This window comes from Ictalurus punctatus, chromosome 4, assembly GCF_001660625.3.
Source record: "Ictalurus punctatus breed USDA103 chromosome 4, Coco_2.0, whole genome shotgun sequence".
NCBI lineage: Eukaryota > Metazoa > Chordata > Actinopteri > Siluriformes > Ictaluridae > Ictalurus > Ictalurus punctatus.
In genome coordinates this window covers 27,446,414-27,518,502 of record NC_071284.1, presented here as the reverse complement: position 1 = coordinate 27,518,502, position 72,089 = coordinate 27,446,414, and the positions used below count along the sequence as shown (strand labels likewise).

Sequence of the window (72,089 nt, the reverse complement as noted above, 5' to 3'; positions counted from 1 at the left end):
GCTTCTCCTTGATCTCATAGGAAATGATGCATATATACATTCGTGAATTTTATGTAAGATTGCTCTCCCTCCAGAATGTTTCATTTTTGCAGGAAAAAAATGGTTTGTTGCAATGCAAAAGTTGGAATGCTAGTTGCACTACCCATGTTACTATGGCAACAGGTGCATAAAGCGATCTCCATAAAGACTTGGTTTGACAAAGTTGGTATGAAAATCAAATGGAGTGCACAGAGCCCTGACCTCAATCACACTAAACCATTTTGGGATGAACTGGAACTTATCCCACATGACATATCATCTTCCCCACAGCCATGTTCCAAAATCTAGTGGAAAGCCTTCCCAGAAGAGTGGAGGCTGTTCGAGCAGCAAAGGGAAGACCTAATCCATATTAATGGCCATAGTTTTGGAGTGGAATGTTTAACAAGCACATAAAGTCGTAGTCAGGTGTCTTCATACGTTTGGCCAAATAGTGTATCAGCCTAAATAGAACTGTGTACTTTCTGTGTTTAACAGTTTGTGTGAATATTGTAATCATCAAGTGTAACGGGAAAACTGATCAGGAAATCAAGGGAGCTATGTAAGCATCTCCTAATAGGGAAAGCAATCAGGATATTAATTAGTAATAAGAGGGGCATGTGTCCTCTGACACAATGTCTTCATCACTGATGCTTATAGGATTACACTGTATATACAAAGTTACTATAATGGCAGAGACTGCTTAAATTGGACACAGAAAACTGTGTAACAGTGCATTCACAGTGCAGACAAAAGTGGCCCAAAATTGATATCTTTCCTCATAAGTGATACAACATATTGAAGACATTCTCAATCCTCATTTCACTGCTTTCATAAATGGTACTAATCTGAAATACAGATCTGAATATACAGATCTGCTATGTGACAATTTGACCTTAGTCTGACAAACTCAAATAAATCCGACACAGAAAAGAAACATGCATCAACTCAGACAATAGCTAACAAATAACAATATTATTGTTACAATCAATGTTATACTTTTTTCATAAGTTATACTTATATCATGTAATTTCTGTTAAAATTTCTAAGCCACAAAATACAATTACATGAAATAACAACATTAGAGTTTTGTACACATTGAAATCTACAAAATATTTCATTATAAATTATATTTAACATAATTCTATTTTGTGGCCAATTAATGCTATAAATAAATACATGAACTACAGCCAGAAGAAACAGCTGACAGTAATTTTTCATCTCACATGATTAATTGTACTTTTAAAGCTAGAATAAATGTTATGTGTATGTAGGCCAGTTCAGAACACCTGTTCAGATTATTGCCTGATACTGCCTTCACTAAAAACAAATAATGAGAGCAAATAAAACTACACAATTACTCTTAATATTAGTCTGAATTTAACCGTTGATGAGTATTTAGCAAGTGTTATTAAGCCTATTAAATGCAATCTCTACATAATCTGAAAAAATCTACTATATACAACTATATACAGTCTATACATATACATACAGTACTGTATACTATACACACACATGCGCACATGCACACACACGCATTCACACAGACACGCGCGCACACACACACACACACACACACACACACACACACACAACAAAGCATCTCCACAACAATGAGTCAGTGCAACGTTGTCATTACTGTCTATCGTTTGACCATCTGCTGTTCACATCCTTAGTATTCAAGCTAAGTAGCATTATTATCCCAGGATGCATTATTAGTCTGTGTTCCATTTGTTTCTAGCCAGTTGGTTTGGAATAATTCCTCTTATGTTATTGGACAGGGCATAAAGGCCAATAGGCCTGCGCATAAAATGGCTAAATATTAAACAGAACATATGCTGGATTAATTCAAAACCACTGGCTGGTTATAACAATGACACAGTGTAGTTTAAAATAATAGTTTTCGATAGTTATGAGAGGATTACAGCTACATACAGGTTAGTCTATTTTCAGTAATTTCATCAGTAAATTATAAAGCTCACTAGCCAGTACTGATTGGTAGAGCAGTTGTATCTAATCCATAAATACTTTTAAAAATAATTATACAAATATTTTTCCCTGACATATATATCACATATACTGTCTCACCTTTAACACAAATTAACATAATAAATAATAACCCAGCAGTTCATGCCCCCAACTCAGAAACTAAATAATGCTGAATGAAATATATTACTTGAAAACAAAATCACTCAGCAGTTGTTTGGCAAAAAAAAAAGAAAAAAAAAAAAAAGAAAAAGAAATAATCCCCTGCATTTTTTTGTGCATACTGCTCCATTTTAAGAACTTTTGAAGACAAAGTTAATACCTAAATGAAATGCAAGTAAGAATTACTATTACATCTCATGATATATCAAAGAGAAACACTTAAGCCAAGAAAATTTCTTCTTGGTGAAGTCAGAGTGGTATTCAATTCCCACAAGGTAATAAACAGTTATAAACAGCTAAGGATCCCATTACACGGGGTGGAATGAGCTAAGGTGGCTCAATGGTAGTTTTATATTGTGGGATTGTATTGGTATAGTGTCACTTAATCTATTGACTAGGCATGTGATTTAAATATACTGTATATGATCTATCAGTGATAATGTATTTTGCCATGAGATGCATTTTACTGTTGATTTTTAGTTATAATAGTGCTAATAGTTGATGTATCTCCTAATATTCAGAGTACTGCAGTGGTGCAGACCTGAAGAAAATAAAATTGATCAGTGAAACCTTGCCAAAATGTAAATGGGACTGCAGCTCCATATAGCATAAGTGGTTATTGTGCATTGTGAACTGATCTAAGTGTAACAAACTTAATGGAGAACCAAAACAAGAAATACTTGAATATACTGTACATAACATGTCACCAACCTCTCATAAAAGTTTGGATAATTATTGCTGTTTATGACTAAGTGACTACTGGTCCTTATTTATGATCATCCATTTGTATTTTCAACCACAGCAAACAAATTAAACAAATGTGACATAATTGTATACTTGGTCATTTATTTATTAAGGAAAATTATCCAATATTACATATCTGTGAGAGGCAAAAGTATGTGAACCTCTGGGATTAGCAGTTAATTTAAAAGTGAAATTAGAGTCAGGTGTTTTCAATCAATGGGATGACAACCAGGTGTGTGAAAGCACCCTGTTTTATTTAAAGAACAGAGATCTATCAAAGTCTGATCTTAATGACACAGGTTTGTGGATGTGTAGCCTGGCAAGAACAAAGGAGATTTCTGAGGACCTCAGAAAAAGAGTTATTCATGCTTATGAGGCTAGAAATGGTTGCAAAACCATCTCTAAAGAGTTTGGACTCCACCAATCCACTGTCAGACAGATTGTTTACAAATGAAGGAAACTCAAGACCATTGTTACCCTCTCCAGGAGTGGTTGACCAACAAGAGCAAGTGGTCACTCCAAGAGCAAGATGTGTAATAGTCAGTGAGGTCACAAAGGAACCCATCGTAACTTCTAAGCAACTAAAGGCCTCTCACATTGGGGAATGTTAATCTTCATGAGTCCACCATCAGAAGAACACTGAACAACAATGGTATGCATGACAGGTTTGCAAGGAGAAAGCCACTGCTCCCCAAAAAGAACATTGCTGCCCATCTGCAGTTTGCTAAAGATAAAATGGACAAGCCAGAAGGCTACTGGAAATATCTTTTGTGGATGAATGAGTCCAAAATAGAACTTTTTGGTTTAAATGAGAAATGTGATGTTTAGAGAAAGGAAACACTGCATTCCAGCATAATAACCACATCGGTAAAACATGGTGGTGTGGGTCAGTTTGCTACATGATTTGGGCCTGTTTTGCTGCAACTGGGTCTGGATGGCTTGCCATCATTGATGGAACAATGAATTATGAATTATACCAGTGAATTCTAAAGGAAAATGTCAGGACATCCGTCCGTAAACTGAATCTCAAGAGAAAGTGGGTTATGCAGCAAGATAATGACCCTAAGCACACAAGTCATTCTACCAAAGAATGGTTAAAGAAGAATAAAGTTAACCCTTAGCAGCAATAACTGCAACCAAATGCTTCCAATAACTGGAGATCAGTCTTTCACTTACTTCTAGGACTAGGACTTACTCCTATGCTTTGGATCATTGTCCTGCTGCATAATCCAGTTGCACTTGAGTTTCAACTTATGGACTGAAGACATTTTCCTTTAGGAATTTCTGGTAGAGATCAGAATTCATGTTTCCCTCAATTATTGCAAGTTGCCTAGGCCCTGAAGCAGCAAAGTATCCCCACACCATCACACTTCCACCACCATGCTTGACCGTAGGTACGATCTTCTTTTTGTGGAATTCTGTGTTTGGTTTATGCCAGATAACGGGACCCACATCTTCTAAACTGTTCCACTTTTGAATCATCAGCCCACATAAAATTCTCCCAAAGGTTTGAATATCATCAAGGTGTGTTTTGGCAAAATTCAGTTGAGCCTTAATGTGCTTCTGGGTTAGCAGTGGTTTTCACCTCACAACTCTTCCATGTATGCCATTTTTGCCCAGTGTCTTTTTGATAGTGGAGTCATGAACAGTGACATTTATTGTTGCAAGAAAGTCCTGTAGGTCCTTTGATGCTGTCCTTGGCTCTTTATTGACTTGCTGGATGAATAGTTGCTGTGCTCTTGGAGGAATTCTGGAAGATCAGCCACTTCTGGGAAGGTTCACTAGTGCCGAGTTGTTGTTTTTTTCTATTTGGAGATAATGGCGTTCACTGTGGAGTCCCAGAGCCTTTGAAATAGCTTTGTAACCCTCCCGAGTATTTCAATCACTTTCTTCCTCATCATTTCTGGATTTTTTTTCAATTTTGCTATAGTGTGTTATGCCGTAAGACCTTTGAACCAACTTAATGCTGTTGAAAAAAATCTATTTAAGTGTTGAGTCAGGCCTGGTTGAGTCTAATCCAGCTGATCCGCATTATGAATGCAGTTTCATAAATTTGGGGAATTACTAACTACGGGGGCAGATACATTATCACACAGGCCCAGCTGGTATTGGATAACTTTTTTTTTGCATCAATACATAACATTATCGTTTAAAAACTGGATGGAAGAAGGGTGAGGGTGGAAAAAGTTCTGACATGATTTATCTTGGTTAATTATTTTTATATCACAAAAGCCTGCAATTTTAACAGATTTTATTTTATATCTATTGTATGACATTTATATGTTGATATCTGATACTGATACCTCCTTAAGTGGTCTTGCCTACATTTGTGATATCTCTTAAAAGTCTTGCATTTGTTTAAATAATGGAAAGAAAGTTGGCTATGAAAAGACATTAGCAAATTTTAAAATGGGTCTCATTCACTGTATTATAAATTACTGAATTAGAAAACTCTAAATCTGATTCTGTAAAAACGACTACTGCTATTCAACTGTTGAGAAAGACAAACACTCACAGCAGTAATTCATGTTGCTGAGATTCATTAAAATTATGGTCATTCTTTTTCCTCCTGCACTGCTAGTGCTCAAAGCTTCAGTATTCTCTGAATGACTGCGCATATGAATGCATACCAACATCTGGCTTAAATAGCCGTAAAAGAAGCATAACTTTCCGTAAAAGTGCGTTTAACACACAGTGCCTTTTCATACTGTTCTCAGACATTTCACAGCATCTTTGAGACAGATAAAGAAGCAACCTACAATGCATTAGAGCCTTTTCAACCAAACAACTAAACTGAAGTGGATTTGTACTGAATATCATTTGATTGGCAGATTGATCAACATCCATACTGTACTTTAGAGCAGAGGTTCTGCTGTTTCAGAACTATGCCTGGTCCATTATTGATTTCCTGGTAGTGGCAATTGGCAACGGATGTAGCTGGCAAATATAGTACATTTTCTTCAGCATCCACAGTAGCACTTTCGCTATAAATCATGCCTAATGGTAATAGAGAGCCTTGACCTACTAATCTGAAATAAACAGAGTTATCAGCACTGAGGATTTTAGATCTAACACATTTCCACTATTCTGACAAACAGCATAGACAAGAAGAAATGCATTCTTCTTCTTCTTTTTCCTCTTCTTCTTATTATTATGACTAATATAATTGCTTATTTTCAATTCCTTGTTTCAGAATGAGGTGCAGTTAAAGTTTGTCTTTTTCTTTGTTGGCATAATAAAATAGTTTCAATTAAATCTTATCAGGATGGTATTACTTTCAATAGGTGACATACAGTATCTCACAAAAGTGAGTACACCCCTCACATTTTTGTAAATATTTGATTACACCTTTTCATGTGACAACACTGAAGAAATGACACTTTGCTACAATGTAAAGTAGTGAGTGTACAGCTTGTGTAACAGTGTCAATTTGCTGTCCTCTCAAAATAACTCAACACACACCCATTAATGTCTAAACCACTGGTAACAAAAGTGAGTATAACCCTAAGTGAAAATGTCCAAATTGGGCCCAAAGTGTCAATATTTTGTGTGACCACCATTATTTTCCAGTACTGCCTTAACCCTCTTGGGTCTGGAGTTCACCAGAGCTTCACAGGTTGCCACTGGAGTCCTCTTCCACTCCTTCATGATGACATCACGGCGCTGGTGGATGTTAGAGACCTTGTGCTCCTCCACCTTCCGTTTGAGGAAGCCCCACAGATGCTCAATAGGGTTTAGTCCATCACCTTCATCCTCAGCTTCTTTAGCAAGGCAGTGGTCGTCTTGGAGGTGAGTTTGGGGTCGTTATCATGCTGGAATACTGCCCTGCGGCCCAGTCTCCGAAGGGAGACTGCTCTGCTTCAGTATGTCACAGTACATGTTGTCATTCATGGTTCCCTCAATGAACTGTAGCTTCCCAGTGCCGGCAGCACTCATGCAGCCCCAGACCATGACACTACCACCACCATGCTTGACTGGAGGCAAGACACACTTGTCTTTGTACTCCTCACCTGGTTGCAGCCAAACACACTTGACACCATCTGAACCAAATAAGTTTATCTTGGCCTCATCAGACCACAGGACATGGTTCCAGTAATCCATGTTCTTAGTCTGCTTGTCTTCGGCAAACTGTTTTCTTGTGCATCATCTTTAGAAGAGGCTTCCTTCTGGGACGACAGCCATGCAGACCAATTTGATGCACTGTGCGGCGTATGGTCTGAGCACTGACAGGCTGACCCCCCCACCCCTTCAACCTCTGTAGCAATGCTGGCAGCACTCGTACGTCTATTTCTCAAAGACAATCTCTGGATATGATGCTGAGCATGTGCACTCAACTTCTTTGGTCGACCATAGCGAGGCCTGTTCAGAGAGGAACTTGTCCTGTTAAACCGCTGTATGGTCTTGGCCACCATGCTGTAGCTCAGTGTCAGGGTCTTGGCAATCTTCTTATAGCCTAGGCCATCTTTATGTAGAGCAACATTTCTTTTTTTCAGATCTTCAGAGAGTACTTTGCCATGAGGTGCCATGTTGAACTTCCAGTGACCAGTATGATGGAGTGTGAGAGCAATGACACCAAATTTAACACACCTGCTCCCCATTCACACCTGAGACCTTGTAACACTAACAAGTCACATGACACCGGGAAGGGAAAATGGCTAATTGGGCCCAATTTGGAGATTTTCACTTAGGGGTGTACTCACTTTTGTTGCCAGCGGTTTAGACATTAATGGCTGTGTGCTGAGCTATTTTGAGCGGACAGCAAATTTACACTGTTATACAAGCTGTACACTCACTACATTACATTGTAGCAAAGTGTCATTTCTTCAGTGTTGTCACATTAAAAGATATAATCAAATATTTACAAAAATGTGAGGGGTATACTCACTTTTGTGAGATACTGTATGTAATAATATTTTTATGTATTATCCGTGATAATACTCTATTCCAGATGTAAACTGTATTAATTTGGGAGAGATGAGTTTTGTCTACATAGCTGGGTGATTTTCATCAGACATGGTAATATAATCATGTATGTTGTTTCATACGTATATATTAAATAATTTATGATTATGTTAATTTATTTGGCAGCATCAAACGTAAAGAACTTAAGTAAAGATCTTAAGGAACCGCTTATTCATTTATTTCTAGAAAACGAAACACTGCATGATATTGCTGCATATATGAGTATGAACTAGCCTTATACCTGGACCTGACGTGACAATAGCCCCTTTAATCAGCTTTCAATACTGCATACCTCTGACTGACTTTATTTTCTTCATGCTGTGAATGGGCTCCCAGTGTAGGTAGTATGGAGATGCAGATGAGATTATTATTATTATTATTATTATTATTATTATTATTATTATTATTGCAATTTAGGTATTCAATACCTAAATTATGGAGAGTATGGAGTATGGAGTAGTATGGAGATGGAGTATGGAGATGCAGATGAGATTATTATTATTATTATTATTATTATTATTATTATTATTATTGCAATTTAGGAAGTCGATATTAAGTAATAAGGTGGGTAACACTACCTGCAAATTTTGGAATTACACTTCATCCTCATGTACATTAAATCCTGTCCAAATAGGGCATAAACTAACCTGATCTATGGGAGTCAAAGTTGCAAAACAGGTAGTCTTGGTGCCCAAGGTTCATTATTTGGTCTTGAGCTCCAGTTACTTTCAGAGTTGCACATGTTCTCTTTGTGTCTGTGTAGGTTTTGTAGCATCTTCCAAAAAACAAGCCAGCAAATGGATTGGCTCACTTAAATTTCCTTTAAATGTGACTCTGGGTGTCTGAGTGTGATGCCATGTTATGGCATACTGACTGCCATTCAGTCCATTTTGCATTCTTTGTGGCTAGTATTCTGGTAAATGCTCTGGATCGACCATGACCCTGACCAGGATGAAGCAGATACTGATGATAAATCAATGAATGGATCACTGACACATCCATTAAATCTGTCATATTTGCCTGATGAACTCCTGTCATTGTCTGTGTGGAGTTGCCGTGCATGTTCTCCCTGTGTCCACGTGGGTTTCCTCTGGGGTTTTTGTTTTTCTCCCACCTCTCAAAAGCATGCAAGTAGGTGGATTGGCTATGCTAATTTGCCCATAGATGTGAATGTTTGTGGTGTGCGATGCACCGGCATCCCATTCAGAACATGTCCCCAACTTGTGCCCATTGTTTCTGGGATAGGCTATGGATTCATTGTGACCTTGACTAGGATAAAGCAAGTACTGAAGATCAATGAGTAAATGGATGCATGAAAACACTGCATGGGTCATGGTCTATACTTTGCCACTATCAAAAGTTGGGCTATATGTATAAGTTATGCTCATGTCTATGTTCAGTGCTCCCAACAATGTAATATGAAATACTACTTTTAAGACTTGTTTTCCCCTGCTCTTGTGCAGATAATGACATTCTGGTAATATTTGGTAGATGCAGTTTTATTTTCAGTTATATTAATCAGGCCAAGTGCTTCGATGAGTTAGCTAATGAAGAAATCTAAACAGCCATGATGAAAATAGTGAGTTCCCAGGGCAGATAATAAGGTCAACATTTTACCAGCAGTAGTTTCACATTGGATGAGCAGTGTTTGTAAACAGCATTCACATCTGAGCCCCACACAGCATGGACATAGTTTTAAAGACAACAATCCTTGCTTGTACCAAAAACAGAACAGAATATTCCTATTGGAGGTTCACCAAGTCATTAGATAGGCAAGCTTCTTGGAAAGGCCTGTGTATATTGTGTGCTTTGTAAGGCATAGGTACACTATTCTGAATATTTTTCAAACTTAATGTCTCCTTGCTAACATTTGGAAGACATAAAATTGAAACTTGGAGCAAACACTTAGGGCTGCTCTTGCCTTTCCACACTTATGCCTCAATTTAATGATCAAAATATGTACCAATTTAGTTTTAAAAGGATATGCCTGTCCTTCTGAATCACATGCAGCTTTGAAAGCTTGTAAGGTCTCTAAACTTTATGTAGATCTGTGTAACTGAACACAACCCCAAAAGTTGCCAATGATTAGTGTATTCATTAAGACCAGTTTTTGGCAGAAGATTAGAGCATTGGCTTCTTTAATGTTTGATGGTCAAAGATAAGGCTTTCCATGCAGTGAACTCTTCACACTTGCCAGAACACTTCAACAGTCTTCTACACATTTCTATGCTTATACTTTTGTAACAACTAGATACAATCACTATATATCCATCTGTTGGCTCCACCAAAATAAACTTGAATACTACTTGCAAACATTGGAAACCTTGCAGGCTGGCCTAAACATTTAAAGATTTCCCTACCTGTATCTGTTTCCTGGGTTCATAGGTTCATGTCCATGACACTAGACCAGCCAGGTTGACCTGCTCTCAATCTCCTGCATCAAGCACACTTATTATTGATGAAATAGTAGCGCACACCTCCTGCTCTTTAGAAACACTCGTCTAATTACAACTGCATAGTATACAGTGATGATCACATTACTGCACTAAGCACAAAGAAGTATAAACACACAAACATAATAAAACACTCACACACACACACACACACACGCACACATGCACACACAATAATTATAATAAGTGAAGTACATCAGTTGCTTGATATATTCTATGCTTGTATGATCGAGAATTGCCTCTTGCTAAATTCAATTTTATTATTATTTACACCACAGTGCTGTTGAATTCTCGAATTTCGTTAGTCAGAACATGTTCATATTTTTTTCTATAACAGCATGGCTTTGACAATAGTACCAGCTGTAATTCAACTGATAGTCTTATATTAATGTGCTCATACAGTAACTAATATGTTATCGCTCCTATAGTAACAATTCACAGGGACTTGTGTGGCAAATGATCTACATAATCAAAAGCAAATACTAAACAGGTGAACATACATTATTTAACAACAACAACAACAACAACAAAAAACATTATCATTGATATGATGACGTTTTCTGTAAGCAGGCATATATTTAACATTTATGGAAGGAGTCTCAGGTGCCAGTGCTTTGTAACAGTCAATACATTTTCCACCATGGTAAAGTCTTCAGGACAGAGGACTCTGAACCTTCTGTTTCTTGGTAACATGACAAGCTGATGTCATGGATGTTCCACAACATTAAATGTTACTATAAATGGTTAAAAATGCACAATTTGTTGTTCATTAATATATTTTAAAAATACAGCATTGCTGTGGTATAAGAGGAATAAAACATGACAGGGCATGAATCATAATCAAATTCAGTGTGGTAACAGTAACTCTGCTTCACATCAGACTACATCACTCCACCCTGTTGTTGTTTTCTTATAAGAGTGCCCTGAAGCACTTTATTCCTGTCAGGTCGACTGCTTCATTGAACTCAACTTCCCAGAAGACACCGTGGCATACAAATATGGCCGCTATGGACTACAATCTCCAGCACAACACTCCACTATCATGTTTATCATCTCCTGAGTTTTGATTACACACACACACACACACACACACACACCTGTTTCCAGTTACACTCACACCCTATATAAACAGACCTTGGACATTCCATCCGGTTGAAGTAATGTAGTGTATTCTCAGTAGTGCATACTTGGATCTTACCAAGACTTTGTTCTCAAATCCCTAAACATTTGTTTTTTTGACTCCGTTTGCTTCCTGGTTTTTGTATTCTGTTCTAATGTTATGTTCTGTTCGGTTTGCCAATTGCCTGATTCTTTGTCTGATGTTTGATTTTGAACTTTACTCATGTTTTGGAACTGGCCTTTGTCATTAACTGCTTCTGCATTTGCATCCTTATCACCCCCCTTTTGTGACAATTTCTTACTTATAAGACATAAACTGTGTCACTGTAATTAATATGAAGTTTAGTATAACGTTTAATATAATTAAAAGAATGCAAATATATATATATATATATATATATATATATATATATATATATATATATATATATATATATATATATATATATATATATATATATATATGCCATGTGTTAGATTGCATATAACTAATAGGATTAAGTATTGCAGACAATGTTTGAATTACAGAGGGTATCCAAATATATTTATAATCTCTTGAGACTGATGACAGCTCTCTCCAACCCACATGAGGATGCTAAGTGGGATAGATTAAATCAGCTGCTATTTTTGGCCAGGAGTGTGTTGGATAATGGGAGTACAGCAGATCACATTTGTATCATAGCAGCAAACATTTGCCTTTGAAATAGCGCCTCCAGACATATGTGTAGCAGTCATATGTGGCAGCACGTCGTCATTGAAAGGTTCAGTGCTTCACCATAAGTGTGGCATGATTTGACTCATAAACTGGATCAGAGTGGACGTAGGTTAAGAAAAGATTTTAGATTTGTTTGGGTGGGTTGAGGCTGATTTATGGATCATGAGCAAAATGATTCATAAACGTGAGGTCAATTTAGCTTTTAAAACTAACAAAAGACTAGAATTTTAATACTTGTTCCAGTTGTCAAACCATGCAAGAAATTTAAGATTATTGTAAAGGACAATGCATATTAAAATAATAAAAAATTATAAAATAAAATTTAGGGGCACACTGATAGGGTTGATATGTAATAAAAAAAAAAAAAGACTTTTAAAGTTTTAAATGTAAAAGTTTAATTGAATAATAAGACATAAAAAGATGTGTATATTTGGAGGGTGTGTGTGTGTGTATATATATATATATATATATATATATATATATATATATATATATATATATCCCTGAAGGGCTCACTATTTCATTTTGTTGAGTATTATGATAATAAAGTTCACTTTGATGCAAACATTATTTTTTGTCATGCACAATAAACCGGGTTGGTAAAAAGATGAGTTAGCTTGTGTGTGTTTTTGACATTGTAGTGTCGAAAGGGTGTGACAAGGTTTCAGAATACTTACATCCTATAGTTTACACCCACCCACACACACAAGGGTGTGACAATTTTAAACTGTGAACAATGGAAATGTCTCAAAAATATGTTTATAGACAGGTTATGACTACTGAAATACTAAACAAATTTTGTCAGTTGTGCTGAAAACACTCGGACATAGCACCCCTAGTTGTTTTATAAACCAGCTTGCACGCACCCTGACAGACACACAAACAAGCCAAGATGGTCTCTGCAAACTTTCACTAGAACTTGTGGGAGCAGAGCGATAAGGGGAAAGGCATACAGACCTGACCTCGTCCACGTGTGTACCATGGCATCCAGCCTCAATGGTGTGGGAGGAGTAAGGGCAAATCATAGTGGGCAGTGTGTTGACTCCTCGGAAGTAAACACATCCATTTCCGCTTGGTCAAACCTCTGCCATACGGACCCCACCACTTGTGGATGGAGTCTCCAATCCCCGGGCCTCAGCCCCTGCCTTGACCAGTCTGCCCCCACATTCTGGTTGCCCGGAATGCACATTGAACTCACTGACAAAAACTTTCCCTCTGCCAAGAGAAGAATTAGTTGCACCTGCCTGAACAAGGGGCACGAACATAACCCTCTCTGGTGGTTGATATATGAGACCACTGCTGTGTTGTTTGTAACAACTAACACACAGTGGCCTCTCAATTGAGGAAGAAATAATTTCAGAGCTAGGTATCTGGCCCACATTTCTGGCCGATTTATATACCACTCTAGATGAGGGCTGCTCCAGAGACTTTGAGCTGGATGATCATGTACGACCGCGAGGGAGCCCATGAGGGAGGCATCTGTCATTAGCGGCCTGCGATACGGAGATGCCACTACAGCGTGACCCAATGCTAGAAACTGGGGACATCTCCAAATTCAAAGAGCACATAGGCATTGCCACGTGACACTGATTACTCTTAGGGGGTTTGTCCTCAGATGAAACCCCACACGTTTCAGCCACCACTGAAATAGTCTCATGTGCAATAGGCCCAATGGTATGATGTTGGCCGCTGCTGCCATAAGCCCCAACAGTTTCTTGTTGAGACTGGAGGGGAGGCCCAGACCCAGCTTTATCTTGATCAATGTTGATTGGATTGACCCTACATGTGTTGGGGGTAGATATGCCCTCATCGTAGTACAATCCCATATAACACCTAGAAAAGCTGTCTTCTGCACTGGAGAAAGCATGCTTTTCTTGCGATTCAACCTGAGCTCCAAGCTCCTCATGTGGGCGAGAACAACATCTCGAAGTTGAATCACCAACTCCCTGCATTGTGCAAGAATTTACCAGTCATCCAGGTAGTTTATTACACAGATGCCCTGGCATTGCAAGGGAGCCAGAGCGGCATCCATGCACTTCATAAAGGTGCAAGGGGATAAAGCCAGACTGAAGGGAAGAACTCAATACTGGTACATCTATCCTCCAAAGGTGAACCTCAGGAACTTCCTGTGACTGGGCAATACTTCTATGTGGAAATATGCATCTTTTAAGTCTATCATCAAAAACCAGTCCTCCAACTGAATCTATGCAATGAGCATAAACATAGTGAACCTGTATATCACAAAGAGTACAGTTCAGATGATGCAGATCTAAAATTGGCTGCATACTCCCATCTTTTTTGTGGACTAGAAAATAACGGCTACATTTCTTTCTCAGGGAAAGGGTACATGTTCTATGGCCCCTTTGTCCATGAGGGATCTTACTTACTGCACTAATGTCAGGCTCTGTGCTAACTACTCTGGTAAGCACACCTCTGAGCCCCGGGGGTGGGGGGGTAAGCCTCTTCTATAGTGGACAGAACCCACGGAGACACATTTGGAAGTAGTGTCCATGCTGCCAGATGGTCATTTAGTGATGTTAACCAGAGAAGACTGAAAACTTGGGATGACATGGGCTATAGGGGGCCCTACAGTAATACTGAGGGCTAACTGCCCTAACAACCTCACGCTCCTATCACTTCCTCTTCTCTGGGCCAGTCTAAATTCAGCTTTTCTACAGCCCTAGTGATCACTTCAAGCAGCTCTTTATATGATTGAGAGCTGCTCTCCATTGTGTGTGCACTGGCTCCCCCCTCTGGCTCCTCGGAGTCAGAGAGGGTGGGTTCGCTCTCCATACCGGAAGGAGGAGTCGTGACGTGAACTCCAAAACCCAGAAGCGGAGAGTTGGATCCGGAGGGCAAAGCAAGAGATAGAGCAGCGCTCATCTCCGGTTCCTCCTCCAGATCCATACAGGATCCTCAGGACCTGAGCTCCGAATCTCCAAAACATCGATGATGCATCAGTGTCTCATAATTATTCATGAGCCTGCGTGTTCTTATCCTGTGAGAAGATGCTGTTTCTTAATTATTCATGACAGCATGTGGTGCTTTCCTACAGATGTAATAGATAAGAGAGGCATTTAAATGGGTTGCAAGTGTTTGTTTGAGTGGTTTAACTGTACGAGTGTGTTTTCTCGGGAAAGCTATGAGAATTGGAGAAAGGTGGACTTCGGACTTGCTCATGAAAGCAGTTTGCGTCTACACAATGATGCGGTACTAAGTCCTGAGGACTTTTCCATCCCTTCAAATGAGGTATGTGTCCGCATTGAACGAGAGTCCGCGTTGAAGCGAAGAGCCTTTGCCTTTTTTTCGTGAAAAGCTTGAGCCTATTAAGTAGCTACCATTCTGACACTTCTCCCATCTACGCTGCCTCTGGTTTTGTTTTATGTTTTCCTCCATAGTCAAGCCAGGGGCTAATGAAGCAAATAGATAGGGCAGAGGACCTGCACCATTATCTATTGTGTCTCCATTTAGCCCTGGAGATTTACAAGGAGAGAAGTCCTCTGCCTCACCTGCAAACTTTTTGTCACTATCCATCTTTATTGTGAGTGTTCTGAAGGCTCACCCCCTCTTCCTACCCTGCCTTCCCTTCCATGTCCACTCCCCCTCCCTTCTTCGCACAGCCATCCACGCCCATTTAAGTTGCATTTTTCAAAAATATTGAGAGGTAAACTTGAGTTGAAGGAGGGAGGTTTCACAAAACTTTAAATACTGAAGACATTAGTGGAGGTGGTGTATTTTAAAAAGAAATATATATTTTACCAATTTAACATTTTATTTACACCCATGCTTGAATGTTTACATTTCATTGGGAAGTGCACTTTATTACTATGTTTCTTGTAGATCTATAATTTAAATTATTTTATTAATGATTTTTATATTTTATTACAAATTATATTTTTAATTTGTTTGGTTGCTCTGTTCAGTAACTTGCAAAACCATCTTAAAAAACAACTTGTAAAAATTAATTGTGGTTGTGGATCATGTTCCAGCCTGAAAAAATCATGATGCCATAATTGTCAAACCCCAATACAAGCACACATGAGAGAGATGTCACACATCTGTTTAGTGGCATATCACATAGACAGCCATCTACTTCTTCCAACTCACGCAGATCCTATCTCATTAATGTCACTGCACAACCCCCAATCACTTTAATATAGTCTCTCTCTCTCTCTCTCTCTCTCTCTCTCTCTCTTTCTCTCTGTTGAGCTGCATTTAGCCATCTTTGGATAGCATGTTATGTATCTGACACATTTAGTCCATACATTGCGGCTACCCTTCACCAGAGTCACCATTCAGAGATATAAATTAAATGCTGCTTATACTGTATATGAACATGGTCAACATCCCAGTAGAACATCATCTAAGGATTGGATTTCTATTACTGGTTTGTTATGCCTGTTTACAATCAACAAAGGATTATAATCCTTTAAATTATTCAACTCTTCCTGCATTTGAACCATATGGTGTTGCTAAGATCTGAAGCAATGGTTGCTATCTGAGAAAGGTGAATAAATAAGAATAACCATATTTTTTATTGGCCACCTGTTCTCATCTAAAACCTTTGTGAAGTCCTAATTGAAACCACAACAGTATAATGAGAGCCATCTGGAGTTTCGGTGAGTAAAGCAGATGTTATGAGCTATATAGGATCGCACTACTCCAGATCTGCTGTCTGAAAGCTTTGTGAACATGCTTATTAGTCATTAAAATACCCAGGAAAAAAGCTTCCACTTTCTATGAACCCTCAATCACTCACATGTTCTGATACTCAAAACAAGAAGTCACTGCTGAGCCTCCAAGGTACACTAACGGAATATTCAACAACTATAGATAAAGAGCAAAATATGGACTCTATCAATCACCTGTAATGTAATGTGTTAACTGTCACAAGAAACAAATGAAAAAATTTAAATTCATGCATTCTCCATATAGACAAATTTATGAGTGCATATGCTAATTCAGCTTTAGTACAGCCAAGATATGTTATATAAGAATTGTATCTGATTACTCTGCGCTTGAAACTTGCTTTTCTGCTCTCAAACAAACATCTGTCAATAACATAATCTAAACAGCCAGCTGTCAGTTTCCTTTTTGCACATCTAAAACAATTCAGTCACTATATCAAGATGTTTTAAATTGTCGTGAAACACTAAACTGCATTTTCTGAGATTTTAACAGCGTTGTTCGTGTCGCACATCATAAAAGACAATCTTAGCATTCATTAATTTTAATTGTAGGAGAAAACTGGTTAATTTTGAGCTTTTAACGGCTATTTCCGTCTTCTGGGTTTAAAATCTCGTTGTGCCACACGTCACAGGATTTAACGTGGCAATGTACTATTGTACATCAATGGTGTATTGTGTCTCGTAATTATTGATGAGCCTATGTTTTCTTATCCTATGAGAAGATGCTGTCTCTTAATTATTCATGAAAGCACGTGGTGCTTTCCTATAGATGTAGTAGATGAGAGAGGTGTTCAAGTGGGTCGCAAGTGTTTGTTGAGTGATGTTACTGTTTGAGTGTGTTTTCTTGGGAGGGCAGAATTGTCAGAATTGGAGAAAGGTAAATTTCAGACTTGCTCATGAAAGCAGTTTGCGTCTACACAATGATGTGGTACTCAGTCCCAATGACTTTTCCTTCCCTTCAAATGAGGTTTGTGTCTAATTTTTAACCATGACAGTTTTACTTGCCTTTCGAGCTAAGTAAACCGCTTAAAGCTCTACGGAGGCCAGCGGTCTGTCATGTGCAAAACTATGCAACGACAGTCCGCGTTGAAGTGAAAAGCCTTCGCCTTTATATTCGTGAAAAGCGCGAGCCTACTAGCTAGTTACCATTCTGACACTTCTCTCATCCATGCTGCCTCAGGTTTTGTTTTGTTTTCCTCCATATTCACACCAGGGGCTAATGGTTCAAATAGATAGGGTAGAGGACCTGCACTCCTATCCATTGTGTCTCCATTTACCCCTGGGGATTCAGAAGGAGAGAATTCCTCAGCCTCATCAAAGACCTGTGTACTGCTGCCACTGCAAACTTTTTGTCACTATCCATCTTTATTGTGAGTGTTCTGAAGGCTCGCCCCCCTCTTCCTCCACTGGCTTTCCCTGCCATGCCCACTCCCCCTCCCTTCTTCGCATAGCCATCCATGCCCATTTAAGTTGCTTTTTTCAAAAACATTGAGAGGTAGATTTGAGCTGAAAGAGGGAGGTTTCATGACCCTTTAAAGAGACATTAGAAGTTTTGAAAACCAGACTGCATACAAAAATATTATGTAGTGACTTACCTGGGCAAGGTGAGGCATGGGGTTAAATCCACAGAGATTACACACCATATCTTTGCACTCTGTGCATGTATTGTAGTTGGGAAGTTCTTTTGAGCCAACATTAAGATCCACCTTACAAAGTGTGCAGGTTGGTTGGCTTGCTTTGGAAGGAGATTTAGGCCTTGCTGTCACTTCCACAGGCTCAGGCATAGCTTCCTGCTTTTCAGTAACAGATAATTTGGCTTCGGTCAAATTCAGTTCTTCTGTCTTCTTATCTACTGGCTTGTCATCTAGCCTCTTTGATATGGGAGGTTTGGGCTCTCCAGTGGGGACTATAGAACCCTTACGAGAAGTAGCTGGTACAGATGATTGAGATACTGTAGAGCCTTTTCGAGAGACTGGTGGAGATGACTCATCCTGAAGAGCTGATGAAATCAAATTGGAGGCAGAACTAAAGATGGTTGATCCAAATCCTAAAACCTTTCCAGGAACATTAGTCATAGACTGTGGTGATGGTGATCGTGATCTGGCTGTCTCAGTCAATCCAGCAAATCCGAAGAGCTTCCCAGTCATCAATTCTGAGGATTTAGAAGAGGTAGCTTGAGAATTACCAGTACTGACGCCAAATCCAAAGAAACTTGATTGGTGCTTTGGAACCTCAGCCTGTGAGGGTGGTGTGGATCTGGCTGGTGTACCTTTTGTCACCTGTTTCTGTGATTTTAGATCTTTCTCTTCTTGTGCTTTTTGTTGGGACAGCTCTTTTTTTGGAGGCAGCACATTTTCATTCAAGCTTGGCTGTCGATGATCTGTCTTTGCTGCTTCTGGGAGAGTTGATGTCTTCCTATCTACACATACAGTGGATGTTTCAGCTAATTTGTGCACTGAATTTGGTGACTGACTGTCCTTTTCGGGCAATGTCAGATGAGGCTGTATCATGGAACTTCCTATTGGTTCTCTTCCTCCTTCTGCTTTCTGGCAATTCATGCAAAGCCATTGTTTTACCTGTAATAAATTTGAATAATTTTAATCAGTGTATGCTTTCTGCTCATTTTTAATCAATATGCTCACTAAACTCATAATAAAACCAGAGATCATATCAATGCACTATGCACTTCAGCCAGAGTAAATCAGATTTTATTTAATATTTAAACACTACCCTTACGAACCAATAATTTATGAATTCATTAAAATGAATGAATGAAGTACAAATTTTCAAGTGTATGTCTCATAGATTATTTCCTCACCATTGTCTGACTTGGCATGGGATCAAATCCACACTGATTGCATACATTGTTGTTACATTTAGTGCAAGTGTTGAAATTAGGCAGGTCTTCAGAGGCCACATTCAGCTTCACTTTGCAGATAGGACAACTAGACTGAGCCGGTTTAGAGGCTGATTGCAAAGGAGCAGATGATTTGACTTCTAACTTCTCATCTGGTGTCTTTTCAGTTTGTTTCTGTGAATGAGGTGGTTTGGCAGGTACTGAAGATGCTACATCTAGCTTGATCTTTGACTTTTCATCTGCTGCCTTTTCATCTTGTTTTTGTGAATCAGATGGTTTAGTGTCTCCAGTAGGGGAGGTCTTGAAGAAAGGCTGGGAAGCAGCAGAAACCTTACGAGAAGTCGGCGGTGTTTTAAGAGATGCTTGGGAAACTGTTGACCCTTTACGGGAAGAGGGTGGTGTGGCTGTTTTGACAGATGTCTGGGAAACAGTGGAACCCTTACGAGAACTTGGTGGTGTTGTGAAGGACTCATCATGAACAGCTGATGAGATCAAATTAGAAGCTGAGCTGAAGATGGAAGATCCAAGACCTAAAACCTTCCCAGAAACAGAAGAGCCAGATTGTGGTAAGGGTGTCTCAGTCAAACCACCAAAACCAAAGACTTTCCCTGTGCTTGTGTCAGCAGGTTTGGTTGGTGTAGATTGTGATTTAGTACTGCCAAATCCAAACCCAAAGAAGCCTGATTCCTGCTTTGAGTTGTCTAATTCTGGTGCAGAGGATTTAGATTGTGATTGCTCAGGTTTCTCCAGAATTTCTGAGTTATTGTCAGTTGTCTTTCCAGTTGATTCTTGGTCAATTCCAGTTTTCTGTGGAACTGTAGATTTTTGATCCCCCATGACAGCTGTTGACTCAGAAGGCAGCATATCTTTTATTGGAGTCCCTTCTTTAGTGTCAGCAAGAGTTTCTTTTCCCTGGGATTTTTTAACTACCATGTCAATTAGAGCATCATTCACTTTGGTTGTGTCTGTATTTGAAATGTTATCATTTTGAACAGGAGTTAGATTAGAAACTTTATTTTGATCTGCAGCAGGGACATCTTTCTGAGGTGCCTGAACCTGAGTTAGATCCTTTTTGTTGGTTTCACAAGCATCAGTTGCTGTTTTGGGTATGATGTTGCTTGGAACCGTTGTTGAAGTTGATACAATATCTGGTTTTGCTTGTGGTTCTTGTGGTTCAATTCCCTTTAATGCTCTCTGTGTTTGACAGCTTAGGCACAGCCATTCATAAACCTATAAAGAAACAAATCACTCATTTCATTCTATTTTAAATTGGAAATGTGTAAAATGTAGAATTAATCAATTTATGCAGTGACTGAAAATACACAGACAAATATCTTACCTCAGTCTGATGGGGAATGGGGTTAAATCCACAGCGGTTGCACACTATGTCCTTGCACCCCGTGCAGGTATTGTAGTTAGGTGTTTCAGTTGATCCAACATTAAGTGCTATCTTACAGAGAGGACATGCAAGATTCTGATGCTTAGCAGTTTCTTCCATTTTTGGATATTCATCTGTTACCTTAGTCATTTTGACTTGCTTTTCATTAAGTTTATTCTGATGTTTCTTTGCAGCAGGAGTTTTTTCCTCTTCGGCTTGAGTTTTGGTATCTTTAGTCTGATATTTTTCTGGCTCTACAGATTGTTTCTGAGAAGTAGGAGGAGTTCCTGGTGTGGTCTTTACAGAAGTGTGAGAAGTAACAGAGCCCTTACGAGGTGTTGGTGGTGTTGTAGGCTCATCATGAACAGCTGAAGAAATTAAATTAGATGCTGTGCTAAAGAGAGAAGAACCAACGCCTAGAACTTTTCCAGAAACCGCAGAGACAGCTGGCTGAGGAGATGGAGATCGAGAACGAGCACCACCAAATCCAAAGAAGCCGGGCTCCTTCTTTGAAGGTTCAACTTTTGGTGTTGGAGCAATGGATTGTTGTTTTGAAGGTGTTGAAATGGATTTCTTTGTCTCTACTTGAGTAGTTCTCTCCTCTGGCTTTCCAACAAGAGATTTTGCCTTCTGTTGTGGTGAAGCTGGTGGTGGTACTTTGTTAGCATGTTGCTGAAGCTGTATAGATGGAGCACCTGGTGCTCGATGCATCTGGCAGTTCAAACAAAGCCATTCTTTCATCTGTAGGGCCATAACATAAATTAATGGTATACATACTAAAAACTGTATTAATACATGTGCTGGCTCAATAGCTGTATTATGGAGAGACATACATATGATTTTTCTCATCATATATTCAGAGGTAGCAAGTTTATTTTAAGGTCAGATTTAAGCTCAAATGTCATTATTTGCATGGGGAAAGTTCTCCACATTCAGAGTGCAAGCAGCTACATCATTTGCTTACTCTGATTATTCAGATTATTAAAATTACATGCATATATTTTTCTTAGTTTTCAAATAAAAGTTTAGAATTTAACAATATAGCTTCCACTCTTATTATTCAGCACCTTATAAAATAGCACTTGACCCAGCACATCATGGAAGCTTTATTTAGAAAAATAGCTATATTTTTGTATGATGATCTAGAAGTACAGGAGGTGAGGCTGGAGTTAAAATATTGTCTCTACTGTTATTTTATTTACTTATTTGTGTACAGACAGTTAATACACACAGCGTAATGTAGCTATGACATACTAAATCATGAAGTCAAGATGGGCATGAAGTTGTAATGTACATGCAGGATATAGGGTATTTTATCACGTTTTAACTTTTTAATTTGTCAAATTAATAAAATCATTAATATTTTTTTGTTGTTGATTCGATTTTCTGCCCTACAGAACATTTTTTAACTTATCTATTTTATCCACAAAAAAGTACTCGTGATAAGCAATGTCTCCAATTAGTATGGACCTTACAGGGACAATAGATTTAATTAATTGATGATGTCATATTTATCCATTCAGTATTGCCCCTGAATGCCATTAAATTTTTCGTGACTGTATTTGCAGCCCAACCATAAATTTCAGGGGCACATATTATGTTTAGAAAAATCTGTCAGACAGAGGCTCTGGACTTAAAATGGCACTGACTCAAGCTGATATCATGCAAGAAAAATCTACTTAGGTTCAAGGTTAGAATCACATGTAACAGAAACATTCCTCTGTTGTTGGCAAATCCCACGCCACACATGCCTAACTCAATTCAAAATATGGTCATAATAGTACACAATGCTGATTTAGGGCTTAGGTTAATGATATTAACTTACTTCAGTTTGTGGTGGCATAGGACTAAATCCACAAAGATTACACACAGTGGTTTTACATTCAGTGCAGGTGTCATAGTTGGGTGGATCTTTCGTGAGAGCCACCTTGCACAGTGCACAAGGCTTAAGAGGCTTATTAAGATGATCATCTTTTTTGAGAAGAGAAGGTGACACAGTTGACTGGTCATCTGATGTGATTTTCATTTCTGTCTTTTCTTCTTCTTTATGTGCTATCGACCCCTTGTGCGATGTACGTGGTGTTGGAGTGTCTTCTTCTGATATTTGAGAAACATATTTTTCTTTTTCAGATTTCTGAGCAATTGTAGAACCCTTTCTAGAAGTTGGTGGTGTGGTAGAAGGTTCATCTTGAAGAGCTGATGAAATCAAAATAGATGCTGAGCTAAATAAGGATGAGCCAAAGCCTCGAACCTTCCCAGAAACTGTAGCGACATCAGGCTGAGGAGATGGTGACTTAGCACCGGCAACACTCAAAAAGCTTGTCTCCTCCTTTGAAGTGTCAGCTTTTTTTAGTATAGCAGGTGTGTCAGGAAAGGAGTGTTGTGCTGACTGAACAGCAGTGGGTTTCTGTGACTCCGATGGACTAGATTTATTCTCTTCTTTTACAACTTCAACAGATTTTATTGTGGCATCAACTGACAGATTTGGCTTCTTTTGTGGATCATATGTAGTTTGAGCTTTCTGCTTTGGTGCTGGCAGAGCTACCTTGTTTGTCTCTAGTTGAGGCTGTATAAGTGGAGGCCCTGGTGCTTGCTGCTTCTGGCAGTCCAAACATAACCATTTCTTACCCTGTTTAGTGATTAACAGAATTTTGTTGACATAATTATTGTAAGTTATTAATTACTGAATAAATAAACTTGAAAGTTGACTGTTGATTAGAAAGTAAATAATGCAAGTTCAATGCAATGCAATATATTAGAATGGAATCGAACCCCTAACCCTGAAGTATTATGACAAACATGCTAACCACTAAGCCACCATGCCCTCTCCACTCAATTCCAATAAAACAAATTTAACTCTCCTGGCCTAGGCATTTTTACCACACCAACCACCACCTGATGCTATCATGGTGATGACCCAGGAGTTTCCCAACAGCTTTATAAAATTTAGATCACTGTGTTAAATATGACGCTTAGTCAACCATTTACATCTTTTATTTGTGCAGTGATACTTCTTTGAAAATTTAGCCCAGGAAAGTAATATAAATGAGCACATGGGCTTATCACAAAATTACAGGTAATTACTTGAGCATTTATTTTAAATATGGTGTCTTACCTCGGTTTCTTGAGGTACAGGACTGAATCCACAAAGGTTACACACTGTTTTCTGGCATTCAGTGCAGGTAGTGTAGTTAGGTGTATCCTTCTTAAGGTTAGCCTTGCAAATTAGGCAAGCTCCAAGTGACTCTGAGAGAGGTGTATCTGCCTTTGGCAACTGGACTTCCAATTTGGTTTCTGATTCTATCTTTTCCTCTTGCTTCTTGTGAGAAGTAGATTGAGTTGGAGTAATCTTTACAGAAGTTTGAGAAGTTGTAGATCCTTTATGGGATGTTGGTGGTGTTGTAGAAGGCTCATGCTGAACAGCTGATGAGATCAGATTAGATGCAGAACTGAGAAAGGAGGAGCCAAAGCCTAGAACCTTTCCAGAAACAGCAGAGATGTCAGGCTGAGGAGATGGTGACCGTGATCGAGTACCCCTAAAACTGAAACCAAACAAGTTTGACTCATCCTTTTCAACTGTTTGTGGTGGCACAGATTTTGCAGGAGAAGGTTGAGTTGAGGGAGCAGTGTCTTGGTGGGATTCTGTTTTAATAGGTTTATCTACTGGTTTTCCAACTCTAGATGGCTTCTCATCTTTGGCATTTACTGGAAGACTTGGGTTCTTCTGTAGAACACCTGCAGCAGAAGTGTCTTTTTCCTTTGGTAATGTTGGAGATGGTACCTTGTTAACCTCTGACTGGGTTTTTGCAGGAGGTCCTGAGGCTCTCTGTATTTGGCAGCTCAAACACAGCCACTCTAACACCTGCTGAACCATGAAAGAGGTTGTGAGAATAGTACATGTATGAATCTGTGCCTTTAACTGTATATAACTATCATCATGAATTTTGGGTTAACATTTGCACTCTCCATAGACTTCACTTTTCTAAGAGCCATCTTAGATAAAATCTCTTAAGAGATGTTCGCATCATTGAAACCATGAGGGTATTGGCTTTTTTTTTTGGACTTTGACAGACAAGCATAAGGTGACAACATTTTTGTAAACCTAATTTGACATATCATCATGCATACAGTATAGAGATGAGAGTAATAGAAAGAATGATTATATGTTGTATTTTACCTCAGTTTCTTGTGGAATAGGACTAAATCCACAAAGGTTACACACAATAGTTTTACATTGTGTGCAGGTGTTACAGTTGGGTGGATCATCCTTGAGGTCAGCCTTACAGAGTGGACAAACTTTGAGAAGCCCTAAACAAGCTGTATCCTTTTTCTGAAGAGGAACTGATTCCTTTGCCACCTGGTCTTGCAATTTATTTTCTATTTCTTTCTTTTTCCCATGTTGGTATGCTGCTGAACTCTTGCGGGACAAAGGAGGTGTTGTAGTGTTTTTTAAAGAAATTGTAGAACCCTTATGAGAGGTTGGTGGTGTGATGGATGGTTCATCCTGAACAGCTGAAGAGATCAGATTAGAGGCTGAGCTGAGGAAGGATGAACCAAAGCCTAGAACTCTCCCTGAAACTGCAGAGGCAGCCAGCTGAGGAGATGGTGGTCGTGATTTAGTACCACCAAAACTGAAACCAAAGAGGCCAGACTGTTTCTCTGGAGGTTTTGTATTTTGTGGGTCGCCAGACTCAACACAAGACTGTTCTGCCACACTAGTAGTCGCTTTTGGGGTCTTTTCTGAAGTGAGTTTGTCATAAGGTTTTCCATTTATTGTGGGTATCTGATCATACTCTGTATCACCCACTGGAATACTTGTCTTTTTCTTTGTAGGACCTGGACTTGGAACCTCCTTCTCTGATTCTGTAAGAGGTACTTCCTTTGCCTTTGCAGAAAGAGGTACTGGTGCTTGCTGCCTCTGGCAGTTCACACACAGCCAGTTCTTCTTCTATATGGAAAAAAAAGACAAGCAGTATTTAAATCTTAAGAAACAGAAAAAGTGTGAATTAAGAGCCTAGAAAATGAGAAGACAATTCAGCAAGAATTGTTAACATAGAAATAAAGTACTATAATGCTACTACCTCTAGTAATATTTTGTTTTATATTCTCTTACCTCAGTTATTTCTGCCCTGGGGTTCAATCCACCACAAAGGTTACACACAATGGCTTTGCAGGAATTACAAGTATTGTAGTTTGGAGGATCTTCCTTGAATATATCCTTGCAGATTGGACAGCCTTTTTGAAGTGTGGAAAAATTTGCACCCACTTTTTCAAGAGCAGATGGTGCTTTGGCAGACTGAGCATTTTGTGCTTCATCTGCAGGTTTCATTTCTTCTTGCTTCTGAACAGTAGGTGATTTTGTCTTCCCAGAGGTAACAGTTTCTACAGATGCAGGCAAAACTAATGCAGCCTTTGCAGAAGTTTGAGAAACACCTGAACTCTTATCCTCTTTTGGAGTCTCAACTTTTGGAGGTTGAGAAGACTTATCAGGAGAAGGCTGTGATATTAAAGAAGTAGAAGTGGGATTCTGTGATGCTGGCACAAAGGGTTGGTCCTCTGATTTTCCAACTTCAGGAAGGATTTTATTGTTGTCTGTGACATCTACTGAAAGAGTTGATTTCTTCTCAGATGCAACTGGAGTTTCCATCCACTCTGCTGGTCCAAGTGGCATCTTTTTAGCCTCTGGCTGTGCAGGTGAAGCTGATAATTGCTGCATCTGGCAGTTCAAACATAACCACTCCTTCACCTAGAACCATGAAACAATTTCAGCATTTATATATTCTAAATGCATATATACATATGATCACTTCTTATAATAACTACATGATAATACATACAGTCAGAGGAGTCTCAGAATTATGATTGAAATAAAATAAAATAACATATTATAATTACATTATAATTACATGTGGTATATAAATTATGCATACATGTAATGTCATGTTAAATTATATATACTGATGGAGAAATGCAACATTTGTGGAATGAAAAAATATAGGGTTATTTGACAGAGCATCAATTTGAGTGTCAAATCTGAACCAACAAATATGTCTTGTGCAGTAAGAGCTTATATTTTATCTTTGAAAGGTCACTGTCTGCACTTTTTTCTTATTCTGAATGTCAAACGATCCTTTAATTTAAAGCCTTGATAACCCCGAGAGCAATATCATATTTAGAAGGTTCCTGTGCAATCCATCATGCCTTGAAATTCATAAGAAGCAAGGAAGCGTACCATTGGCATGCTGCTGGAAAGTTGTTAGTGGCTCAAAGAACAAAAAAAATAGAAAACATTATTACTTAATTTGAAATGTCTGTTGACACTAGGCCTAATAGAAGAGAATCACCAGCCCCTGAATAGCAGTAATTTAGAATCTTTCACAGCAACCCACACTGGCAGAGTCAGCAGCCAAAACAAAATAATATCCAAAGTGTGTGGGGTGAAGGTGAGATTAAATGCATATATTTGACACTTGTCAAAGGCAGAATGTAAGTGCTATTCACTGCAGAAGAAACTGTGTTTGTACTGATTAGGTGCTCTTCAACTTTTAATTGCAAGCAAAGTGGCATGGGCAGATTAACTGCAAACTGCAAACAGGCTTAACTACCAAAAAAAAGCTAGCTGTCATGTTAGTGCTGAATTACTGGCATTTCAATTCTGGTGATATTATTCTAAGAGGCCAGGTATCATAGATACCTACATAGTTTACTGTCATAGTGTGTCGTAGTTTACTTTTATTTATGGACAAATATTTATTTTGATAAGTGCTTAGTTTTGCTATGCATATTGTTACCAAAAGGCAGATGATAAATGCATCTGCTTTATGGAAAGCTATGCTGAGCAAGGGAATTCTGACCTTTTCTTATGGGATGTGGAAAGTGGCAAGCTGAGCAGAGAACAATTTTCTTCTTTTACTCGCTTCTTTACTTTTTGCAAGCTTGCCTGAAGAATAAAAAGAGTTTCTCCATGTGCACCAGCTCTATGGAACCTCAACCATGCAAAGTACTTCTGCAGTTCTCCCTGACATTATACCTTTACATTCATGGAAAACTAAACCTTTACCCTTACTACATCTCATTCCAAACCTTCATTATATGCACCTTTGACAATTAAGTAGATGTGTTACTGTTCATGCTAGCTGGGTGGATGCACTTATTGAGTGCCTTGGGAGGTTGTGGTACATCTCCACCTTGGGAACTCACCAAAAGCTAATGACAGGTGCCTCTTGTATCAGAAAGTTGCCCCAAAACAGACTGCTTTGTTCCATGGCCTTTGTCAGTACAACGTTCTACTCAACAGTTGTCTAGATGCCCCATGATTGCTAAACTTTAGCGATGTATCTTTAAAATGTTGTCATTTGATTGGAGCACTACATGAGGCATCTCATACACATTTAAAGTTGCTGGCCACCTTGTGTGCAGCTAGACTAATCTGAACCAAAAAAGTTGTCACGTAGAGCTGTCAAAAGCACATCTTGGATATTGAATTGGCTGGGGTTTTGTTAAAACTGATCTGATAAGTTAGATACGTAAGGCAATGGATAATATAATGCACCCTGACTGCAAAGACCAGTGTGGTTACATTATCCTCTAGATGGTACTACATAATATATAATACTTCACCAGTTCACCCACCAATTATCAATATCCTTAACTATTCATATTATATTTCTGTTACATACAGATATATACATACAACTACCAAATACATTTGTCTTAAGATCATATTCTCACATAACGTCAGTCAGCATACCATGTGTTGTCAGCAGTATCTTCAGATATAGACACTAAATGCTTGCAAGAGGGAGCTATAGATTGTTTAATGATAGTAACTGTGTGAAATTGCTCTACTTTGCCTGGGATGATGCAGAGTTCTTTTTGTTATCAAACGGTAAAAACTCTGTTTCATACACCATTCAAGAAGAGGATAATTTAACAGATTTAATATCACCAAATACACCACATACAAACGCCATAAATTTCGGGATTTACATATTATTTACCTTATTATTTTCCATAATGACATTCAATAACCTTTGCTGTTCAAACCGTTGTTGTATATTTCTTCAAATATTTTTTTTGTTAAACATCATTCATTATTGTGCAGTCAGTAACTTATCAAGATGACTAACATACATTATGCAGTAAGACTTAAACCTGTACTTAACTGTTTCCTGGTTGCTTAAAAGGTTTAAGTATACTGGAAGATCTCAACTTCTGACTCAAGAAAGCAGCCATCAGACAACATACATCACACAAGAGAAGCCTAAGAATGCTCCTGACCAGTGACTTCATTAATCCATTTTGAAGATATAAGATATAAGATGTTGTTGGTCTGATTTATTTTTCTTGTTTGTTTGTTTGTTTGTTTGTTTGTTTGTTTGTTTGTTTGAATTAAAAATTAAACTTGACCTTTCAGTTCAAATGTAGCATTTTGTTTTGCCATCAGTATATTTCCAAAGAATATAAGCTTGTATAAAGACATTTTTGTGTTTTAATGCTTGAACTTGAGACTATAAATTCTTTGTAAACGCTGAACAAACACACAATGGCATTTAGATGATGTCCTACCTCAGTTTGATCTGGCATGGGGTTAAATCCACAGAGATTACACACAGTCATCTTGCAAGATGTACAAGTGTTTACATTTGGTGGGTTATTTTTGAATTTCTCATTGCACAGTGGACAAGCTGATAAACTGTCACCTTCTTTCGCTTCACCTTTGGTGGTCTGAAGCTCTGATATTTTCTTCTCGGTTCTTGGTTGTTGAGTAATTGATTTTGACTCTTTATCAGAAACTGCAGGTACCTTGCGTGAAACAGGTGGTGTTGATGTTTTTTCATGTGACACACACTCTGCAGGACTTTTATGAGAAGATGGTGGTGTCATAGATGCTTCATCCTGACCAGCTGAAGAAATAAGTTCAGATGCTCTGCTGATGATGGAAGAGCCAAAGCCTAAACCCTTTTCTGATATAGCTGATGCAGCACGTTTAGGAGATTGAGACTGGGACTGGTCATGAGTAAGCCCAAAGCCTGATTCATCTTTAGAGATTTCAGTTTTGGAAATAACAGGCTTTGGTGATGTGTCACCTTTTGAGCCCTGCTGTGGAGAAAGTTTTTGCAGATAAACTTTAGCTTGAACATCCTTTTGTGGTGATGATAGTGCAGGGACTTTCGTAGGTTTTGGCTGAGTTGGCTTTGGAGCTCCTGATGTTCGTTTCATCTGGCAATTCAGACATAGCCACTCTTTCTTCTGTAATAACAGTGAATATTGTTTATGCATTAATATTAACAAAGCAATATTAAAAAATATATATTATGTACAATTTAGTATTATCTTATTCTCAACTTCTTAACGTAATTAAATGTGTAGGTAAATTTCATGAAAGGGCTTTTTTTTTATTTGATGGCAATAACCTGGGGATAAAAATGTTATGAACAAAAACAACAGTAAACAAAATGCATAATACCAAGGACACCCCCAACTGTTCCAGAAAGGCCCCAACACAGTACCTACTGTATCCCCGCACACCCCAACACCATACCCACTATATCCCTGTATGCCCCAGCACTGTACCCACCATGTCCCCATTTACCCAGTGTGCCCCATTACATAGTGGTATCTCATCCAATAAATTGCAGACTAAATGTGTAGACAGCGTAAATGTAATTCAAGCAAAAAAAGTATGCTTTGTGTGTACATGTCCAGTGTAAAAGGCCACATGACATGGAAATATCTTTTGTTTACCATGTCTGGTGAAAAATGGGCCTAAGTGAATGCCACTACCATTGCCCTGGTGGTAACATTAAATTTATTACCATCCCATGGAAATGCCATAGTTCAAGCAAGGTTCTAGGTGATAGTAAAAGAATAACTCACCAGTAACCCCAATATTATTATTTTCATAAGCTTTTGACTTCTCACATCCATGTGTTTCGACAAGAATGTAAAGTGTGAGTTCACAAAACTTTAAATTGCAGCTGATTGTATTTTTATTAGTTAGATTTTATTTACCTCTGTTTTGTCAGGCATTGGGTTAAATCCACAAAGGTTACACACTGCATTCTTGCATTCAGTGCAGATGTTGTAGTTAGGAGGCTCCTTCTTGATTTCTACCTTGCACATTGGACAGACTTTGGGTAGAGCCTGATTGGATTCTGTAGTTTTTGTGGCATCCGATGGAGTTCCATCCTTCAAAATGGGTGCCTGAAGTGGTGTAGAGTTTCCCCCCTGTGATTTCATTTCCAGTATTTTTCTTTCTTGCTCATGTTTAGTTAGTGGTTTTGTTAAATTACTAGATTTCTCCTGAGGAGAGTCTTGGGAAGATACTGTACTAGAAGCTGGCAGTGTAGTGTTGGACATTTCAGATCTCTTGCTAGGATCAGGTACTATTGGTATAGTATTTTCAGAAGTTTGAGAAGCAGTAGACCCCTTGCGTGAAGTTGATGGTGTTGGAGAGGTTCCATCTTGAACAGCAGAGGATATTAGATTAGATGCTGAGCTGAAGATTGAAGAACCAAAACCTAAAACTTTTCCAGAAAGAGCAGGCTGTGGGGATGGTGATCGAGATCGTCTACCAAAACCAAAAAAGTCTGAATTCTTATTAGGAGGCTCTGATTTAGCTGGTTTGGAAATTCCATCTTTTGTTTGTTGAGGCTGTTGCTTAGGATGCTGACTTTGCACATTATGCTTTATTGTAGGGCTATCTTGCTTTTTCTCAGCTTCACTTTGATTGTCATGTAGTTTTCCATCAGCAAGTGATGTCTTAGCCTTTGCTGGAATTAGAGGCTCTTTATTCTGTTTTAAGACAGATAGTGGTACTTTGTTAGCCTGTGATTGTTGAGGAACTCCTGATGTTTGCTTCATTTGGCAGGTCAAACACAGCCACTCCATCCTCTGTAGGGCCAACACAGGTAATAAGGGAAAAATATACACAGTTTACATATCTCTGTTTGGATATTGGAAAACAGTGCATTGAAAACAAGATGAAGAAGATGGTAATGTAATTTACCAATGCAGAGAGTCACAATCCAACATGTAAATTACATTTCAATATAAATTTAGCTGATAATGCTTAACTTTAACTCACAGTATCACTGAAACCATTGTGTGGGTTTTTCTCAACCATTCTACAGACCTTGGTCATTAGTGAAAAAGTACTATGCAAACTTGAACATAGTTTGTTATTAATTATATAATAAACCATAAAGATGTTTTGTCAGGCACTAGACCATATCAAAGATGTATTAAATGTTTTAAAAAATGCCCTTGTTATTTTGTCAGTAATCTAAAAGAAATTGTATTTTTCATTCCTTTTTAATTTAATTATTTCTTTTTTATTTTGGAATTTCAGTATCTTGGGTTTTTTTTTTTTTTTTTTTTTTTGTAAAGCAGAATGGACAAAGGGCACCACAAAGGTGAACACTTCCCTATAAATCTGCACTTGCCCAATATTAATTCAATCAAATACTCTCTTGATCACTTATGCTCCTCCCTTTAAACAAAATGTAAGTATCACTCTACCATTGAAGTAATGTACCTACCAAAACATCTCGTGTGTTTTCAAGGTGGTCGGAATTTATACTTAGCAAAAATAGAAACATCCTTTCACATTCAACTGCTTTTATTTCCAGCAAATTTATTAACATTTGTAAATATTTGTAGTAATATAAAAAGATTCAACAACTGAGGCATAAACTGAACAACATGGACTGCACCAGATTTGTCAGTTCTTGTATGAGATGTTACCCCACTCTTCCACAAAGGCATTTGCAAGTTCTTGATCACATCTTGGGGGACATATGGTTACACGTGATTTGCCACTGCAATGATGATGATCTGTCCTGCCTGTCTATATGTAGCACTGTCTTAGGCATCTTACATTGCGGTTTATTGCTCTGGCCACATCTGCAGTCCTCATCCCTCCTTGCAGCAGGCCTATGGCATGTTTACGCAGATGAGCAGGCACCCTAGGCATTTTTCTTCTCGTGTTTTTCAGAGTCAGTAGAAAGGTCTCTTTACTGTCCTAAGTTATGTTAACTGTGACCTTTATTGTCTACCGCCTGTAAACTGTTCGTGTTTTAAGCACTGTTCCACAGGTGCATGTGCAATAATTGTTTATGGTACATTGAACAAGCATGAAAAACATTGTTTAAACCTTTTCCCATAAACATCTGTAAAGCTCTTAAAGCTTTAAAATATCTTTAAAATACAGTCTCCTGAAAAAGGGAAATTTTTTTGCTGAGTATATATGTGTGTGACTGCATTCATTCTCCCCTCAATATCTCAGTTTAACCATGACCTCACTCAAAAAACACTGGAGGCCATGATACCGCTGTTGCATACACTTAGTATACAGCTAACATATGTGATAAGTATGACATGGCAAATCAGCAAGCATTTCGTTATATTGTAAGTTGATGCAGTTGTGTGTATGCTTCTCTATAGTTTTATTTCATTGCTTCATGTCAAATGGCAATCTTTCCCATCTTCCCCAGCAGGAAGTCTAATGTTGCATTAGTTTTATTGTGGGGAGAAGGAAAAGATTGCTGGGGGTTGATAATAACGACCACAGTCTAATACCATTCCAAGCTGAGGGGGATGGAAACCCCTGCTCTTAGACACTGAGCATGACAAAGCTGCAATGAGCAAATTGTCAATGTGAAATCCTAAAGAAGCCAATTTGCTAACTGAGCTTACCACCGAGTTTACAGATTTGGTGGGAGGAGTAGTGTATATTGAATGCTATTGTCCGTTGTAGAAATCAGTAAAACGCTTTTATATGCTCCTTCCCTGTGTTCCTGTTTGAAAGGAAATACGTCAACTAATGGATTCATATCATGGTACTCAGGCTTTTCCTGGGCACGTTATTGGCTAAGAACACTAAAAGCCACATTTAAATACCAAAATATATGTTCTTCTTACCTCTGTTTGGTGTGGTGAAGGATTGAATCCACATTGTACGCATACAATGTTTTTGCAGTCAGTGCAGGTGTTATAGTTGGGAGGCTCATTCTTGATCTCCACCTTGCAGAGAGGGCAGTATTTCGGGAGAGTGTGAGAGGATTCTTTCACTTTTGATGGCTCTGGCTTGGATTCATCTGGATTTGGGGGCTCCTTTCCCTGTTTTGGTACCTCAGGTTTCTTTCCTTCTTTGTTGTCTATAATCTGTGATTTATGTATATCTGTCTGCTTTTTCTGAGAGTCCCCTTGTAGTATGGTGGCCTGCGTGACTCCAGAACCTTTGCGGGAGGATGGAGGTGGTGTACTGGACCTAATGGAACTTTGAGAGACTGATGAATCTTTGCGAGAGGTTGGGAGTGTCATGGAAGATTCATCCTCAAAAGCCGATGAGATGAGATTAGATGCAGAGCTGAAAAAGGAAGAACCAAATCCTAAACCCTTCCCAGTAACAGCAGAGACAGCAGGCTGAGGGGATGGTGATTGAGATCGAGCACCAACAATGCCATAGAATCCTGAGTTTTCTTGAAGGGGTTTATCCATGGCAGGAGAGGGCTCAACTTTCGAAGTCTTTTGAGATTTCTCCACATTGTGTTGTAGAGTAGACTGCTGCTGATTGACCTGCTTTTCCACTGCTGCAGCAGATATTTCATTTTTTTGTTTTATCTCAGCAGTTGTCTGGCCTTTTTGAATAGTTTTATCAAGAAGATCTTTCTTCTTCTTAGAGTGTTCTAACACAGAAGTCTTCATATTTTGAGAAGATGATGTTGGAGGGATTTTGCTAGACTGCATAGAAGAAATTCCTGATGCTCGTCTTGTATGGCAGTTCAGACAGAGCCACTCCATTATCTACATTTAAAGCAGATGGTTTAAATATTCAGATGCCTTCCATTGACAGGTAAAGTTTTTCTAAAGCCACACATTACCAATAACAAGTGCATTTTAACAAGAACTACAAGAACATCTTAATTACAGCAGTTTAATTCCAATCTTATTAGCATACATGTAGGCCTACTATCAAAATGTAAAGGCTTACCTCTGTTTCTTGAGGCATGGGGCTGAATCCACAGAGGTTACACACAATGCTCTTGCATTCATTACAGGTGCTATAGTTTGGGAGATCTTTGTTTATATCTGTTAAGCAAAGTGGACAAGTTTTTGGTAGCTGCTGAGATGACTTATCAACACCTTCAGAGTCCTTAACTTTTTCAGATGTTGTTTCAGATGACTGTGATTCATGGAATTTCTTTTCTTCTGCCTTTTCATTAGAAGATTTTTTGGTCTCCTTTGTTATGTCCTGGGAATTGTCAGTCCCTTTGCGTGAAGTAACTGGTGTTGTGGCTGAAGAGCCAGTCTTGTAAGATGTCTGTGAAACTGATGAACCCTTATGGGAAGTGAGTGGTGTTGATTTGGACAAAGTCTGTGAAACTGCAGAACCTTTTCGAGAGGATGGTGGTGTAGTAGAACTAATAGAACTTTGCGAGACAGATGAACCTTTACGAGAGGCTGGTGGTGTCGTGGAAGGCTCATCCATAACAGCTGAAGAGATCAGATTAGAGGCTGAGCTGAGGAAGGATGTACCAAAGCCTAGAACCTTTCCAGAAACTGCAGAGGCAGCAGGCTTGGGAGACGGTGATCGTGATCGAGCACCACCAAAACCAAAACCAAAGAAACCTGATTCATGCTTGGTTTCTGACTTGTCTGTCTTTGATGTATCACCCTTCGGTTTCCCAATTTCTAGCTGCTGTTGTTTGTGTAGAGGAAGTGAGTCATTTGGTGCCTCCGTTTGCTCTTGCTCTATTTTCTGAACGGCCCCAAATTTATTGTCTTTCTGTGGAGCTCTTGTTATAGGGTTAGTTGTATTCTTTGTAGAGTCCACAGCACAAGCTTCTTTCTGTTGTAACAATGGAGCCATTTCTGCCTTTGGTGAAGAATGGGGTTGTACAGATATTTTCTGGGGCACCACTGGAGCATTATCATGAGCTCTTTGCATTTGACAGTTCAGACAAAGCCACTCTGTCACCTGAAATTTCAGATAGAATAATGAAAAAATGCGGAAAGTAGCATTCAATATGGCCAAATAAACAGATACTGTCAGTCTAATAAAACTGTTTTATTAGATGAACACTGCACATTCAGCAGAACTCAGCATAAACATATGTTATTTTGGCTCGCAATGTACAGTACAGCAAAGCTATCCCATAGAAACTGTGGATTTTTTAAGCAAATGTATATATAAGCAAAAGGGGCACAGTCCATACTTTGAGGGTCTTTAAGGGAAAACAAAAAACAATTATACATGAATTGAATACATGAAATGAACTACAATGTATCAAATTGTCTTACCTCTGTCTGATGAGGCATAGGGTTGAATCCACAAAGCTTACACACATACTTTTTGCATTCAGTGCAGACATTGTAGTTGGGAGGATCCTGTCTAAGCTCTTCTTTACAGAGTGGACAAGCTTTGGGAAAATGCTGAGAATCTTTATCTATTTTTGGCAAATGTTCTGGTATCTTTTCTTGAGATAGGGGTGCCTTACTCTGCTGATGTCCTGGTGTCTTATCCTTATCAGCAGTTGATGATTTATTTTCTGACCTCATTGAGGATATTTTGGCATCATTTTTTGATGCTGCAGGTCCTTTTTGTGATTTTGTACTGGTTGCATTGTCAGAGGTTTGAGACACTGTAGATCCCTTTCGAGAAGTTGGTGGTGTGGTGGAAGGCTCATTCTGAACAGCTGCTGGGATCAGGTTAGATGCTGAGCTGAGTAAGGAGGAGCCAAAGCCAAGAACCTTTCCAGAAACAGAAGAGTTAGCTACCTGAGGAGATGGTGATCGAGAACGCACACCACCAAACCCAAAATTAAAAAAACCTGTCTCTTCTTGAGAAGGTTCTGCCCTTGATGATGGTTCAGACTGAGTAGAAGGTAGGTCAGTTTTTGCTGTCTGCTCATTATTCTCATTAGTCAGTTTTGTTACTGTTGAACTATGTTGCTGTTTACTAGTTCCTTCTTTCTGATCAACTGTCTGGTTGGAACAACTAATCTCTTTTGGTTGGAGGGTGGTCTGTTTTGATGTGGGACCTGTAGTAGAATCCTTCTTTTGGGTTGTGGCTTCAGGGTGCTGAGGGTGGGACTTCATCACAGGAGACCTTTGTGGTTCTACCCTTTTTAGTGCTCTTTGTGTCTGGCAGGTTAAACAAAGCCATTCTTTCCCCTGAAAGATCACCAAAGCATATTTTTTAATGTAACATGTTCTATTTTTATGACAGTAAAAATATATATCTGCAATATAATCACACACACACCTGACAAACCTGTATAAAATAAATATTTTTAATTCATATCATGATATGCTTTATCTACTATGCTTTCATTAATAGAGTACAACATGATCACTTGCAAGTTATTTATTTATTTATTTGTATTATTTAAGTATTATTTACTGAAGAGACTCAGTGCTCTTTTCTCATTGAAACAATTATTCTATTTAAAACTGCAGTGTTAACAATAAGCAATAAGCAAAGAGTTTTAAATGATCTTTTAATTACATTTTTTCTTTTCTTTTTCCCCAAATTGTTTCAGAATGTTTTGATGTTTTTATTATGAGACACAAAATTGTTTCAACATAATTATTGGATCATATGGAAATCTTATTGGAACTCAGTTGTTTTAGTAATGTTTAAAAGAGTCTGGTTTTTACCATTGTCAAACAAGGCTACATAACTTTGGAGTACAAAGCCAAATGAAGAGTTTGCTTTTCATTCTGATTAGGTATAAAAATGAAATGGTATAATTAAAATCTTCAAAGCTCACTGCATGAATATAATTATATAATGTGTGAAGTTATTCAATATATTTTAAGTAAACACCTTATATGCTGCAACCCCAAAAGATGTTAGCCGTTGTTATGTTCTCACTTATAACCAGTTTAGTTTAGTTTAGTTATTTATAAAGCACATTTAAAAACAACAGAAGTTGAAAACAAAGTGCTATACAAGTAGTATAAAACAGATTTAAAACAAACATTTAATAGTATCAAACCCTATGTACCCAGTGTGGGTACATGTGATAAAATAGCTTTCGCTTTACAGGCTCAAATCATGAAAGTTCAAATAAAGTAATATGTGTCAGAATTTCTTCCCCAGATTCCCTAAAATATAAAAAAAGGTCCTGCTTGACATGATTAGGCCTGCCAGATGAAGACTCTGTGGGTAGTAGTAACCTCTCTAAGCTTCTTCCTTCTGCACAGAACATTTTGCACTAATGACACGCATGACCCAAAGCTCACAATGAGAGGTCAATACTTCAGAACCCTTATTAATACTCCCCCACACACTTAGTACTAACTGGTCTTTGATAAAATCAGCAATTCTGAATGTAAAACTCATCTTTGTCGAAACAAAGACAGAGGCCTGATATGTTGAGATTATATGTACTGCTTTCCAGATCTGGCACACAAACAACTCTAAAGTGTAACTGTTTGGAAACTAAGATGCACAACTCCAAGATGTTCACTGAACCAAAATGAATATACAGACTTTCATCCTTCCATTAATCCCATAACTGAAATATTAAATCATTTACAGTATATGCATCAAAATAATTATATACTACAACAGAGTTAAACAGTCAATGAGTGGTTTGTAGTATGCTTTTTGCAAAAAATCAGACATGTTGTGTTAGCAATATTGTGACCTAATGCCTTACAAAGAACCTCAAAGTGAGTCCCAAAAATGCCCACAGCACTGTCATTTACCTGATGAACAGATTCTTGGGTTTGGCCAGAATATACATTATTAACTGAAATAAATTACTGTCTTACTGCCAGACATTCTCAGTCTGCCTTCAAATATGCCAAAATATGGGAAAATATTAAACTATAATTAAGAGAGCATCAAAGAACTATTTGTGCAGTTTGTTTCCATAATGGGTCTGCTGGACATCTTAATGAAATGTTGATGTGAATTTTACAGATGCAAAATGTAATTTGTCTGTTTTGCTTACCTCTGCTTGATGAGGCATGGGATTGAAACCACATTGGTTACACACAGCGGTTTTGCACTCAGTGCAGGTATTGTAATTTGGAGGCTCTTTCTTGAGACCCACTTTGCAGATTGGACAAGCTTTGGGAAGGGGTTTCGGGCTGGCTTTTGGGGATGGTGAAGAAATCAATTTCTCTTTCGTTTGGTTTACAGTGGCATTGGTTGGCTGAGCTACTTCAGTTTTCTTTTGCTCTTGTTTTGGGGTTTTAGGAAGTTTTGGAGAGTCCTTAGAGTCCTCTGATGCTTTGCATGATGCTGGAGTTGTGGACCTGTGAGAGGTTTGGGAATCACTAGAAGCTTTATGCAAAGTTGGCTGCATCGTGGAAGACTCATCCTGAACAGCCGATGAAATCAGATTGGATGCAGAGCTGAAAAGGGAGGAGCCAAAGCCTAAAACTTTCCCAGATACAGCAGAGACTGGAGGCTGAGGAGATGGTGAACGAGATCTGAAACCAAAAAATCCAGACTGCTCCTTGGGTGGTTCAGGTTGTTTTCGTGGTTCAGCCTTTGCAGGTGATGGGGCATCCTTTACTTTTTGCTGCTGAGTTGGCTTTTGTTGTAGATGCGGAGTTGATGTGGTTTCTTTTGCTGTAGTTGAACTGTCCTGTCCAGGTGTTTTATGACCCTCTGGATGTTTGCTTTGCTGACCGGAGGATGGGTGTAAGGTTTTACTCTGTGTAATCTCCTTCTTTTGTGCTGTTGATGAACTTTGCTTGACAGGGGATGGAGATGGTGTGGGAATTTTGCTGGATATGAATGGGGTAGGTGGTTCTTCAAATCCAAGGGCCCTCTGCATCTGGCAGTTGAGGCAAAGCCACTCTTTAGCCTACAAAAAGAATACATAAACATCATGTTAATTACAGATAACAATAAAAAAGGTCATCACAACATGGATGTATGGAGCTTAAACTAACTAACCTGGAATTATACTATATGTGTTTAAAATACTGTATTGTGATTGTTAGTTTTTTCCACTCGTATTTTTCTTCACCTGTCTTTATGCATGTAATAAATGAAACATTTACTCAACTTGTGTAGTGTAGTAGGACCAGCCACTTCAGTGACAGGATACACTTTTAGCTTTACATTCTTACCATAAGTAAAGTTGCAAACTTTTGATTTATGCTCTGAATGTACCAGCGAATGCTTTAATACCACAATACAGAGAGATACATGAAATTTGACTGAATAAATGAATTATATAGTTTACTCACAGCTGCATCTGGAGGACTAAAGCCACACATGCTGCAGACAACAGATTTACATTGTGTACAGGTGTTATGGTTGGGTGGTTCCTTAGACTGAAAATTGAATTTTGTGTTTTTACAGATTGGACAGAGTGACTCCATGCCTGCAGCAGATGCTGCAGTTATTTCCACTTGGTGAGTCCCAGGTCCTGTAGGGTCTTGTTGCAGAGGTCCACCCCTGCCTGTTTCACGCTGTGGAGATTTTCCCCTTCCCACCCCCTGATGATGAGGTCCTCCTCTACCAGCTCTTTGTTGTTGAGGGCTACCTCTTCCTGACAATGGATGCTGGGCCAGCCCCCTACCTATTCCTTGCTGTTGAGGATCATCCATACGCCCTCCTGGTGGCTTCTCTGTGCTGTGTTTTTGAGATCCTTGTGACACAGGCTGTCCATTTCCATGCTGTTCAGGAATTTTCTGCTTCAGAGGCCCCTGCTGCTGCTTTTCCTTTCCTTCCTCAGTCTCGTCACCGAACAGGCTAAACTTGTTCACCGCAGACGACATGGCACTCAGAGGGTTCCCCCCACCCAGGAAATTGGAAGAGAACATTCTGTATGGAGGCTACAGGGTTCTGGGAGCAGTTGATTGGGATTGGGGCGGGGGGGGCTGCACGACTGGGAGGCACAATCTGCCAGTATGGGGGTGCAGTCAGAAAATCAATATAGTAACTCCTCCAGTTTTTTTGGGAGTCTAGTGAAGGGTTTGTGGAGGGTTTTATGATTCACTCACATCTGCAGGAACATTACCTTGGGACAGAGATAGGAAACAGAAGGTAATGAAATAGGAAGGCAAAAATAAAAAGATGAAGTGATACAGAGAGAAAATGGGAAACAGAATAACAGAGACAGAGAGAGATTAGCACAATTAAAACTTTGTTATTTACTTTGAAATAGGTTTCTCTCAGCAGTGGACCTTTTCAAAAGAAACAGAAAGTCCCCTAATTATTCTGAAGACAAACTCAACATGGTAACATAAATTGTAGTTTCCACAGACATAATTATAGTCCTACAGAACTACTGATCTCTGTGGATTTTATTGACTTCCATAAACTAAGGCAAGGATATTGAGCCTTCTGACAACAACTTCTGAGAGCAACTTTAACTCCTTAAACTCCCAGGTGGGTCCAAACTTACATTTCCCAACTTTCATAATTGTCCTCCTTTATATAGAGTTTCAATTATTTAGTTTTACTCTGGGTACAGTATAATATATGATGGTTAACAAATAATATGTTTTAATTCTTAGAGATTTATGACTATATTTTCCTGTTTTTATACCTAGGTATAATAAAATAAAATAAATAAAATCCTCCAGTTCTAAATTAATATGTGGTGCTTTATGGTACAAATCTATTGCTGAATGACCATATTATGATTGGTTATAAAAGAACAACAATATGTATGACTAGTCAAAATGAATCTTTTTGACAAATGTGGGCCTGAAAATCAAACAGAGACTAGATAAGAATACAAACCCTTCACACAGTGCTGGTTTATAATCTTTTGTTACTGCTAAACTGTGTAGCTAAGAGAGGATTTGCAATATTTTTTCCCTTTTAATCCACAGATCTGTGACAAGATGCATTTTAAGCTAAGTTTAAATGTCAAATAGTACCTATATTATTAAGCAATACGTAAGACCTATGTATGATCTTTCATACTGCGGGTGCCATAACAGACATTTAAGAGTTTATGATTAATAACTCAATAATAAACTGAAACATTAAATTGTAGGATGTGGCACTATAAAGTTGGCACCCTATTTAAAAAGAAATTGATTAAACATTGCCATTCGTTTGTGCTATGCTTGTGCTGATTTATGTGGTGGATTAAAGATACCAGCCATATTTCAATTTAAACCCCATTGTAAACCCCCAGTGTTTTAAACCCAATTCAACTCTAAAGCAAACTAAAAAATCTAACCAAATGGAATCATTTGTTGGTGATTATTTATGCATTCAAAAAGGAGTGTATCAGTTTGTTTTTTTCACTGCACACATAGCACAAACAATATGTTTATGGTGCAAATCAGCAAGAAACCCAGCATAAACAAATTACATAAGCTTTATTCAAATTATTTTCATATAGGGCGACTTGACAGAGGTGTTAGATATCAATATAAAATATGTTAACACTATCTCATATTGCAGTTTTGAATAATTTATGATGCCACATGCACAATGCCACTTGTTACATGAAATAGGCTTTTATATTAAGACTTTTAGAAGAAAAAAAAAGACATAAGGAAATAGGTGCTTTGCCTTAACACTGACATGAGCACATGTATTTTCTAAAAATATCAAGTTTAGACAGTGTGGATTACTTCAAAGATTATGTGTGCCTACCAGTTATGTAATGCCAGCCTAGGTCTGGGAAAACCCATCGGGTGTTGCTATGGCTGAATTCTACAATTCTCTGAATTCATTGTGGTGCAAGATGGACAAACACATTTCACACTCTCATGTTCACATATTGGTAATTTAGCATAGCTAATATGCCTACCTTTATGGTTTGGGACAGTGGGAGGAAACTCGAGCACCAGCAGAAACCCACATGAACACAGGCATAACATGCAAACTCTGCACAGATAGTAACCCAAGTTTGAACTAGGAATCTGGGAGCTGTCAGGCATCAATGTTAACCACTGCACTACCATGCAAAATTAAATATATTTTACCAAAATGATGTGGAACTTATTGCTTATGCTTGACGATAATATTTTCCAATAATTTTCCATAAATACATTAGATTATAAATGTAGAGGTAGGCAGAACATATTTCCATGCAACTGAAATTGGATATTTAAATGCAAGATTTTCCCCAAGACATTAAAATGCTTTATATTTACTTCAGTTTCAGATTGAGTCATATTTCAGTTTAGGAAAACCTGTATTTTTCAGAACTATATATGTCTAAATGTGACCATACAAAGGGTTTTACCAGGCTACTACATATATGATTATATCAGGAAGAACTATTATTAATAAACTTGAATAATGCAAATAATTCAGGATATTACATGTTTGGTACAACAGTCTAAATGGGATTATCCTTGTATGCCTAATATTATTTTAATACTATTCAATTAATTCAACGTTGAGGAATAAAACCAGTAACGGCACACAGATAAACGTGACGAATATAGAAACAACATAACGTATTAGATGAGACCACATTTCCCCACAGGCTCTACATGAAAATGAAAATGAAATCTCACAGCAGGCGCTAAAATATTAGGAGGGAATTTACTGCATCTGTATTTACTACACTATTCCGACGGTGTTGTTCAGCACTATGGACAGCGCTCTACATCCGCGCCACTGCTGGTCTTCATTAGTGCTCCCCTGACGGCGTGAAATTCAATACGAGCCAAAACACAGCCGAGCCTGGAGTATAGTGAATGCACTGTAATTCTGTAACACTGTAATGGGTGAGTAAAGCATTCCTACATACGTGTCCTTTTGCACAATTTAGTCACCTTCAGTTTATACTCATACACTTTGAATAATACATAAGGTCATCCGACTTCTTCCAGTAAAATATTCGAGTCAATTATTCGGCCGCTTCCGTTCACATCAACCTTCAGATTTCTGTATTTTAAGCCTTATAAGAGGAGAAGGAAAACATGGCTCAGCAGAGAAACCCATTCGATCCCTTGCGACCTTCCGAATAGCACCCCCCCCCCCCCCCCCCCAAAAAAAAAAAACAAACAAAAAAAAAACAACCCTACACTAATGCACGTGCAAAACACTGACCGTAGTACCTTTAACTCGTCCCCAAAGCAATACCCTAAAGAAAATAAAACAACAAAAAAACGTGACAATACAGAGTTTGGTTCGAGTAACCGTGCACCGCAGAGTTGACCATTACTCGCCAACAAGAATTCAGCATGAATTAATGAGGTGTTTGGGATACTTTTCAATTCATGGTATATTTATGTATTAACGTGTTACATAAGCAACATATAGTGTTCGTCTGTGTCTGTCGAGATGCTACACAGACTGCAATATAGTCTACTACGATTAATATGGTGTCGATTTCGCATGTACCAGCTACCAGACAGCAAATAAACCCGCTTTGAATATGGCTTAGCATCTGTCATTATGATATTTCATATTTTCTCCTTTGCCCTTGACCATTTATAGGTTACTACCGTGTCAGGGCCGATTCACAGCTCTCCAGTCAACAACCGCATCCTAACAGCGGCTTCATCTGTAGGCAGCCTACAAACACACACACACACAAACACTCACACACACACACTCACACACACACACACACACACACACTCTCTCTCTCACACACACACACACACACACAAATACACACACACGGAGTACTCCTTCTCATTCTACATTCTATTCTCACATGAACTGCACTGTGAAACGTTAAACATCATCTAAGCGTCGCAGATCAGCCCCTACCTCACGAAGATGCCAGGGTATTTCACCCATTTCTGCACGAACAGCTTCCGCCGTTGCTCGCTCTCCCATAGCGCCGCCGTGATGCTGGCTGGTGAGAGAACCGCGGCGCCCGTTCTCGCTACTGCGCATGCGCTACACGGGACAGGTGATTAGCCTATCACCTCACTGAGAGTGGAGTTAAAGGGGCAAAGCTACATCTCTTTACGCTAATGTGTTTTAATCAGCACTACAATCAAACTGTTGTATTGAGTTATTTACGTTCTTTCTTTCTTTTTTTTAAATCGTTGTTTTTTTCTGTATTTTCATTGTTTCTTTTTTTTGTTGTTGTTCTTTTAAAGATCATTGTACTTTGCTGGCAACAAATTGCGCCTAGCAGTAAGATTCTGAACAGAAAAGTAAAATAAAGTTGAGAAAATGCACTTCATGTTCTCTCTCTCTCTCTCTCTCTCTCTCTCTCTCTCTCTCTCTCTCTCTCTCTATATATATATATATATATATATATATATATATATATATATATATATATATATATATATATATATATATATATATATATATATATATATGTGTGTGTGTGTGTGTGTGTGTGAATGAGACTTATACTTTCTCACTACACTCTTAACAGTATAGGAGCTTTAATGGTTCTTTACAGCGCCATAGTTTCCACAAATAACCTTCTTCTTGTCAAGAACCATTCTTCATTGTGTAGGGTTCTTGAGCTACTGTATATGGTTCTTTGGAGATTAAAGAAGTTCTTTATGTGTCATTATAAGTTCTTCAGAACAGTGGTATCATCCTTTAACAAGTTAAACAGTGAAACCCGTAAAAAAAAAAAAAAATAAAAAAAAAAAAAATTGTGGGACTGGAAAAGGTTGTCCTGGCATCACTCTTAAGAGGCTTTCTTTAGTTCCTTAAAGCACTAACTAGGGTTTTTTTTTTTTTTTTTTTTTTTTTTTTTGAGAACTTATGATACCATGGTTCCTTGGCACTGCTGTGAAGAACCATTTCTTTAAAGCAGCGGGTAAATAGATGGTTCTCTAAAGATCTTGTGAGTAAAAGGGTCTTTGTGCAATTTAAAAGGATTCTCCTATGGCACAGGGCTGATTCTCTTATGGCACCAGTCTGAAAACGCCTTTTTGGTTCTAATTGAACCTTTATTTTTAAGAGTGTACCTCTCATGGTTGCTCCAAAGTTAAAACCCAGACTACAATACATATTATCTCACACAAATCCCCTTCAAGATTCTAATGAATATTAATAAGGTGTGACAAAATGTGCCCTTCTCTCACCCTCCCCTGTATGTCACATATATATATAATGATAAGATAAACGTCATTTTTCTTTGATTGGAACAAGTCAAAGATTACCAACAAAGAAACCCAATCAGCTTCTTTTCACAAATTCTGTTAACAGTACTGTGCCCGCTAACACTAAGCCCTAAAAACCAATATTCATACACATTTTTCTCCAACAAAGCTGTCCAAGCAATTTTTTGTGTCCTCCACACCAGCTATGGCCCAAAGACACATCACATCACTCCGTACACACACCCTCATACACTCCCTTTTTCCAAACCCTGCCTCCAATCCCTCATTTGTACATTAATTAAACAGTTATATAATTTTAGATTGCCATGCTCCCTTGCTAGTTACATTTTTTATTTGTCCAGCGTGAGTATAATAATTGGAATCACAGAAGACCTCTTATTCAGCCTTGATTTATGTATTCATGACACATTTTATGCACAGTCATATATCAATATGCCTGTGCTTCGATTGTGAGCCATAAAATTTAGAATACAGGTCAGTGAATGAAGCTAAAGATGCTAAGATGTATTCATTAACACAAAAAGTCCCATGGTTAAACAGGACCCCTGGGACGATTCCAAGATGACATGCCATTCTTGGGGGACATTGTCAGTTGTCCCAGTGTTAGCAATAGGCATGAAATATTAAAGAAGCCATATGAAATATCCATCAAGCTGCAAACAAGTGATTTAATTTCTCCTATTTGGATGTAATGTGCACTCTGCTAATGCATGTTTACATGTTGAATATTGTGAGAACATGAAGCCTGATAACAATCATCTTCAATCTAACATTTACATGATGCAGGTAGTGCCACAAAGTATGGGAAGGCCATGATCATGTACCTCCCATGGTGCCATCAGTGTTTTTTTTTTTTTTTTTTTTTTCTCAGGCTGTCTCTCAGCAGAAAGTTGTTGGATGCAGGCTCATTGAAGAGCAGACTGGATCGTGAGAGTGGAGCTTGTGGAACTTGGCTTCTAGCCCAGATGAGTTTACCTTCTAAAAGGCTCACTAAATCTAAACAGATATTCAAAGTTATTTGTGCCAAAGCCTGTCACTTGACCAAGAACAGTCCAAACTGTCTGCCAAGTATGCTACAGAGCGTATAGACAGTATACCCTTGGAAGCGGAGATAGGATAAACCCTGGATACCTTTCCAGCACACATTCAATCTTGTCAGTTTGCATGAAGTACTTCATAACATTTTGCAATGACTGTGTAAAATGTATACAATAACAATGACGGCTATAGTGTAAAAATGCAACAGCCAAATGTATCTTTTTCATGTATTGTACATGTAAATGATTTTTGAAATATATTTTTTTATCCAATGTACTACACAACAATGACTACACCAATATTATATTGATCTCACTTAAAATAATTCCTGTGACACAACAGAAACACAACATTTTACATTTATATAATCCCTGAGATAATGCTTTATCCTCTCAGATCAGAGTCCTGTAATGAAAATGCTCCATTTACTTGTGTGTACATTTAGAGTCATATACAGCAAGCCAGAATTTTCTTTCTCAGCATGGCGGCAAGGCAATATGTAAGTCACACATTCTTGGTGCAACACCTCTGAATATAAATAAGGAGGCTGCTCTGCTTTGTAGTACGGCTAGTGAGCAGGAATCCATTAAAACACCAAGCATGAGCAAAGCTTTGCGACGCTCCTTAGCTGCCGTGAGAGAGTTAAAATGTGAGCAATGAGCGTGTGTGGAGAATGTGAGTCGTGCAGGATATAAAGCCCCCACTCTCCCTACTCCTACTTGGCATGTGTGTCGTGTTCTGGGGGAGGCTGTGGGCGATGATGGTCATTTGTTGCGTCACGCGTGGGGTTGTGTGAACAGCAGGAAGCTGGAATCACTCTCGCCTCCCTCTGTACGTGAGTGTATGGCGTGGGTGTGTATTTGTGTGGAGAGTTTTACATTTTATGACTAAAATATGTGCCATTTTTTTGCATAGAGGCAAAGTATAATTTGACTAAATCTAAGTTTGACAGGGAGCCATTGAAAGCATGGTCATGTTCGTGACATTTTGAAATATCACATTCACTTATTTGGTTCTATTAGTGCTAATAAGTATCAAAGGAGTACAGTTTAACAATTCATATTTGATTTATTCTGCATATATGTATATGACTTTGCATGTATAGCCTATTAGTTGTGATTTTAGGGTTAACATATGAATATAATGTATGAACTGTAGGATAATTTTCCCTGAAACTCAGAAAAATGGTTTTCTACCTAGATAGGTTCATGTAGGTTATTTATGCATCTCATATACATAATATATGATTATAATTATATAATAAATGTATCCATTTATGTATCTTAAATCAGTTTTAAATATACTCTATATCCATAGTTCCAGGTGAAAGATACATATAAAAGTATAAAAGATGACCACCCGAGCAACAAGAAAATATGCAGTTTAGTACTATTTTTGTTCATGGAGTATAGTTTATATTGTGTTCATTGACTGGAGATTCTTTGAAATGGTCACTAAGTTTTCTTTCATTCAATCACACCCTTATAGAAAAGTCAGCCAAATGCAAACTGAAAAAGTTTACACATTTTTCCACCATTTAACAATTATTCATTAATTTTGATGTGGTTTTTTTTCTTCACATTGATCTTTTTCTTTTTTTTAATTTGCATGTGACACAGTATTCACATGATGTCACATGTCTTTGAGGTCACGTGCAATTTCAGGACATAAAATACTGAATTGCACTTTCACATATATTTTATATGTGATCACATATTCATCACGTGAAAAATCTGATAATGTCTGATCACAAATTTATGATTTTTGCACCATAGAACAAATTTAATTATAAATTTTCAAAATTTAATTCACAAATTTAATTATAAATTATCCAAAGCACATTTATGCTCCAAATCATACTTAGCCATGAATACACAGATGCACATGCTCATATTAAACACAACTAGTGCACAGAACCATGCATGTATTGTAACATATTTCTAAACTTGTACATTCAGTACAATAACTGACAGAACGTACACGCACATGCCGTAAGAGTGTAGAGTATAGCAGAGGGTCAAACTGAAATCAATCTAGTAACATGATCATACACTGTTTGCCAGTTTCATTAAATTTACATGTCTGCCCTAGAGAGGTAAAAAAAAAAAGAGGATCTGCTATTAACCAGAACTGATACCAGTACGCAACACAAGCCATGTGTAGATATTTGTCTGACTTGGTTTCCTTAAACTTACACACTACATAATTAACACTGCAAAGTAAGAAAGAGTAACATTTTCTCAGTAAGAACACTTACCTTCATTTAGTTCCATAAAAGTTGAAGGCTGGAAAACACATACCTTTATACATGAATTTTACTATGAAGATCCTAAATCCACATCCACATTAGTGTGGATTTGTCCTCGTCGGCCATGTTCACGGGCTGCTCTTGCACTACCGCCACTAACATATTTTCCCCCACCACTGACCACCGTTAACTGCCAGCCTAAAAATACTCTTAAAGAGACAGCATCTTTGCCTCTCCCTCTTTCTCTCATTTTCCATCCATCCCTCTTTATCTTTTGCCCTCCAGCTGATCAGGGACCGCCTCCTAATCCCCTTTCGCCTGCACAGACCAATCAGAGGTAGTCAGGAAATCAATAGTGATGCGTAGTAAGCAGCACGAAAAAGAGAGGCAAGCAGCTGTGAATGAGAGATAATGATGAAGATAGAAAGCAGGGAGAAGAGAAAGAGCAGGAGATTACAGGCTTACGAGATGCAGCATTTAATGACGGTAGTGGGATGTGGGAGGGTTTTTACCTTTATGCATGCGTATGTGGTATAGAAATGAGAAAATGGTTTTGTAATGCTCTCCCTTCCACAGCAAGAATAGTTATGAAATGTGTCCTTCAGCATCTCATACTCACACAAACACCAACACAAACACAAACACACCACTGTACCTAAAGCTAATATCCTGCCATAATGGACACAATGACCATCAGTTGACCTGTCAGTTACATAATTCCCTACAGGACCTTTTTCTCTAGTGTGACTGTTTACCTTTTATATATGATACTTTTAGCCTTTCCTTTATTTTCTGTATTTTTAGGAAAATGACAAAATATATATTCTGCCCATAAAGAAATCATTAAGTATTTTACATATATTTATCTTTCAGTCTTTCAACATAGGCATAAATATACGAAGGTCATACAAGCTCTTGACACAAACTGTCCTTGAAGGAGTAATGGAAAAATGAGGTCTAGACTGAACGTTATATAATTGAAGAGGTGTAAATCAAGATGGGGCAGGAGTCTTGCTCTTGAATATCAATGCATTTTTTGAAGCTATAATCAGAATTCCAGCTAAGAAAAATATATATTGAAAAGTGATCAATACTGCCTAAAACAAAACAAGCTCATAAGAAAACAAATATCAAAATCATAAACAAGTTGCAAACTGTTTTTTTTTTCCATTGTTATCTCTTTGTTTGTTTGCTTGTTTGTTTATCCTGATCAGGGTAGTGGAGGATCCAGAGCCTATTCCGGCAATACTGGGTGCAAAGTGGGAGGATTCACCCCAGATGTGACACTGGTTTATCAGAGGGCAACATACACACACACACACACACACACACACACACACATTCACGCCTACAGACAATTTACCACAGCCAATATGGCTAGCTGTATGTTTTTGAGGGGTGGAAGGAAACCAGAGAACCCAGAGGAAACCAACACAAACACAGGGAGACGCTGTAAAGCATCAAAGATACCCATTACATGTCATCCTATTTATTTATAATTCCAAAAAAGTTGGGATGCAATAGAACATAAAAAACATAGCAAATGTTTAAACTGAGTAAATGTACCATTTTAAGAAAAAAAAATAAGGCAATTTTGAATTTGATGGCTGCAACACGTCTTAAAAAAGTTGGGATGGGGACAATAAAAGGCTGGAAAAGTAAATGTTACTAAAAAGAAAGAGCTGGAGGTTAATTGGCACCAGGTCAGTAACATGATTGGGTATAAAAAGAGTACCTTAAAGAAGCAGAGACTTTCAGAAGTATAGATGGGCAGAGTTTCACCAATCTGCGGAAAACTGCGTATACAACTTGTGGAACAATTTCAGAATAATGAGCCTCAATGTAAAATTGAGAAGACTATGAATATCTCATCATTTACAGTACATAATATCATCAAAAGATTCTGAGAATCTGGAGAAATGTCTGTGCACAAGGGACAAGGGTGAAAATCAATATAGCATGCCTGTGATCTTCGGGCCCTCAGGCGGCACTGTATTAAAAACAGGCCTGATTCTGTAATGGAAATCACTGCATGGGCTCAGAAACACCTCAAAAGCTCATTGTCTGTGAACACAGTTCACTGTGCCATCCACAAATACTGGTTAAAGCTCTATCATGCAAAGAAGAAGCCATATATGAACGTGATTCAGAAATGGCGCCATCGTCTCTGGGCCAAAGCTGATTTAAAATGGACTGAGGCAAAGTGGAAAACTGTTCTGTGGTCAGACTAATCAAAATTTGAAATTCTTTTTGGAAACCATGGACGCCGCATCCTCTAAACTAAAGGGGACTAAAGAGGAGAGGGACCATCCATCTTTTTATCAGTGCTCAGTTCCAAAATCATTTAATTCTATTTTTATTTACATTTATTTACATTTTACACAGCATCCCAACTTTTTTGGAGTTGAGGTTATATTTATTTATTGATTTATTTACTTATTGTGGATTTTGTTGTTCTCATAAAAGTAGGTGTCGTTGCAGCTAGGACAAAAAAAAATCAATATTAAGGGAAAAATTATTCATGAATATTTATCATTTTAATGTTGGTTTCAGGCTTTAAATGAGTCACTCTCTTGTGTGGAACTCATGCATTTTGTAATGTCATTACTCTCAAGCAGAGATAAAGGAGCCATGACCCATCAAGTTTTAAATCCATAATTCAAGTTGTGCATGGTCACTTCACAGAATAATGACTCATAGCTATTTGGGATAAGCCAACATAATGATAGAAATATGCATTAAAAAAAACAAGCTGATTGCAATTGCAAAAAGATTGATTCAATTAAGATTTTGACATTTGATAACATGTTACACAAAAAAAGAATCATTAAAATCCTCCCAATATGTCAAAACCCACAATTTGTTTCACTCCGCATTCAAAGCTAAAGCCTTTGATGTCATTGCCTTTGCAACTGCCTTGACATGGACTTACGTAAGTAGAATAAAAATGCAATCAATCCAATTGGATATGCAGTGTGACTTTCTTTAACTCTGGCCCATATTGCTTTATGGACTGTTTTTACAAGCGTATGATGCATCAGCCTAACAGTGTGCATTAAAACATGTGCTTTCATAAAGACTAGCAAATGGAATGGATCAGTTCCAGAGATTCTTTCAGAAACTTCATAAAGGTGGTTGTCATTTCATTTAATAATACTTGATTTAGAAATGCTGCATTATTTTACAGATTTCGGAAACATGCCTCTAAAAGTAATGCACAAACCTCTTTATATAGCTTCATTGTAATGAGTAGAAATTATTTGGATTTGAAATGGAAACTGGTTATGTATCCATGACCTTGTCAATTACATGCTCATACGTGTTGCATGTCAGATAGAGTGCATGGAGCAAAACAGCATCAATTTCAGGTGTACTTTTCACGAATAGGAGATAAGTTATACTTTAATATCACCTTCACTGGCAGGGCATGTAAGGGTATAAGATAGCAATGTTACTGTATTCCTGCATCACAATGCCAGATCAAGTCCCTACTCAAATATTCATGAATCACCACAAATACACAGCTGTTGCTACTGCCATCTTATTCACTAAAACATTGTTGGTATGTTTTACTATGTGCAGCTGCATGAGATGTGCAAATGTTGGGGGTGATGCTAAAGGAGTTAAGAACACTTTCTCAAGGATTTAAATCCTTGGGAACTCAGGCGTGTTATTAGGAATTGGGCCAGGCCATGAAATATTAATGCACTGCCACATACTTCACTTAAACTGTCTTACCACAACCTGTTGTAACATTAAGCCAAAGTCAGAATTTCATAACCAATATTTAACACTTCATAAACGCAACTTTCACTGTGCAAGTGACAGTAATATGCAGCAATTTTAATGAAATAGGAGAAATTCTCCCTCTCATAGATTTTCTCCCTCTCAAGAAATTTATTGCACATTTGTTAGACTCATGCATCATCCTGGCAAAGAGCCTTCATACACCTGCTCAGAGTGAAGCAAGCAAAAGTCTTAAGATTTTACCACAGAATTTTAATTCTCAAATCTGATTGGTCAGAAGTTGTTGATTCATTTTCTATGACAGCAGCCCTGCCAATAATTCCAGTGGTAATTCAAATCACAGGATTACTGTATATTAATTCAAATGCTCTTTTATGCAATTATTTCTATAATAACATCTCATTCACAGGGACATGGTAGGGTATTGAGGGTGCTCCATGTAATCTAAGATGTAATAATAAACGTATTAATAAACAAAAAATGTGTGGCAATTACAATTTCCCTTCACTGGAACTAAGAGGCCCAAACCTGTTCCAGCATGACAGTGGCCCTGTGCACAAAGTGAGGTCCATGATGACATGGTTTGTCAACGTTGGAGTGGAAGAACTCCACAGAGCCCTGATCTTAACCGTGCTGAACACCTTTGGGCTAAACTAGAACTGTACTGCACCCCAGGCCTCCTCACCCAACATCAGTGCCAGACCTCACTAATGTGCTTGTGGCTGAATGAATACAAATCCCCACAGTCATGCTCCAAATTTTTGAGGAAAGCCTTCCCAGAAAAGTGGAAGTTATTATAACAGCAAAATGGGACTAAATCTGGAATGGGATGTTCAAAAAGCAACTATATAATTGTGATGGTCAAGTGTCCACAAATCTTTGGCCATATTGTGTATTTCCATCTAAATGCATTGCTATTGATAATCTGTCTAAAAGTAGTCTTCAAATCATTATTTAGTCAACCATGTATTTCAATTAAGAATCTTTTCAGTAACTGATCACGTGTAGCAAATATAAATGGCAGAACATTTGAGGTTGCCTATCTACCCAGGCCTTCAGAAAAGTAATCATAAAAGATGACAAGGACAAACTATTTGTAAAGCACAACATACAATCTTTATGTTACATTTACTTTAATCCTGTTTTATTTCATCTAGAGATGGACAAACTGTGACTTCACACTTCAAGAAACTGCATTTTATTCTACAACTGAACAATGCACAAGCAACAGGACACCTAAAACATCTATTCTGACCCATCAAGAGCTTGCCAAGGGACATTTAATCATCAACATTCTTGAGATCTGAGACTCTCAAATAAAAGTTTAAGCTCTCAAAACTTACTAGCTGACTGGAATTCCAGAAGTGGTGGTAAGATTTTTTATTATTATTATTATTAATTTAAGAAAAAAAAATACAGTCTAGACTTTGTGATGTGATTCAGGACATGATGTGTAAAAGGTCATGTGAAGGGTGAAATAAATCATGAATTTCCTACAAATTTATTACATTGATTTTAACCAACAGTTTTCTAGAGTATAAATTGCTGGTGGTGTATTTTGTCCAGATGATGTGTTCCTCAGCTTGGGAACAGATTGTGTCTTTACAGTGCAAAGATCAGGGTTATGTCATTAGTAAACATGAGAAAAGGAGATTACACAGCAGAACTACTTTCAGGAAAACCCAGAGAGAGTGTGATTGCTTTCAGATTAACGTGTTTCTGTTCCACAGAGTGGCCGATCCTGCTTGCTGTGTTCTTCTGAAGAACATGGCATAATTAAAGTTCTGTGGGCAGAATAAGATAAATTGAAGGACACTGGCATGGCAATAAAACATTTACAATACAAAGTCGGTCATTTATGCCATTGTTTTCATATTGGAAAACAATATGGCTTAGATTAGGCATTTTTTAAATGACTGACATAGTTGAACTGTAGGAGAAAATAATTGATCAAATGAGATCAAGGGCAGTTTGTTGGCGCAGAGGTTATCATTGTCACCTCACAGCTCCATGGTTCCCAGTTCAATTCTGAGCTCAGGTTACTGTCTGAGTGGAGTCTCTGTGCAAGTTCTGCCTGTGTCTGTGTTTCCTCTGGGTTCTCAGGTTTCCTCCCAAAAAAATTCCAGTTGGTGGATTGGCTATGCGTGGTATCCTGCAACGGACTGGCATCCCATTCATGGTGTATTCACGCCTTTCACACCAATGTTCCTGGGATAGACTCTGGACACAGCTGACCTTGAAACAAAACTCAAGACTCATCTCTTCACTCAGTGCTATAACTCCCTGATCATAAATGAGTAGCTCCAGCCCCTTCCACATAATACCTTCCATCGCTTTATCCTTCACCCCATTCTGTTAACTGTCCTGTATTTATTATTATTATTATTATTCTTTACATTTTGTACATGTGTTACTTAGGAAATGTTTATCATCCTGATGTTAAGCAACCTTGGGTTTGAGAAAGATGATATATACATAAAACTATTGTTATTATGATTATGATTATGATTATGATTATTATTATTATTATTATTATTATTATTATTATTATTATTATTATTATTATTATTATTGTTATTGATAATAATAATAATAATAATAATAATAATAATAATAATAATAATAATAATAATAATAATAATAATAATATTGTTGTTATTACTTATTAGTAGTAGTTGTTCTATTACCCTCCTCAGAATAAAGCAGTTTCAGAAAATGAATGAATAATTGAAAGATCACATCTAAATAGATATAAATACTCTCTTACTCTCAACCTTTAGTCCAACTTACTGCTTTCTTCGTTCTGCGTTTTCTTTCTCTCAGTATCTCATACCAAGTAATGAGCAGACTGAGCCAAAAAGGTGTCTCAGACAGATGAATTGTAGATATTACAGCTGCTCCAATACGCCTGTCCTCTTAAGTAGTTCCTGAAGCAATGGTGCAAGTAAAAAGTCCCAGCAGTATAAGTATCTCTACCAGACACCTTTAGTTTGACAAGGACATCTGGGCACTTCATCTGAATGCATTGAAATCTGACTGTATGTTATATAACGTTTCTTTGTGCTGAAAGTCTAACTTTTTTCCAACTGCAGAGTCTGATTTTCACATATGTCTGTGATGCAGTAAGAGTCATTTGAAGAAGTCTATTCTGCAAAATTTTTACTAAAATAATGCTAGACATGCAGGATGTTGTAGCATTCTGCAGAATAGGATCTTGATGGCACTGATGACCTTCAGCACCTCAATTAGTGAGACAGATTATACCTTGCACCCAAACAGCAGTGGTACAAAGTAATACAACCTCAGTGCACTCGAGTTGTTTGAATTTAAATAGATAATGCCAGCCAAATGAGCCAATGCAAAATATGTTAAAAGACATTTCAGAATATTAGCATATAAAAAACTCCATACTGCCTTCCTCTATGCAAATATATCATTTTGAGATACACATGTAAGATGTAGATTGTGTTTAATATAATGATTTTAAAAAATGTCTGCCCATAAACTCACTGCTGCTAGTAGGAATAACTGTAACCCTTATCATTCATACAATTATCCAATTAGCCAATCTTGTGGAAGCAGTAAAATGCATAAAATCATGCAGATAGGTCAGGATCTTCAGTTATTGTTCACAACAAATATGTGATCTCAGTGTCTTTGACCAATCTTCAACTGTACAGTTTCGGTAAACATGTGCCCACTGTAGCCTCAGATTCCTACAGGAGTGGTACTCAATGTGGAACAGTATTCTCCAGTTGTAGCTAATCCGCCTCAAATTTTGATGTGTTGTGTTGTGGATTTCTTCTCACCACTGTTGTAAAGATTTATCTCTATAACTGTAGACTTCTTATTAGCTCAAAACAGTCTGTCCAGTCCTCTGACCTGTCTCATTAACAAGGCATTTCTGACAACAGAAAAGAGTGGCTTAGAGGTTAGCATGTTTGGCTCGCATATTTGGGGTTGCACGCTTGAATCCCACCCCTGCCCTGCATGTATGGATCTTGCATGTTCTCCCCGTGCTTCAGGGGTTTCCTCCAGGTACTATAGTTTCCTTCCCCAGTCCAAAGACTTGTGTTGTAGGCTGATTGGCATTTCCAAAATTGTCAGTAGTTTGTGAATGGGTGTCTGAATGTGTGTGCAATTGTGCCTTGCAATGGGTTGGCATCCCGTTTAGGGTGTCCCAAGCCTTGTGACAAATTCCCCAGGATAGGCTCCAGGTTCCCCCATGACCATGTGTAGGATAAGCGGTATGGAAATGGATGGATGCAAATAACAAATCCACTAATTTATTCTTGAATGCAATATGTTCAATGTAGTACTAGAATTGGTACATACATTATTTTCATACGCTTGCAAATATGGAATTCTGCAGTGAACAAGAAGTGTTAAACAAATGAAACTATATTTTAGATTCTACACATTAGCCTTTTTTGACAGCTTTGCACACTATCAACTTTCTGTCAACCAGCTTCATGAGAAAACCACCATCACAAGCCACTTTTGGAGGTTTTTAGGAGGGTATGGACTTCATGGGGAAGCAGAGATTTCACTTTTCACATTTCATATATATTGCCTCTTCTTTTTGTCCTGTTCCATCATGTTGTTTATACACTGCACACAAAATATTAATTTATGTGTGTTTCTATGAGTAGAATGCAGTGTTTCATTTGGAACACAGCCCAGACAGGGATGTAGAAATGCAACCTTTGCACTGCAGCTGCAGTTAAAATGCTGGATGATGTACAAGTATTTCAATCACTCAAATAACTCAGATCAAGTATTTTTGTATCCAAGTACATTTTAGCTGCCACTATGTGTGCTCGTATAACATTACAATTTCTTTTCCCATTCTTTAACCAAAAACTGCTTTCATTACAATATATTACTCATATATTCATGAGTAACAGAAGCCCTCAATTGTTCTTTGACATGTTTAACACCTATATAATTCAATCCATCCAATAGATTCCCATACAATAAAGGACCAGACAGTAATTCAGAAATTGTGCTATAAGACCGTACTTTAACCATCAAGTGCAATTTCATCTATTTGAAGTTAAGACTTATATCAGTCCTTGATCTTATAGACAGTAGATATAATTTTCTATAACACCTCTTACTACAATTGCATGTTTTGAATATATATATATATATATATATATATATATATATATATATATATATATATATATATATATATATATATATTCAAAACATGCAATTGTAGTAAGAGGTGTTATAGAAAATTATATCTATATATATATATACTTATATTTATATATATATACTATAATTATATTATATATATATATATATATACAGTGAGGGAAAGAAGTATTTGATCCCCTGCTGATTTTGTACGTTTGCCCACTGATAAAGAAATGATCAGTCTATAATTTTAATAGTAGGTTTATTTGAACAGTGAGAGACAGAATAACAATAAGAAAATCCAGAAAAACGCATGTCAAAAATGTTATAAATTGATTTGCATTTTAATGAGGGAAATAAGTATTTGACCCCCTCTCAATCAGAAAGATTTCTGGATCCCAGGTGTCTTTTATACAGGTAACGAGCTAAGATTAGGAGCACACTCTTAAAGGGAGTGCTCCTAATCTCAGCTCGTTACCTGTATAAAAGACACCTGTCCACAGAAGCAATCAATCAATCAGTTTCCAAACTCTCCACCATGGCCAAGACCAAAGAGCTCTCCAAGGATGTCAGGGACAAGATTGTAGACCTACACAAGTCTGGAATGGTCTACAAGACTATTGCCAAGCAGCTTGGTGAGAAGGTGACAACAGTTGGTGCGATTATTCGCAAATGGAAGAAACACAAAAGAACTGTCAATCTCCCTCTGCCTGGGGCTCCATGCAAGATCTCACCTCGTGGAGTTGCAATGATCATGAGAACAGTGAGGAATCAGCCCAAAACTACACGGGAGGATCTTGTCAATGATCTCAAGGCAGCTGGGACCATAGTCACCAAGAAAACAATTGGTAACACACGACGCCATGAAGGAATGAAATCCTGCAGTGCCCAGTCATTTCTTTGTCAGTGGGCAAACGTACAAAATCAACTTTTTTCCCTCACTGTATATATATATATATATATATATATATATATATACACACCTGTACAATATCTCAAAAAAGTGAGATATCACCTCTAACATTTTTGTATATATTTGATTGTCTTTTCATGTGACAACACTGAAGAAATGACACTTTGCTACAATGTAAAGTAGTGAGTGTACAGCTTGTGTAACAGTGTAAATTTGCTGTCTGCTCAAAATAAGTCAACACACAGCCATTAATATCTAATTTTTTTTTTCATCACTTTAGCTATACTTAGATTACCATTGTAAAAAAACAATTGTAAGGGTCCAGTAATAGATAATACAGATACTTTCATTGTAGGCTGTCATCCATATTGCTTATTATGAAGCCCATCTGCAGTTTCATCTAACAGAGGTGGCAGAGGAGTGATGAAACTGAATATAATATGGCAGGCTTAGACATGAATTTTAATGCCACTATAAAGTTGGCATAATAAAGACAAAGTCTGCCAAGCCATCCAGTCAAGAACAAAGCAAAAGTTCTTGTTAACACATTTCAATAGTTTATGTCTACTCAAACACACTTTACCTCTGCATAATGACACCTGATAAAGATTTAACAGAACATTGATGGGCAGGTAAGTCTCAGTATCATTCAGCAATTCTTTCATTACATTTACATTGATGGCATTTGGCAGACACCCTTATCCAGAGTCACTTACAATTATCAAGTTTTTTATTTTATTTTTTAATATACAGCTGAGCAGTTGAGGGTTAAGGGCCTTGCTCAAGGGCCCAGCAGTGGTAGCTTGGAGGTGTAGGGTTTGAACTCATGACCGTCTCATCAGACCGTCCAATCAGTGATGATGGACATGATATTAGCTGGGAAGTCTATCTACTGGTTCCTTGAAAATTAAAATGTAAGCATAAATCTACTGGGCTGGAAAGAAATCAACACCAGCCTCACTTCCTAATACCAGTCTGTGCATTATTTTTACAAACATTGATAGTGCTGTTATATTTGGTCCCTCAAAAATCTGAAATCGGCTTTGAAATACAAGGGGACTAAATTTTATATTTATGTACTTTGTATAGCAGATCTGAAAAAGACACATTTGAATTTTTATTTGTTTTTTTGTTTTTTCCTCTGTGTGAAATAATAACGCTAATTGAAAAAGGTGTGGGGATACTTTGCATTTCAATGAGCCTTGTGTATTCGTGCCAGGGAGTTGAGTATATTTCTTAGAAATGATATTAAGAACCTTCTGCATCAGTTGGAGCATCGTGAGTTTTGTCTCTGTCACAGGCCAAGGGCTCACAGTCACAGGTAAAAACAGGCACTCTTTAAACTATGCAATATCAACACACCTTCAAATTGGTAACTGGACAGTGATTGCATTTCATCAAGGTAGTATTGTTTTTATTATATAGTAATAAGTATAATCTGATAAAATAATAATAATAATAATAATAATAATAATAATAATAATAATAATAATAATAATAATAATAATAATAATAAGCTTTGTAGAAATGCAGCAAGGTGCTTGGCATTTATTCTTGGCTCAATTGATGCAACACCCAGTCAAATGCAATGTAGCAGAGAAGATTACATTTCATGGTGGGTTGCATTCATTCTGATCTGTTCAGGATTTTATTCTTTAAAACTAAATGTATGGTCTCTGTTTTTCAATATACAGCTATGCAGTATATAGTATACAGATCAAGAAACAGAAGCAGTGTAATTAATTTTTGCTTTTCATTTTGGTGTGTTACACACAAGTCATTATTAAAAGGTGTTCACTTGAATGGGAGAATCAAGGGAACTTAGCTCTCCAACCAGAAATCAGAGCTGAACTAAATTCCAATATAAGCCTTATGTGTGTATTGCATTAATGCTTGTGTTAGAAAAACAACTGTCACCCTAAAAAGTATAAAACATTTTTATGATTCAGTAATTCCAGGGGAATTACTGTGTGCAGGACAAAATGTGAAAACTGGAAATGCTAAATTAGCATGACAAGTTAGTGTTATTCGTACTTTCATCATAACAGGTATGAAACTATCATCAGAGGCATCAGTGCTGGAGGGAACAGTGGAACTGATGACCCAAAGTCTGTATGTGTGGGTGGCTCTCAAGGGGCTTGAACTAAAAATGTTGTATTTTGAAGAGACTGGAAAGGAGCCAATTAAGACTGGATTTGTTTAGGACTCAAAAAATTTCTATCATGTTCCAATTTACAAAGTCAGACCATGTAAAGTATTGCTTGTCTCACTGCACTGTTTGACTAAAGTAGCAGGTGCGCATTTGTCAGGCTTGAGGCATTTCATTTTTGTATTCATATTATCTGATTTTTTTATGAGGGTAAAAGTGTAAGTATGCTTGTGTGCCTCTTTTATCTACTGAATTCCTTTGTGTAACCATTACATCAGTAAGACCTAGTCCACATTAACATGAGCAAATTTGAAATGCATGTATTCTTATTCTCACTAAAGCCATTTTTGTTGATGTTATTTTGATCATAGAAAGAAATATATATATATATATATATATATATATATATATATATATATATATATATATATATATATATATATTTCAGCAGAAAAGAGGCATCTTCTCACATTCAACTGCTTTTATTCCCAGCAAATTTCTTAACATGAGTAAATGTTTGCATAAAAACATTCAGTATCTGAGATATAAACTGAACACGTTTCAGAGACATTTGATGAACAGAAATGGAATAATGAGTACCTAAACAAACGGGGGGGGGGGTCAATATCAAAAGTAACACTGAGTATCTGGTGGCCTACAGCTGCTTTAAGTACTACAGTGAGTGCATCTCATCCTCATGGACTGCACCAGATTTTTTACATCTTGCTGTGTGATGTTAGCCAAATCTTCCACCAAGGCTTCTACAAGTTCTCGATCACGTCTGGGGGGTACACATGGTTAAATGTAATTTTCCAGTGGAAGGACAATCAGCTGTCCTTCGTGTCTCCCTGTAGCACTGTCTTAGGCATCTTACATTACAGACAATGCAGTTTATTGCTCTGGCCACATCTGCTTCATGCCTCTCTCTACAACATATATATATATATATATATATATATATATATATATATATATATATATATATATATATATATATATATATATATGTGTGTGTGTGTGTGTGTGTGTGTGTGTGTGTGTGTGTGTGTGTGTGTGTAAAAGAAGTCCTCTCTAGATAGGCGTTCCCTCTCTCTCTCTCTCTCTCTCTCTCTCTCTCTCTCTCTATATATATATATATATATATATATATATATATATATATATATATATATACATATATATATATATGTGTGTGTGTGTGTGTTTTCCCCATGTCACTAAGGATAACATCATATTCAATACTGAATAATTTTTCCTTTGTAGATTACCTGATTATTTACCTGTTTCATGACTCTAAATACAGTCTTCACCCTTTTGTTATTTCCCCCAGTTTTGATACTCATCACTACATTTGCATCTAAGACTGTGTAATTCCTGACAATTAGATGTCAAAATTGATGCGATAGTATGACCATTAAGGTTCAATACAACACTGCTGGCCTTTGAAATGTTGCAATTTAATGTTATGTAATACGGAAAAAAGTAAGAGTACCATCCATTTCTATTCTAACTGAGTATGAGTAACTGTATGGTAGAAACTTAGCTGCATTGTTTCTCTCACTTTTTTTTACAATAAGCTTAAATCCACAGTTGTTGGGTCCTGATAATGTCAACTTATATGCATCAATATCTCCTGCACAGGGTCTATATACTGCTGGTTTGTCAAGCTTGTATTTTGATATTCACTAACTCTCTTTTTATTTACAGATGATCAGAGCTTAACTTTCACATTTTACTAAACATTACACTTTTTCTCTTAACAAAGGCTTGAGTAAGCACCCTTTTGGGCTTTCTAAGACCACAAATGAAAGTCTGATGAATTACTGATAGTAACGTCAGAAGAAGTAATGATGCTATAGATAGCATGTTAAAAGATTTCGGCCATAAAGCAAAATACATCATCAGTGGTCTATGAAAGAAAGAAAAACTTCAAGAAAAACTTCCTGAGATGACACGAAGAAGAAACCTACAGAAGAACCAAATCTAAAATTAACCCATCCTCTTCTGGGTGACACTGGATAGCAGGAATATAAATCTTTACTCTTCTACAATTGTATACTGTCAATCTTTAGGGTATCCATGTGGCAGCAGAAATTGAGTCACAAGTGAAATTAACAGCTTTTCCAAATCTCCAAGCTCTGGGGAATGAATAATTTATAGTGTCACATACATTTTCTGATAAGGATTCATAACATTTCATCAACCTCCTCTCTCTTGGTTAATAAAAATGCTTCAAGATTTTGTCTGGTATCCGATTAATCCCAAAGTGCTCTGACTTATAAATGCAAAACATGTTCTCAAAAACACCTGGGAAATATTCTCTATTGTACCATACCTAAGCATCAGTAGTTCCTAGCTGGACATCCTCACCCTGGAGTTAATTAAATTCCCTAGGCAAAAATATTATACTAATAATTGGTTACACCTCCCTTCCTATTAATACCAACATCAATCTCGCAAGGTAGGAATTCCTCCAATTTCTTTAATTGTTTCACCTGGTGTTTCAAATAATCATAAATTTGATTTTGCAGGCCAATCAAAGTGTCCCAGTGTTTCATCACACACAAATTTGAGCCTATGCACCCTACATTTGTCACAGTGGAATGTGGGAGCATGAGCATTGTGTTCCTGTTTGGACATAAACCAACGTCTGATTTAGATTTATACTAAGTTACATATGTTCAGGTGCACAACTTAATGATAGTGTATTACAATAAGGCAGTGCTATTGTTGGACTACATTTGTCTAGAGAGTTCATAAAAACAGGATAGATTTTCAATTTATTGTGGAGAACAGGCACTTAAGCCAGGTCTCAGGTTCTTTGTTCTGTAACTAGAACTTAAACCACCCATTACCAGTCATGAAGAAATATAAATGCATAGTTCACTTATTTTAAAGTGTAACTCTTATGTATTGTCTTAACCGTTGTGCATCTTTGGACATTTTTCTCTTTTTCATTTTTTTGTTATCATTTTGTCTGTGTTAATGCAAACAGCATAAATTTCACAAGAGGTGTATATTTATATTGGAATTTTAATATTTCACCCTCATTTGCTTTCATAAATCTATTTTAAACTAAGTACACAAAATAGTTACACTCAGGAGCTTTAGGGAAAAAAAATGTCCATTGAAACCCATTCAAACTGCAATATTTATTCCCCATGACATTTAAGCATAAAATCATTAATTCTGTGTTAATAGGCTTTTATTTTGTTGACAAGGTTTCAAAACACTGATTTAAAAAAAAAAAACTGAACTGTGTAGTAATTTCTCAGGTTTAGCCTATAAGGAAAATACATGCTTTTCCTTTTTTCTGATTCTGCTGTAGTATAGAGCACTGCAGACCAACTGAATAAATGATGCAGTTATAATTGTGTGGGTGTGTTTGTATGGATGTTACGGCCCAGTCTAGGTTGGGCCGCACAGAGTAACCAGCTCGGGATTCAAGTTGATTGATCTTTAAATTGTAAGTGAGGGAGCCAAGAATAACAACAAAACAAGGTGGTTCAAAAAGGTTGTGGTGTATTATATCACACAATATATACATATAACTATACAAACTAACCAGAACAGGCATATCTTCAGGGTGGGCCAAGGCCAAAATAATAAACAAAAGGCTGGAAAGTCTTAAAGGGAGTTCGGACCTACACACTGTATGACATAGCACCCCCCCCCCCCCTTCCCCCCAGATAGCGGGTTGTTACAATGGATAACAGAGTTGTGGTTTGTATGTGTGTACTGAAAATTTTATGTGTGTGTTAGCAGTAAGAAAGAAGGAAATTATATTGTACTGGAAATCACAAATCCCACTGCATGTATATGAGTCAAAGAAGGTTACAGAAACCAGCAATTAAAGGGTTAAAATTCTGAAAATAAATGAATGTTTGGTAGTTATGATCTGAACCGATGCTGGTAAAAAAAAAATTAAATCAGTGAAAATGGAAAAAAAAAATTAATATATAATATTTCTACTGTATGACAGCTTTTTGACATGGACATTGTTGTCCTTTATGGACCTCAGTGGTATATTTATTTATTTATTTATTTTAGTCTGACACTGCATAAAAAATATGAATGCATTGTTGTTAATCAAAAGACTGTAATACTCAAAGAAAAAAATTATGCTTAGCATTTAGTATATGGAAAATAATTACTATTTTTCTTTTTTTCATTAAAGAAGTGGCATTATGTAAACATACCAGCATTTAAATTGTTACAATTCTGAAAATGAATGACTGTTTGGTAATCATGATTAGAACTGAACTAGAAAAAAAAAATCAACATCTCTGGAAAAAACATGTATATATTTATATATTATATATTAATATATAATACTTTTTATGACAGTTTTTGGACATGGACATTTTTGTCCTCTATGAACCTATGTGTAAATTATTTTTTTTAATTATTGACACACAAGGGTTAAATATTGCCCTCTATTTGTCATATTGCAAAATCCCACCTTATGTTAATATAGTTCACTATACATTTCCCACCTTTTTTTTTTTTTTTTTTTTTTTTTTTTTAAAGCGCAAAGAATTGTATTCATGTGCAGTTACTAGCCTTGGCATATTTTATCTTTCAATTGGCTCATTTTCCCCATAGTGCTTGAAATGCTGTAATTGAATTGGTATACAATCAGGTGAATTATGTGTGATATTGTTATAATAAGATCATCCATTATTTACAAAGGTTGTGTGTTGTTTCTCTTTAGCCCAGGGGTTGGCAACATGCAGCTCCAGTGTGACAAGCGCACTTTTATTACTGCCCTGGTGCTCCACAGCAGAATTATAATTTCAGTCAAAATAAACCAATCCTTTGCTAAACACTTTATCACCAAACGTTTAGTAATGAATGACCTTAATTGTTAGAATGAATCTATTTCTATTAAATAACTGCTAATTCACCTACAGATGCATCTCAAAAATTTGAATATCATAGAAAAGTTATTTTCCCCATAATTTAATAAAAAATGTTTTAAAAAAATATTTATTCTAATATTCTAACAGACACTGGATTTTTTTATTTCCATGAGCTGTAAGCAGTAATCAGCAAGATTAAAGCAAAAAAAAAGGCTTGAAATATTTCACTTATGTGTAATGAATCTAGAATATATGACAGTTCCACTTTATGAAATTAATTACATCCAGCTACCTTGTGAATTTAGAAACAAATTCATTTGTATATATTCACCTTAGTATGATTAGAGATATGTTTATCCACAACACTCAGAAAGCAAAACAAAACAAAAACATGTTGAGAGACATTTTACAAGAAACCATTCAGAAACCATTTCTCACAGATATGTGGGGAAAATGTCTATCTGAGCTAAATCTTAAAGCAGAGGAAAATGCAGAATCTCAAGAGAGATTGAAATTAAACATAGAACACCATTAATTGTTTTATGAAAGTGGTAAAACACTTGTATTCTGATTTCTGAAATATATTATATGTATACATACTAGTTTAGAACATACTGAGACATGTGTAAAATCCTAAGGAAAAAAAAAATTACATAATAAACCTTATATGCTGAATTTTTTAACATTTGTGTTGCTGGCTTCGATGCAGATACAGATTGCTTATATAGTGTTTTGCTGAATGGTTTTGTTGTTTATAGACTCAGTTCTTTTTTTCTATTTGTGTGCTAAAGCCAGAGAGACTATTAACATTTACATTATTGGAAATCTAATTCACTTACAAAATAAGACTTGTTTTCTACCTATAATGGAGTGTTGTATTGACAAGTTGGTGCTGCTAAAATCGAGTTACTTAAAATGGTATTGGCAAAAAAGCTAAAAGCTAAAGTTTCTATTATTCTGTTATCTGTTATTTTCCTATTGCTAAAACTAAAATGTGTGCTGAGTGATATCTCAGAAATGGCAGGTGATTAATCTAGATATTTACCCTGTTCAAGCTCAAGTAAATAGGGAGTAAGAGTGGAGCCTACCTAGACAGGCTGTACCAAGTAATTTAAGAACTCCAGTTAAATCTGTCAGTGCCCAGAATAGTCAAATTGTAAGCTATGTAGCCAATAAAGAGTTTTAACTTTTACTTTAAGTTAAACTCAAAGTTGAGGTATACATGAGAGGGAGAGTGTATTAAATTAACCAACATTTTGATTATTTTATTAATTCAACAAATGAAAATAGCTCAATTAAAATCATAAAATGACTATATTCAACACGTTATGATTTCATGATCTCAATTTAGTATATTATGGCTTCGTTCAGTTGCATGCACATTTGTTGCACAAAAAAGTAAAATCATAGGATATGCTATATCAAATGCTATTTTTATAAGTTGCTGAATCAGAAGTGTGGACACCATCTTGTTAATATTAAAGCAAATTTGTGATTAGTGTGATTATTATAATAATGATAAACATGTGATAACTATGCAGCAGTACTGCATACTGGCAGTACACTAGGCTCCTATTAGATTATTAGAATGGCTGCTATCTTCACATTCATCTATAATCCTATTATTCTTTTTATTTTGCCATTTTTAAAATTGTCTCTTGCTTTTATGTTACATCAGATTACATTTGAAAGCAAATAAAGAAGCTGCTTCTCCAGTCCACATTGTCTATCCCCTGTTTTTTTTTCCCCCAAGGCTTAATGGCAAGCTCTTGTGCTTAAAGGCAGTTATATACAGGGGTGCAGAAAGGTGTTTTAAATTAAGGGTTCTGGACTTTCAAGCAGCATACATACTGCATGATGTGCACTATATATTTTTATTCTAGCAGTTGTAATCGTAAAGGTCAGGGATGCTGCAGCACGATCAGCACCCCAACATCCTGCATCCTAGGTGGTAAAGACACACATTCTTGGACACCTGTTGAACTCTGGCAAACTCAGCGGTGTAATCCGATTGGAGTGTAAACCAACTCCAAGCAATTTTCTCTGTGTAAATACTGATGTAATCCAAATCACCAACTCTGAATAAGGCCCATTTAGAGTAGTGTTACCTTATCACAGGCTGCCAGTGTTTTGTCCGGTGAGTAGCTAATAAACACAGTACACCAACTTATTTTGTATAACAAGTTGCATGTTGCAATGGTTTATGGCATTTATTAGAGTAGCGTACATGAAAATAAGAAGGACTTCTATGTTGGTACTCACCTCCATTTTATACAGTACATTACATTTACATAAATACAGAATCCTAACATGATTCATGATGCTGGGAACAGTCTTTGAGTTCAATGCGTCATTGAGAAACAATGTGTTTTTAATGTTGTGTAAATGGTAATTACACATCAGTGATCTAAAACCTATAAACACTAAACACAAGCAGTAACATGTCTCCAGGTCAAACTAATGGGGACATCTAAACCTCTACCAAACACCAACTAGAATAATTTAATATAAAATACAAGTGATAAATACGTAAAGTATGTGCAGAAAACGTTGCCTGTCTTTGTGCGTAGAGAATCTGAGAATGAACAGTGTTAACTATTTTCAGAGTAATGAGTCATCCTATTCAGGAGGAAGTAATCATTGTTGAATCCACATTTATGGCTGTCAACCAAGGAAAAGTTATTCTGTTGCTTCTCGCATGAGCGCACACGCCATTGTAAATGGAAGCACTGCTTGTCCATGTTTGTTAGTGTGTGACAGGAAACAGTGGGGTCACTACGATTCATTTTGGGAGTCTCTGTTCAAAATATCACCTTAAGCAGTTCCTTTATATGTAAATTCACCATCAGCTTATGACTAGAATGTTGAAAATGGGCTTTAACAACAAGCACAGTTACATATATACATTAATTCTACACCTTCTATCATGTAGTACATTCCAAACCAAACACTGAGGACCAAATCTCCAGACACACACATTATGCTTTTTTTCAGTTGGGAAAATCCATTGACAATGAATAGCACAAAAATAGGGTCCAATTATGTCCGGAGGAGCATTTCTAGGTGATACTACTAAAACTCAAACATAATTTGCTTTAATTTTCAATTGAATCTTAAACAATAATGGGCAAAATAACTTTGAATATTATCTGGATGTGTGAACGCAACTCTGTGGTCTGTCTGTTCAATTCAGGATACAGTGGGCTCTCCACTAGTCCCGTGTGTGTCTTGGTGCACGAGCTTTCCCACGCTGCTCACCCCCATGGGTATACCGCCACTTGGATGGCGTGCCTTTGAGCTTCTTCCTTTTCCTGTCGGATGTGCACCAAACCCTCTCGCAGTACTGCTCCACCCGCTGGAAGTTACTGTAACCAATCAGCTGCATGAACTCTTTATACCATAGCTTTCTGGAAGGAGGGGCAGATGGGAGGCTTGGGAAGGGGCAGGGAGCAGAACGGAGTTGGGCTTCGCTCTCATCATAGTCCCTTCTTTGGAACAGACTCTCCAGTCTGTCCCCTTCCAGCACCTCCAGAGTCACCCTGGCTATGGTCTGGACAAAGCCATGCTCCGCAGACTGACACAGGTACACACCAGTGTCAGACTTCTTTGTTATCAGAAACAACAAGCCATGAGGCGTCTGAATAATGTGATCATCACCTTTAATCTGAGTGAGAATAGAGGAATACGAGTTATTGTTATGGACAGTGAATTTTGGATATGACTGATTTGTACTAGCTTTATTGGTGTTCTGTTGATGGCTATGTGACACTAGCGAAAGCTTTTTTTGTCATATTTACTTATTAACTCAATGATTTTTCTCAGGGTGAAATAATATGACTTCTTGTGGACTTGTTGTTGTACAGAAATGTGTGTGTGTGTGTGTTTGTGTGTGTGTATACCTCTTCCAGGTCTGCTCCTTTCACCATGTACCATGTGAGTAAAGCCTGTAGGGATCGGGCTCTACAGTCTAACAGAGTGCTGTTCTTTTCCACCCCGTACACTAATTTCTCTGATACGATCTGAGCCTCTGAAACACATGTCAACATTATATTTAATTGACATTGACTAAAAAAAATCTATTTCTTAAGACCCTGACATAGTCGTTAGGGTTAGGGCTAGGACTACGTTTAGGGTTAGGGTTATATCTAACCCTGGACAACATATGTAGTGCTTAGTAAAGGTAGGTGTGTATAATGACTAAACAGAGTCAGTAATATATCTTTTTGCTCATAAACATTATTATTCATTATGATCTTTGGTGTTAATGGAGTCCGAAGGCATTATTTGACCTCAGCTGTTTTAAATATCAAGCAATCTCTTCACGCACCATTCAGCGCGAGACCATTACACTGCTGCACTGCATTGCCATGGCGGACATCCTGCCTTCTGAATCGCCTGGAGAGAGAAAAGCGGGGAGAAGCATTGAACGCTCTCATTCTGTTTGACACTCGTTTATCAAGTGCAGGATGAAAGAACCACAGAAAAGAAGAAGAATGCAGAGGGATTAAATGAAGAAGGCAGCGAGAGAGAGAGAGAGAGAAAGAGAGAGAGAGAGAAAGAGAGAGAGAGAGAGAGAGAGAGAGAGAGAGAGAGAGAGAGAGAGAGAGAGAGACTGGCACTCCCCTGCTGATGTTTCCTCTCAGAACAAAATCAATTGAGGGCAGCTAATCTTTCCGTCAGCATCCTGCCTGTGACTGCTTTGATGGCTACTCAGCACTGATTATTTGTGATTTCCGTGTCCGCTTGTACATGCAGAATGAGCGTGTGATGAGCATTAGCATGTGTGGGAGGTGTTAGAGTAAAGTGCTAATGGGTTCAACCTGACGGTTGTGAAAGAACTGACAACACAGGATTAGGGAAACACCCACACTAACCCTTTACTCTGCTCTGATGAGCATGCACACATACACACTCATACAAGCCCACACACACCCCCCACCACCCCACCCCCAAACACAGTCATATCTTGATCTTAAAAAGCCTCTTTAAGCAACACAGATTCTATAAACTAACACATCAATGTCTCAGATGGAAGGCTAGAAACACGCACACAGTGAAATAGCGAGGCAGTAGGTGATGAGTAGGAGACATGACACAGCGGGAGGTGAGGTGAGACATCACATTCTCTCACCAGGAGCACGTCTCCATCTTAGCCTCTGTAATGTCCATAATTTAAAACCCTAGGTGCATTTCTCTGTGTGCTGCAGCAGTGTTGATTTCGGAGCAGGAAGATTTCTGTGCCTGTACACGTGAGTGTGTGATAAATAAATGCCATGTAGCAGACCGAACCAGCAACATCTCTGTGTCAGACGTGTGTGATCTGAATGTGGTGTGTGTGTGTGTGTGTGTTAGTGTGTGTGTGTGTGTGTGTGTGTGTGTGTGTGTGTGTGTGTGTGTATGTAACTCAAAACCTAGGATATTATCAAAATCCTTTACTGTAATGTTTAGGTATTTCATCCTGGTGTTTTGACTGTGTTCATGTTTTAAATCACCTCAAAAGCTGTCAGTGTGTTTATATCAAGATTTCATTCTCTCTCTCAATAATATACTGGCTTCTGTTCACATTTAAGCCTTCCTGATGATAATTGTTCTCAGAATTATGTCTTGTCCATCTCAAGATTTTTATTCTGGTTTATGTCACATCAAATTAACACTGTGTATGTGTGTGTGGGTGTGTGTGTGTGTGTGTGTGTGTGTGTGTGTGTGTGTGTGTGTGTGTGTACCTCTTGTGTGTGTAAATGCCAGCAGGTATGTATCTGGAGCAGGTGTGTCCATCCCAGGCACAGTATGGGTCTCTGGCTAGGCAGCAATCAGCGCAGGCTGAGCCATACAGACCACACTGGTGCACTTGAACCTGCGTCACTCCAAACTCTGAGCCTACATACAGGTGTTGCTGTGACATT

The 72,089-nt window shown here is 37.6% G+C and overlaps 4 protein-coding genes across 4 annotated transcripts in view; all 4 read right to left on the bottom strand.

The window, feature by feature from the left end:
- Positions 1 to 18,209: 18,209 nt before the first annotated feature.
- Positions 18,210 to 19,414, bottom strand: LOC128629584 (protein piccolo). The gene is made up of 2 exons (XM_053678316.1): positions 18,440 to 19,414; positions 18,210 to 18,317 (listed from the first exon to the last, which is right to left on the bottom strand). The coding sequence occupies exons 1-2, from the start codon at positions 19,400 to 19,402 to the stop codon at positions 18,210 to 18,212; spliced, it is 1,071 nt and encodes a 356-aa protein (XP_053534291.1). The 5' UTR covers positions 19,403 to 19,414.
- Positions 19,415 to 19,650: 236 nt separating this feature from the next.
- LOC108264082 (mucin-17) lies at positions 19,651 to 39,948 on the bottom strand. The gene is made up of 12 exons (XM_053678315.1): positions 39,049 to 39,948; positions 36,386 to 37,258; positions 35,076 to 36,062; positions 34,004 to 34,888; positions 31,094 to 31,975; positions 29,648 to 30,331; positions 26,193 to 26,825; positions 25,257 to 26,027; positions 24,195 to 24,941; positions 22,905 to 23,708; positions 21,041 to 21,820; positions 19,651 to 20,931 (listed from the first exon to the last, which is right to left on the bottom strand). Exons 1-12 carry the CDS (start codon positions 39,880 to 39,882, stop codon positions 19,651 to 19,653), a joined length of 10,161 nt encoding a protein of 3,386 aa, XP_053534290.1. The 5' UTR covers positions 39,883 to 39,948.
- On the bottom strand, positions 39,908 to 41,185 carry LOC128629582 (protein piccolo-like). The gene is made up of 2 exons (XM_053678314.1): positions 40,297 to 41,185; positions 39,908 to 39,912 (listed from the first exon to the last, which is right to left on the bottom strand). Exons 1-2 carry the CDS (start codon positions 40,877 to 40,879, stop codon positions 39,908 to 39,910), a joined length of 588 nt encoding a protein of 195 aa, XP_053534289.1. The 5' UTR covers positions 40,880 to 41,185.
- Positions 41,186 to 68,375: 27,190 nt separating this feature from the next.
- sema3e (sema domain, immunoglobulin domain (Ig), short basic domain, secreted, (semaphorin) 3E) overlaps positions 68,376 to 72,089 on the bottom strand; it is a 50,295-nt gene continuing 46,581 nt past the window's right edge. The window contains exons 14-17 of the mRNA XM_047153273.2: positions 71,910 to 72,079; positions 70,514 to 70,581; positions 70,086 to 70,213; positions 68,376 to 69,850 (exon numbers count right to left, since the gene is read on the bottom strand). Of these exons, the coding sequence (XP_047009229.1) occupies positions 69,398 to 69,850; positions 70,086 to 70,213; positions 70,514 to 70,581; positions 71,910 to 72,079 (819 nt within the window). The 3' untranslated portion in view covers positions 68,376 to 69,397. The remainder of the gene's footprint in view (positions 69,851 to 70,085; positions 70,214 to 70,513; positions 70,582 to 71,909; positions 72,080 to 72,089) is intronic.

Coding starts and splice junctions, on each gene's coding strand:
- LOC128629584 (XM_053678316.1), bottom strand. CDS start 19,402: ATGAATTGCCAGAAAGCAGAAGGAGGAAGAGAACCAATAGGAAGTTCC. Junction 18,318..18,439: donor CCATGCCTCACCTTGCCCAG/GTAAGTCACTAC, acceptor TTTTGAAAAAAG/CAACTTAAATGGGCATGGAT.
- LOC108264082 (XM_053678315.1), bottom strand. CDS start 39,882: ATGCAGAGGGCCCTTGGATTTGAAGAACCACCTACCCCATTCATATCC. Junction 26,826..29,647: donor CCATGCCAGATCAAACTGAG/GTAGGACATCAT, acceptor TCATGGTTCTAG/GTGAAGGAGTGGTTATGTTT. Junction 21,821..22,904: donor CTATGCCACCACAAACTGAA/GTAAGTTAATAT, acceptor ATGGCCCTACAG/ATGAAAGAATGGCTTTGTTT.
- LOC128629582 (XM_053678314.1), bottom strand. CDS start 40,879: ATGTTCTCTTCCAATTTCCTGGGTGGGGGGAACCCTCTGAGTGCCATG.